Genomic DNA, 71,254 nt, shown 5'->3' with positions numbered 1-71,254 from the left:
CCATCCAAACTTTGACCCAGGTGTTCATAGCATTAATTAGGAAATGTGATAAGACCACAGCCCAAGGGCTGATGCCCTTTAATTGATAGAGCTGCAGGCACATTTCTTCCTTGCCACGACACGCTACAATTCCCCTTGTACGTGAACACCTTGCCCTAGTTATTTCAGAAGTGGAGAACTTCAGGTTATCTTCCCAGAGACTGTCAAACTGCATAGCGCAAAAAAGTGTCATTTAATTAACAACTTGCCACCATCCACCAGAGTTAGTTTTAATGCAGGCCCATTCATTTTGGAATTGGATATTTCTGCTACAAATAAGACAGCGGCGAGTGTGATATACACCGCTTGTAAATTTACCAGTAATAATTTTTAGTAATCTTTGAAAAGCAATTCCGAGTTCTATCAATTTACTTCCCCCAACCCCTTCCAACCACTCAGATTGAGATCATGGACTATGTCATATTTGTCATCTCTTTACACAAATTATTTCAGTTCACTTTCTGCTGTTCTTTGATGCCCTTTAATTGTACAGCATCTTGTTTTTCCTACTCTTCTAAAATATAGACCTGCTTCCAGTGTGAGATAAATGGGAAACACAGCACTTGGGAAGATTTCAAACTGGCCCAAATTAAGAGTAGGTTAGATAAGCACCTGTTAGGGATGATCTAGATGGTGCTTGGTCCTACCATGGGGGCAGCTCTATGTCAGATTTTTCAAGCAGGGATTATTCCCAAATTGGTTGAATTCTTGAGCCGTAGCGATAAAATCGACTTGCAGTTCGAAGCGGCTTGGGTGCTTGGACTTGATGACCTTTCGAGGTCCCCTCCAGTTCTAGTATTCTACGATTCCATGAAATCTGTGCAAACCCAACTACTCCAGCTTCCTCTGTTCAGATACATCCATGTATGTCTTTCATCCATCCTTCTGGCTGGACTTGACAGTTCATATCGGAATGTGGGTGCAGGGGGGAGTTCGCGGTGGAGGGAAGGGACAGTGGGACAAGCACTGCTCCACCCAATCTGCTTTCTCTCAACATGAGACTGATCATGCATCCAGAATGGCAATTAACTGCAGTAAATTAAGAACATTCAGTTTGATGTTCAGAATGTTTAATACTCCCCTCTTATTCACCCCTCCGCTTTTGGTAGGGTTAATCTGTGTCCATATGTGTATAGAGGGATGGGTGAGAGGAGAGACTGCATGAAATTGGATGTAGTTATTATTTACACTGCTAGAAGACTTATCCAGCATTGCCCGAGTCCTTCGGGGCATGGGGCTGGTGGTGTGGGAGGTGCAGGAGTCAGGACAGGGGATGTGGGGAGCTCAGGGCAGGAAGCTGGGGGTGTGGGAGGGTGCAAGAGTGAGGTTGGCAGGTGAGGAGGGGCTCAGGGCAGGGGATGGGGGTGGCTGCTGGCTTTTCCCTAGAGGTGGCTCAGGGCCACAGGGACTGCGCTCCCCACCTGCTGGCTTATCCCCAGGGGCCAGCGGGGGCTCTCTCCCTCCCCCCTGGTCTGGCACAGGATGGGGGGGCTTTCTCCCTCCCCTGACTTCTCCCAGAGTGGGGGGGCCTTTCTCCCTCTCTCTCTGGCCCCTCCTCAGTTGGGGGGGTTCTCTCCCTTCCCCCTGACTCCTTCTAGGACGGGGGGAGGGACAATAGGGGCTGTCTCCTGGGTAGGGGACCTATCTTACCTGATTTAGTGGCAGGCAAAATGGCAGCACCCCAGACCTGCTGGCCGCTCCCTTGGTGGTGCACCTGTCCCCCCAACGGACACCACACAATAGCTCTCCCCTGTGGGCTCGCTGCCCCCAGTGGCCACTCTCAGTATCACATCCCTCCACACAGCAGCCCCTCCCTTTGCCTGTTCTGGAAAACAGTCCTTTTCCTGGGGCTTCCGGTTCTCCTGGCGCAGCCCAACCCTGGCCTTGCTTTAAGTTAGGAGAAGCAGAAGCGGCGTACCGCTGTCGGTGGCCCTCGCGCTTACCGTTTAGGAGTTCTTGAAGAAACGGCTCACAGACAGACACACTCTACAATACATAGAGAGGGGGAAGCTCCTAGTGCCCCAGCTGAGAGTGGGGCTGTAGTATGCCAGGTGCTTTGCCAGAGTGTAGTAAGCCAGACCCTGGCCTGAAAAACATGGTTCACTACACAGTTAACCCAGGTGACTGGCACCCGCATAGCCTAGCCCAGCTGTGAACATTCCTCCTGCAAGGCCCCAGGTACCTTATGGGGTTCTCACAGGTTCTGCATATGCTTTTATGCCTGGGGGCACAACTCACAACTCTAGGACTCTTTCCCAGAATTGTAGGAGAACTTGTCTGTGTTCAGGGGTGTCAGGGGGTGCACGCCCCCAGTGTGCCTCAGTGCCCAAAGCAGTGCCTCATAGGCACAAAGCAGTATATAACTGGCCCTTTAAGCAAGGCCGAGTCCACAAAGCAGTTTATAACTGTTGTAGCCAGGCACACCCCAGGTAGGGGGACCCGGGCCCACCCTACTCCACCGGGTCCCAGCCCAGGGCCCTGTGAGAGACCAGGTAACGGGTCACTCTCTCGGTGGGGCCATCCAGCCGAAACACACCGAGGTTCTCGGGCCAGGAGGGGCGGCTCCCGCTCCTGCCCTGGGCCACTTCCTACCTGGATCCCCAGGCTTCCTTCCCCTGGACTTGCCCAGCTGGCTGCAATCTCCAGGCTGGCATCCCCTCACCAGGCAGCACCAACTCGCCTCCACCTTCCTCCCGGCCTCTCCTGGAGTCCCTGGCAACCGCTGGGGAAGAGCTCCCTGCTCCAGTCCTTCTCCTTCCGCTGTCTCCCTCCAAGGAACTCCTGCTTCCTCTACACTCAGCCCTCCACTAGCTCCCCGTAAGCAACCTGTGCTTCTCTATATATACCTGCCAGCTGGGCTCTCACTCCCCTAATGGGTTCAGCTGGCTTCCACAAGCCAATTGTGCTGCCCTAGATAGTTGCCAGCTGGGCTCTCACTGGCCCTAAACCGCTCCAGCTGGCCTCTTTCTTTCTAGCCCTGGCTCCGGGCCTGAGTCCTGGTCTTAAAGGGCCAGTGCAGGGCAGGCGCCCTGTCACAAGGGGGAATTGTGGGACAGGGCACTGGGGAACTATCAAGGCTTGAATGATTTTGGCCATGTCCTCATTGCACCGTGGGTGGGTTCTAACCCGGGCTCTCAGCTACACCCCTGGCTGGGTAACCTTATTTGGGGCGAAAGCAGCTCCCAGCCTGGGTCAGAAGCTTTGCTTTGGGGTGTATTGGGAGGTTTTTACCACCAGGGAAATTGATGCTCCAAGAGTTTCAGAGTTCAGGTCACAACACGCGTCAAGGGCTACGCAAGGACTACAAATGATCCTGCTTTCTACTAGTGGAATCTCACTAAGTTCTAGCCTGCAGCTTAGATGATTGCACAGGAACACTGCCCTCTCCTAGGTCACAACCTCTTCTGCCCCTTACAGCAAGGCCAGGAAGGGGCAAGGACAGGGGCTGCCACACTCTGCCTCTCTCCAGCCTGTGGACAATAATCCTTTGTGGGCAATTTCCTGCTGGAGCAGAGCAATTTAGAGCCCCCTCCATGGCGCCAGGACTCAGGCCGAGGACCAGGAAGACACTGCCAGCTCCTTCATAGCAGAGAATGTAGCCCAGAAGTGTTACACCAGCATGGACCAGTGTCAAGACACGGAGGCTCAGGCCCTCAGGCCTCCTGTCTTCCACCTCCCTGTTCCAGGCGTTATTGACTGGTTTAGCAAATCACCCGGGTTCTCCTCCTGCCCTTTGCAACGTTGGCCATGGGGAGCCACGCTGAGAGGCTGAGGGAGGGTAGAAGTATTTGGTACCTTTGTAAAAGGAAAGTGCTGAGGAGAGAAGAGATCAGAAGGCAACGAGCCAAGCAGCTCATTTTCTTCTTTGCGGCTGAATTCTTCCTGCCTCCTCTGGAACTGAAAAGCTCTGCGAGCCGAGCTCCGGATTGCCCCTCGACCCGGAACAGTGCGGGATGTAGATCAATACGCCAATCTCTCCACTGCTCTTAATAATCCTGCACTGCATGTGCACGGCTGCTCTTGCCACTGAGGGGCGAACGTGGCTTTTTAAGCAGGAAGACATTGACCTTGGCCAAAGCCCCTGCGAGCTGGCTAAACGTGGCTCTGCTGGAAGATGTTAACGGCTGCCGACGGGGCGGGGCGGGTGGGCTGTGATCATCACAGACCTAGTTAAAGCTTCGGCGCATGCTAAGCTGACTTCTTTGAGGCTAATTGGAAGGAGCAATGAAAGGCCGACGTACTGCGTCAGGCTTTTGTAATGCCAACGGGAAGGACCAGCCCAGGGCCTCTGCAGCTTGGGACACGAATCTTAGGGCTGGAAGAGACCTCAGCAGGCCAGTAAGTCCAACCCCCTGCTAAAAACAGAACCAATCCCAACTCAATCATCCCAGCCAGGGACTTAACCACCTCTAGGGACGGAGATTCCACCCCCTCCCCAGGTCTGTGGTTTTCCAACTTCTCACGACCCAGTTGAGGAAAATTGTTGATGCCGTGAGCCAACATAATGGGTGTGTCTAGACTAGAGTTTTGTCGACAAAAGTAGACTTTTGTCGACAAAACTATACCTGCGTCTACACTACCGCTGAGTTCTGTCAACATAACGTCGACAGAACTCACAAGTTTTGTCGACGCTGGTAAACCTCATTTTATGAGGCATAACACCTTCTGTCGACAGAGTTCTGTCGACAGAAGGTGTTATTGCCTGTAGGGTTGCGTCTAGACTACAGGGTTTTGTCGACAAAGCAGCTTGCTTTGTCGACAGAACTGAATGTAGTCTAGTCGCTCTGGGTACGTCTAGAATACAGGCTTCTGTCGACAGAAGTTTTGTCGACAGATACTGTCGACAAAACTTCTGTCGACAAAGAGCGTCTAGACTACATTGAGTTCTGTCGACAAAGCAAGCTGCTTTGTCGACATGGTAGTGTGGACGCAAAGGACAGTTTACATGCAATAACACCTTCTGTTGACAGAAACTCTGTCGACAGAAGGCGCTATGCCTCGTAGAATGAGGTTTACCAGCGTCGACAAAACTGCTGAGTTCTGTCGACGTTATGTCGACAGAACTCAGCGGTAGTGTGGACGCAGGTATAGTTTTGTCGACAAAAGTCCACTTTTGTCGACAAAACCCTGTAGTCTAGACACACCCTCTTTGTCGACAGAAGCTTTGTCGACAGTATCTGTCGACAAAACTTCTGTCGACAAAACCCTGTAGTCTAGACTTACCCAATGTGTCTGGAGTGTGGGCTCTGAGGTGGGGCTGAGGAGGAGAGCTTTGGAGTGTAGGAGGGGCCTCTGGCTTTCGGGGGTGGTCATGGCTGGGGCAAGAGGAGCTTACCTTGAGAGGCTCCCAGTCAGTGGTGAATTGGGTTCCTGCCTGACCTGTCTCCATCTCTCACCACCAAACTAGCAGATCGCACGCCCTGTGTTATTTCCCGTGCTGCTAGCAGAGCTTTCCAGCAGAAGTGTGTCCATCCTGCTCCCACGTCACCTCCAGTGGCTTTGGCCCAGAGAATCTGGCAGAACTCTCACGAAAGGTAAAGCAGAGTCTCATTAGCTATTTCAGTCCCTGTCCATCTGGGACTTTATGCCTTCCTCGTTTGCTGCCGTGACACCGCCTTGGACTCCTCTCTCTGTGTACGTCATGCTGGTCCTCCTCTGTGACATTCTTCAACTAACACGAATGGATTTTCTCCCAATAGCTCCCCTCCCTTTGCCTCTAGGACCACTGTATCGCAGGGCTGTAATTTATACAATTTCTTCTGCTGGCTACTCTTAATTGTCTAATTTGTAATATTCCATCTTCTTGCCTTTTCCTCGCGCGCCGCACACCCAGGCTGCCCAAAATAAATGTGTAGTTTTAATTCTAACTCACCTAATTTAATTTCATTAACATAGCACAGCAGGTTGCAGCCACGAGAGGAGCAGGTTTGATTTTATTTAATTCCCAGACAGCTACCTTCCCTCTCCTCCCCCACTAATGCCCCAGCTCACAGCCACATCTCCAGCAAAGTCTAGGGTTCAGCTGGCCAAGGAGCTGATGAAGGCTTGGGGAACCTGCCGATTACCTGGGGGATACTACCAGTACGTATATGACAGTCAAGAGCTGGCTTTTGGGGGGTGCAGTGCCAGGAAGGATGTAGTCTTTTTCATTGTCAGGTCTCCCCAGCTTCCTAAACCTATGCAATGACCATTTTGCACTGCTGCAGGGCAGTGGCCACTAGCCGTAGCATGGCTTGCCCAGCCTGGCTTCAGGCCCTGCCACTGCCTCAGTTTACCTTCCTTGCTGCAATTTAAGCCCATTGCTTCTTGCCCTATCCTCAGAGTCCAAGGAGAACAATTTTTCTCCCTCCTTCTTGTAACCCCTTTTTAGATACTGGAAAACTGCTATCCTGTCCCTTCTCAGTCTTCTCTTTCCCAAACTAACCTCCATGAATTTATCTAGCTCTCTTTTGAACCCTGTTAAAGTCCTGGTCTTCACAACATCCTCTGGCAAGCAGTTCCACAGGTTGACTGTGCGCTGCATGAAGAAAAACTTCCTTTTGTTTTTTTTTAAACCTGCTGCCTATTAATTTCATAGGGTGACCCCCAGTTCTTATGTTATGGGAATAAGTAAATAACTTTTCCTTATTCACTTTTTCCACACCAGCCATGATTTTAGATCTCTTCTTAGTCTCCTCTTTTCTAAGCTGAAAGGTCACAGTTTGGCTCTGGGTCATGCTTCTTTTCTGTCTTCTGCTAGTTTAAATCAGGAGTAACTACATCTAAGCCCATGCAGTAACGCCTGTGCAAAGATGAATGTGAAAACTTCCCAGAGTGCCGTCAGGTCCAGAGTAAGAGATGAATCGAGCCCCAAGTCTATAGTGGAAAATCATTTCTTCTACTTGGTGGCTGTATATTCCTTGTCAAGACACGCTGTCACCACCCCATGTGCTCTTTTGCCTGAGTAATAGTGCAGGAGTGCTAATGAGAAATTCTAGTAGTAAATCCCAGTGGAGTTGCAAGATGTGTCATGCTAAAAATACAACCCGAGATGTTTGAAATTGGGTTTAAGATCTCCATGAAGCTCTCACTTTGTGGTGTAGCGGCAGCCCAGCTGGATCTGCGAACACAAGGTCTGAAACTGGGTGGGAGGTGTCAGATTTTGAACATGAATTGGAACAATACTTGTGTAACTCACCTCTATGGAGCATCTGACCTCTTTAACAACAAGCAACTGCAAGTGGACAGCGTGGAACTCAGATGAGGACCCATTTTCACAAACTTTTTCTGGTCATATGTTTACTGCACATGCCGATGATTCTGGGGTTTGCACAGGCATGCAGAGATGAGCGTGTGTGCTTGAATGCCCCCCGGTTTTCACGTATGCTCATACTCCTGCCGTGAGGGCAGGGGACTGGACTCGATGACCTCTTGAGGTCCTTTCCAGTTCTAGTGTTCTGTGACTCTATGATTCAATATGGTAGGTGTTAAGAGCTGTATAATACGAAGAGCTGTATTCAGGAAGTCCTTTGCAGGGCACTACAGAGATACGTTTTACGCGTCTTATGAAATTAAGGAGTTACGCTACATATTCTTGAGTGCCGTCTCCTGCCATGTTTTCTATGACCTAATTATTTTACATATCTGGACATCTCTTTTTTATTGAGCACTCCTGCAATTGTAGGTAGTCACACAAGAAGCAGGTGTTTCACCTTGGACTTCCTTTCCTGAAAATACCTCTCTGGGTAGTAGATTTGGAAAGGGTGTCAAACCCAGAAGCATGGATATAGAAAAAATGAGAATTTTGAGCTAGTTCACATGGATCTCTTTTTAATGTATGCCAGAATGTTTGGTGTTGATACTTAAGTCGGGCAGGACTCATTGGATCACTGAACATGTAAACAGAAACACGTGCAGTTATCATTAAAACGACTGTCTCGACTCATTGATTGGATGTGTGACAGTCCCAGTGAGACACTACCTACAGTAAGCATTGTAATCTTGGGTAACATATTTTATTTTTGGCCAATAGTAAGTTAGGCGATAAAGGATTTCCTAGTGCCCCAAAAATATTCATGAATTTGAGCTGAATGTAGGAAATAGTTTTGTCTGAGGCTACGTCTACACTGCAGGCTTCTTGTGCAAGAAGCTTTTTGTGGGCGAGATCTTCCGCAAAAATTTCTTGCACAAAAGCGTGTCGACACTGCAAAAGTGCATTGGAAAAGTGATGTGTTTTTGCACAAGAGAGCATTCGGACTGCATGGATCCTCTCTTGCAAGAAAGCTCTGATTGCTATTAACAGAATGGCCACCAGGGCACCTGTGCTTCTTTCGATAGACTGTTTTTGTGCAAAAAAACCCTGTTTCCTGTCCACACACACCTTTATGCGCAAGAGCTCTTGTGCAAAAAGGAGTTATTCCTCGCAGAATGAGGAATAACTATACCGCAAAAAACCCTCTGTTCTGTCGATTCACTGTACATTTTCTTGCACAAAAACGCGCTTGAGGTGCGGATGGTCCACGAGTTTTTGCACAAAAACTCTGTAGTATAGATGTAGCCTCATGAATGAACTCTTGAAGTTGCCAGCAGAGAATCTGAGCATACATGGCTTCCTGTGCGAAAGCAATGGATTTGCAGTAGTTACTATTGATCAGACGTGCTTGCAAAAGGAGCCACTTGCTCTGTCTCTCTATCACTAGACAGTGTGAGGGAGGAGGTCTCTGACTAGGACACATGGTGAGATGCATATTTTACATCTCTAAGTGCTTCTTTGGAGTAATTTTTTGTGGTGGCTCTTGATGTGTGTTTTTATATAGACATTCTTGAACTACAGCTCATGCTTTCTCCATTTTCTCTTCCATACATAACACACCAGCCTGAGAAACCTACGCAGCAGACAAGTTGGTGTCTTAGTGCGGGGCAGGCAAGAGGCTGCCAGAAGGCTGGATGCCGCCTGCCAAGCCATTGGATCCAGCCCACGGCCAGCTCACTGGAACCCTTAGGCAGGAAGCAACTCACACTTTAAGCAGCCAGCTGCTCTCTGCTCTGGACTTCTGAGGAGGGAGGAGAGAGACTTTGCATGCTCCTCCCACCCCTCAGAAAAATCTCTTAGCTCCCATTGGCAAGTTTCCGGCCAATAGGTACTGAGAAATTTTGCTGGGGCAGGGACAACATGTGAAGCCTTCTCCCTCCCTCCCTCCCTCCCTCAGCCAGCATGCCCGGAACAGACCCATTTGGAGTAGCAGCCAGCTGACTGAGACATCAGTAGAGAGCCTGTCTTAGGTTCCTGCAGGGCTGCTGGCTGGGAGTCATCTAGGTAAGCACTTCCTAGCCAAAGCCTACTCTGGCACACCACGCAGTCTTACCCCAACTACCTGCCCCAGGCTGCCACCCAAACCCTCTGTATCCCTTTCCCCACCTTCTCCCAGGTCTTAACTCCCTCCCAGACTCTGCACCCCCTGCTAGAGCCCCTTCCCCTCGCTAGAATCCTCTCTCCCTCCTGAACACTGCACCTCAGGCCCTGCCCCAGATTACAACCCCCTCCTTTACCCAGACTCCCTCTCAGACCCCACATTCCCTCCTGCACCCCAGTACCCTACCCCAAGCTCCCTTTTGCACCCAACCTCTGATCCAGACCCTGCACCCCCTCCATGGAAGTGCGCCCCTTGACCACTTGCCAACATTTTGGAGTGGCCCCCTGTGACAGGGTGCAGTCACAGAAGACCCCTTGGGGGTGACTCCTGGAGTGCAGATAAGGCCACTGCCACTCGCCTTCCTGCTCTCTAGGGCTTCTCACCACCCAGTCCTGCTGGGTCAGTCCCCTAGCCAAGGCACCAAGCTCAGATCAGGGGAGGGATAGTTTGGTGGTTTGCGCATTGGCCTGCTAAACCCAGCATTGATTGTAAGTTCAATCCTTGTGGAGGCCATTTGGGGCAAAAATTCATCAGGGATGGTACTTGGTCCTGCTGTGAAGGCAGGGGACAGGACTCAAGGTCCCTTCTAGTTTTAGGAGATAGGCAATCTCCATTATAAAAATTATCAGATCAATGCCTCCCCTCCTGCCCACCCCAAGAAGCAGCACACACACTGAATCTCTTCAGGTTCAAGGAAAATGCAGTTTAGGGCCCAGCTTCCCAGGATACCACTCCCCAGGATCAGAACCCCAAATGAATGATTTAGGGAAGCCCCCTTTAACAACAAAAGGGGGAATGTACACACCGATTGCTCCCCCAGGTAACTATTATTTAAACTGGGCTTGATAAAAAATAAAAAAGTATTTTTATTAAGTATAAGCAGTAGGATTAAAGAGGTAATAGTGAGAACAGGCAGAGCAAAGTAGATTACAAACTCAGCATAACAGAAAACACTGAGCTAATTCTACACTAAACCCTTATTACAAATTTATTACAAACTCATTACAAACTCACTCTAAAACTGTTTCTTTTCCAGACAAACCTTCCAGACCAGGGCTGTTCCTGACCCTGGGGTCTTTGGTTCCTTCCCTCAGGTGTGTCTAACCAGCCCAAAGAGCAAACCTGTTAGCGTCCTATTGTTTTTAAAGATTCCCTTTGGGTGGGAATTCTTAGAATCATAGAACACTAGAACTGGAAGGGACCTCAAGATCATTGAGTCCAGTCCCCTGCCCTCATGGCAGGACCCAGTAAAAATTCTCAGGGGCAGCCCGTGCGTATAGACCGACTCGGCCCTCGCCTAGGGTGCCGCGTTACACGGGGCGCCCAAAGATGATGTCATGCCATTGAGGGCTGAGGAGGCGGGGGCACCGATCGCGTATTCCGCCTGGGGCGCGGGGGCACCGATCACGCATTCCGCCTCCCCTGCCAATTCTGTTTCTACATTCCACCCCTCCAGCTGGGACAGACATGTGACTTCCTCAGCTCAGTCATTGCTAAGACTTAAGGACAAAAGGCTATTTGCATATGACTGCCCAGACATCGGAAACTCCCTTGATGGCTTTCCATTTACCCATTTAAAATCATAAAGCATTCCATATTCCCATGTCTAATTTTACACACAAGAACGAAACATACACCAAAATAAGATAAATAGACCCAGCAGATTCTGACATGAAGATTGATAGGTTACATGAGATCATTTGCTCAAAGCATCTTTGAGTTATATATATTTGGGTCCCTAAGGCCATTCCATAGAGCACGGGGGGGGGGGGAGAGGGCGGAGAACCATCGCACCTTCCCCCCGGAGATTACTGCCAGTGGGTTGGACAGTGTCCAATGCAGAGGAAGTGTTTCCAACATTCTCCTTCCTGGACAGGGCATCTGCGACCATGTTTTCCTTGCCCTTTACGCCTTGCACGATCTCCATGTCAAACTCTTGCAGACCCAGACTCCCACGCAACAGTTCTGAGTTTGTGCCCTTGGTTCTGTTCAACGATATCAATGGTGAGTGGTCCCTGAGAATCCTAAACCTCCTGTTGAAGAGGTAGGGTCTCAACACCCCCCCCCCCCCCCGCGCCATGGCATAACACTCTTTTTCTATGACAGAGCAGTTCTGCTCAATAGGGGACAACTTTTTACTAAGGAGTACAACAGGGTGCTTCTTGTTATTCTCCCCTGCCTAAGCACCACCCCCAAGCCAGTGTCAGATGCATCAGTGCTCAATTGCTGACAGGAGTGCTTTCACCTTATCAAAGCCCTTCTGGCAGGCCTTTCACCAAATCACCTTGGTAGGCTGATGCTTGTTGCACAAGTTGGTGGTGGAGTCTACATGACTTGTCATCCAGTGATGGCCAATGTATGCATTACAGTAGACTTCCGATAATCTGGAACCTATGGGACCTAGGTGGTGCCGGATTATCAGATATGCCAGACTATCAGGAGGTACTATAAAATGGTTATATATATACTGTATACATTATATACTGTATATAAAGTGTTCTTAACCCTTTTTATTGTACATACTGTATACAGTATACTGTAATGTTTCAGGTTTTTAAGCCTTTTTTAACCTTTTTGCTCAGTTCAGCTGCTGCCGCTGTTACTTTGTGACTCATTTTTTGCCGAAACTCACTCACTAGGCTCTTGCCATTTTGATGCCGGACTCTCAGGAGTGCCGTATTATTGGATGCCGGACTATTGGAGTTTTACTGTAATAGATTGTTTATTCATGTCATGCTATATGAAATTTCAATCTTAAATGGGAGAGGTTTATTACAGAATACAACTATTAGCAAGAGAAAAACAGGATTCCACACTGCTTGAGTTCAAGCTTTGTCTCGTTTGTTCACCAAGGACCACACTCTGATTGGAATTTTATACAGCACACACACATCTAGTGGCTGAGTAATGTAATTACAAGTACTAGAAAGCGGTGTCAGCAAGTTTGTGAAATGTCTCAGGGGGTGCCTTTGTTTTCAGAAAATCCTCACCCCTAATGTTTGTCAGGTGACATTAAGGCAGATGGAAAAACAACTAACACCCCATTCTTTTTGAATGAAAAGGAAAGGAGTATATATAGACACCGATTATGTAGGCAGGGTCCCCTATGAAAGAGAGAAGTCTTCACCTGTATAGTAATATTTGTTTCCTGCAGCTTGTAGCTAGACAGCTGATAGCTAGACAGCTCTTTCAGTACAAACGTCTACCCAATGCAGAGACCTAAGTAGAGAACGCTGAACCTGCAAGCTCTTTGGGGTAGGCACTGCCATTTATTGTGTGTTTATATAGAAACTTGCGCAATGGGGACCTGATCTGGGAGAGTCTGATATAAACACTAAATAAATCAATTTTGATCATCAGAAGCAACAGCTACATTGGTCTGAGAATATGATTAATTACTTGGATCTGCTGAATTATTCCTCCCGCTTGTGCAAAAATAGCTCCAATGATTCTGGTAGCATTTTTATATGATGTGTAACCAACAGGGGTCAAAACATTTCAACTAGAATTCTTTTGGATGGCAAATGGCGCTTTTTTTTTTTTTTTGAAAAAGCCAACATTTTCACCCCCTAAAGTGAAAATTGTTGTCAGCTATTTTGGTTTACAGTTAACAAATGCAGGAATCGTTCAGCTTTGTGCCAGGAAAAATTCCCCACGTAAAATTAGCAACGATCAAGAGCAGAACAGGCAATATTCAGATTTTGGTTTTTTTCTGTGGAAAGTTAAGACAAAAGAGAGAAAAAAAGTTTTGCCAAAAAAAAAACAACAAAAAAAAAGGCACAGGAAAAGAAATCATTTCCCAAGCATCTCTAGTATACATACCAAGGATGGATGGAAATTGTGTTAATGTGTTGTAAAGGAAACCAAGAGGAGAAACTGGATAAACTAAATACAGTGAATATCAGGGAAGCACAGGGGCAAGGTATAATTGCTTAGAGACTAAATTCCCAAGGGATCCAGTGGAAGCCTCTTCACTTGCACCGAAAATTGAGTTACACTCAGTAATAGGAGCTGGAATCCCACACTAACAGAGCTAAAGGAACACACTGCACGGAAATACTTTTTCACCTATTTCAAATAAGTTTTACCTTATCTTTCCCATTCATTTCCCTGCTGTGCAGTCCTCTGGAACCTCTTGGCTCATTGGAAACACCTGAAAATGATGCTGCCAGCGGGTGATTCATGCTGGGAGGTCTCCCGCAAGTCAGAAAGAGCCAGAGGATTTAACCGTGCGGGAAGAAGGAATTTAATGAAAAAAAGTTCAAGCATATTTCAGTGTTGATTGCTCCCAGAGCCTGGTTAGTGGGGGCGTCTAGAGCATATTGCTGGAATTAATTCATTTGATTTTAGCTTTGCTATTTACCATATAACACGGAGTGGCTCAATGCTGGAAGCTATGGAGCAAAGGACAATTCTGTAGTCCTCTCCAGCACATGCGAGCGATGGACCGAGAGGTCTTTCCTCCATGCTGTGGGCCAAACTCCGAAACCAGTGCCCTTTTTTCTCACAGTCCTTACTCAGGCAATCTGCCACTCAAGACAGCAGGGGTGAAAACCTGTTGGTGTTGAAGTCAAGAGCAAATTGACTTGTGTGGGAATTTGGCATGGGTAAGAACTGAGTTAGGTAGGACCTCACGCTTTTTTGGCCCTCTGATGGTAGAGTAGTGATGGGAAACCTAGGCGAGTGAATGGCTTGCATGAATAGCCCTCCTTCATTTCAGTGGGCTGCAAGATTGAAATTGGACATGAATTAGATTAAATACATTTAGTGCATGCCAAATATTTCATAACAAGTTATAGAAAGGCTTAATCATTCATATATTCATAGAATTGTCATCGACTTCAAAGAGGCTATGTCTAGACTGCAGACTTCTTCTGGAAGAAGCTTTTCCGGAAGAGATCTTCTGAAAAAACTTCTGAAAGAGAGCATCTACACAGCAAAAGAACATCAAAAAAGTGATCTGCTTTTTCGAAAGAGAGCGTCCACACTGAATGGACGCTCTCTCGCATTTCAGCTGTGATTACTATGGACAGAGTGGCCTCCAGGGCACCTGTGCTTTTCCCTCTTTCCTCTTCTTTCGAAAGAACTCCCTCTTTCCTGTCCACACATGCCTTTTTCAAAGAGAGCTCTTCATGAGGGCAGGGACTGGACTCGATGACCTCTTGAGGTCCCTTCCAACCCTAGTATTCTATGATTCTATGATTCTTCCTCATAGAAAGAGGTTTACCAATGTTAGAAAAACCCCTCTGTTCTTTCGATTTTTTTTCGAAAGAATGCAATTGCAGTGTGGACATAACTGGAGTTTTTCCAGAAAAGCTCTGCTGTATAGACATATCCATAGTAACAAAAAGTGACCTTACAGCATAAAGAAGCACAACCTCTTGGATCCACCGGTTTTGTAAACGAGATGGTCTCCCGGGATGGGGTAGTTTTGCTATGTGCACCCTAGCATTTGCGGAGGGTGCCGAGGGAACTGTAGCAGCATTTTGACTGGCTGCAGAAGGAGTTCCCGGCTCTCACAGTTGATCTTATGTGAAATCAGCATGCGCCTCATTTCCTGTGCCTTTGCTTTTATTCGGGTGTCACTTCAGTAATACCGGTAGGAAAAAATACACAGATGCAAACCAGTCAAATCTGGCAACTCTGTGTAACTCACACACCTACTGCGTGTCGTTCTTTGTCCTGTGTAGTGACACATAGATCACTTACAGAGAGACTAATGAGTTTGTGCTACAGCCTTAGCTGAGAGCCAGCTGGCTTTTAACTCATGAGGTAGAGGCTCAGGTGCTAAGCTGCAGAGATCACAGGTTTGATTCTGCCTGTCAGTGCTACATCTGCATGTAGGTAATAGTGAACAAACTGTCTCATGGGATACACATAGAACCCAGATGTAGGTTGCAGATTGTCCACCACTACTGTAGGGGCTGATACACAGCTTGTTGAAGTCAATGTCTGTCTTTCCATTGGCTCCAGTGAACTTTGGATCAGACTCATAATGTTGGAAAAATGTATCGAAATAACAATTGGTTCATCAGTGCCTATGTATTTCTAAACAGCAGGCAAAGTTCAGGAAGTTCCACCGCAGATTATACCAAGCGGGGAGGGGTTGCAAGTGTTTTGGAGGATAGGGTCAAAATTCAAAATGATCTGCACACACTGGAGAAATGGTCTGAGTTAAATAGGATGAAGTTTAATAAGGACAAATGCAAAGTGCTCCACTTAGAAAGGAACAATCAGTTTTACACTTACAAAATGGGAAGTGATAGTCTGGGAACGTGCACTGCAGAAAGGGATCTAGGGGTCAGAGTGGACCATAAGCTAAATATGAGTCAACTGTGTGGCACTGTTGCAAAAAAACCCAAACATGATAGTGGGCTGCATTAACAGGAGTGTTGTGAGCAAGACATGAGAAGTCATTCTGCTTTACTCTGCACTGATTAGGCCTCAGCTGCAGTATTGTGTCCAGTTCTGGGCACCACATTTCAGGAAAGCTGTGAAGAAATTGGAGACGGTCCAGAGAAGAGCAACAAAAATGATGAAAGGTCTAGAAAACATGAACTATGAGGGAAGACTGAAAGAACTGAGTTTAGTTTGGAAAAGAGAAGACTGAGAGGAGACAGGATAGTGGTTTTCAAATATTTAAAAGGGTGTTACAAGGAGGAGGGAGAACATTTGTTCTTCTTGGCCTCTGAGTGTAGGGCAAGTATCAATGGGCTTAAATTGCAGCAAGGGAGGTTCAGGTTGGCCATTAAGGAAAAGTTCCTAACTCTCAGGGTGGTTAAACACTGAAATAAATTGCCCAGGGAGGTTGTGGAATCTCCATCACTAGAGATATTTAAGAGCATATTGGACAGAGTCTTGTCAGGGATGATCTAGAACAGGGGTTCCCAACCTGGGGTACGCATACCCCCAGGGAGTATGAGAAGCTTGTCAAGGGGGCACGGGGAATATTTGGTAAATAACCAGATTATCCTCATTGAAATATTCCAAAGTTTGAGTGAAAAAAGTTGTGGATTCTAGAGTCTAGAATTTATTTCCTTTCATATTGAATAGGGGGTACGGGAAGGTTTACTAAAAGCTAAGGGGGTACAGGGAACGAAAAAGGTTGGGAACCCCTGATCAAGACAGTGCTTGGTCCTGCCATGAGGGCAGGGGACTGGACTTGATGATCTCTCGAGATCCCTTCCTGTTCTAGTGTTCTATGATTCTATGATCATGCTCCCATCTTCCTGCCACCAGTATGTCTATAACCCGGTTCCGGTCCTCCTGAGACAGATTCTTTTCTGGTCCTCACTGAGAATTCTTCCAGATGGCATAAAGTCAACACAGCTGGCTCTGATGCCAACCACTTCCCTGGGTGAAGCGGGCATGCTTCCAAGCAGCTGTATAGTGTCTTGGGAACCCCAGATGGCTGGCATAAGTCAGATCAGAACGGAGGCTGCTCCAGCGCATGCTCTGGCTGGCTCAGATGTAGTCTATGAATCAGGGAGATGTGAGATGTAACCAGCTGCCTGATGCATCTTCCCCTCTAACAAATGGAGCTGGCTGTAGGACACACTGCTGTGCACCATCTCTAAGGGTGAGAAGAGAGGGGAGTCTCCGCAGTCTGCAATCCCTGACAAGTGGAACAGAGCAATCAGTGTGTTATGTGCATGGAGCCAGCCCTCAGAAGATCACATGCTACTACTGGCTTGTTTGACAGGTTAGGACTTTAGCTCAAACTGCAGAGACTTGTGCTTTTTCATCTAAAGGTCTCCAGTTCCGTGCCTGCTGCGGTGACCAAGAGGGCAGCCACTCTGTCTATGCAGGCTACTTGTGCCAATGCTACATAGGAGGACACCAATGCTCTAGTGTAACCGCTATTAGGTGGATTTGAACCTGGGACCTCTGGAGCTGAGTATAGGAGCTTCTACCCGCTGAGCTAAAACCCAGCTGACTCCCAGCCCCTCCTGTAGCGGTCTCTTGGTCTTAACTGTTGTTGTGGTCTGGGTGCCACTGCATGGTAACCACACTAGGGCTATGTCTACACTCGCGGCTTCTTGCGCCAGAAATAAGCAAATGAGGCTAAGCGTGGAATATCGCCGAGCCTCATTTGCATACCTAATGAGCTGCCATTTTTGCAGAAGAGGGTCTTGTGCCAGAAGGAGCTGTCTACACGGCCCCTTCTTGCTCAAGAAAAACCCTCTTGCGCAATGCCGTTCTTCCTGAAAATAATCAGTGTAGCCGCAATGTGCAAGAGGGCTTTTCTTGTGCAAAAAGGGGCAGTGTAGATAGCTCCTTTGGCACAAGACCCTCTTCTGCAAAAATGGCAGCTCATTAGGTATGCAAATGAGGCTTGGTGATATTCCACGCTTAGCCTCATTTGCATATTTCTGGTGCAAGGAGATGCAAGTATAGACATAGCCTAGGTGTGTGGGTTACACTAGCAGGAACTCTGATTCAACCTTAACCTTAACTCTGATTTAACCTTAATCATTCTTAGCCTCTGTCCATTGGGTTATAATAGTAATCAGCGTTCTCTGTAAGATGAGCACTTGGGAGGCATCCCAGGGGAGATTCAGATGCCACACAGCTGATTGGCAGAGCACTGACAGCCAGCAGCATGTTTTTCTACTGGTGGTGCACATCCACATCTACCTCGGTGCACATAACAAGATCTATTCCACACATGGACGGAAAAAATTAGAGGGACCATTGATAGCAATTAAAATCTTAGTCACTCTCATCTCTTTCTTTCAGGTATTTCAGAGAAAACAAGATTGGTTTACTATCTGTGGAGGAAATAAAACCAAACGAGGAATAAGCTAAATTAAAAAAGAAACAGCGCCAATACAATACAGTAAAGTCTCTGCCTGAGTGGAAGTATTTAGGGACACGAATGAATTAGAACGTTGATTGTGCTGTCCACCCAAGTCTTTCCAAAAAACGTTGGTGGCCGATAGACTTTCAGGGATGTAAATGAATGCAGAACTAATGAGATCCCATTAATATTATTATGAAGTTACCTAGCAAATGCTATTCATCACTGTAAACTCATTTAGCAGGAAAAGAAGTCAACCAAATTACTGTAGGGTCCTTGGCAGTTTCCTAATAATTGTGATGAATGGGGCTGACAGCTTTCTGACACATTCACAGCTCCCAAAAACTCCCCCCACCCCACCCCCCAATCTGATTTCAGGGGACTCATTTTAGGAGCTGGCGATCTGTCAGAGGGAAAAGTTTTGTGGGGGGTGTGGCCAAAATAACAGAGCAGTGAAGATCACAGTTGTCCTTTCTGCTTTGACCTTCCTTTTACTCCTTTCTTCCCTTCACCCCAGCAAAGTCCAGTTCCTTGGCCTCAGACCCCAGCCTCCAGCTTTGCTAGGGACCGTGAGGGGAGGAAATGGGAGAAGGGACACAGCTCTCCATTTCGATACAGCCCGTGGAGCCTAAATAATGAATTAACCCACTCACTGCTGTGCTAAAAGGAGGCATAAAACCCAGTGAACTTGGCGAGCCAAGCAGGGGCAGACATTCAGGAGGGAGAAGGAGAAACCATAAAATAAAGTTAGTCCATGTAAACGTGAAAAAGAAGTTCACCTGCCAGTCTGGGTGAAACCCACAGTCTCTCTCATTCTGCTCACTTTCAGCAGCAGACAGGAGTAGAACGGGTGGCAGAAGAGAACTGCTAATGCTGGGTTTGGATATCCTTTCTACACTGTTGGCATGATTGGCATTTCTTTCCCTCGTTCTGCCGTCCTTTCCGTGCCTAAAATGGGCGTGATTGAGGGAGTTACCCAAGTCAACCCTCGATCTGGGGCCCACACAAAAGCAAAGGCAAGGTGGGATTCCTCTTGCTGGACAGACAGCGTATCCCCCAAACGGAAACCTTTGCTGGGGGTGTCTCCTCTGGATGCCCTGCTACTGCTATGTCAGAGTCTCCTGGTGAAATATGGTTCCAACTACAGATAGTCCCCAACTTACAAACGAGTTATGTACCAAACACTTGGTCGTAACTCGATCTGTTCATAAGTCGGACTCCATTCATTTAAATGTGACCGCACTGTTCGTAAGCGCAGATGGCGTTCATAACTCGGGGACTGGCTGTAATGTGCTTAATGGGAGGTTGGTCGTCAGGACGAACGGTCGTAAGTGGATGCGTTCGTAACTCAGGGACTACCTGTACAGTTTGGAGCAGGGCCAGGCCGAGCCATTTGTGTGCTCCGGGCTCCGGGAGCACGGCGCCGCCCCCGGGAGTGCGACACATACGCATGGGTGGCCCTGCCCCTGGGTGCCTGGTGCATGTGTGGCCCTGCCCTCAGGCGCGCAGCGCATGAGTGGGCCCTCCCCTGGGCACGCGGCGCATGCGTGGCACCACCCTGGGCGCGTGGAGCATGCGCAGATCTGCCCCCGCCCAGCCTGGCAGCCCCGTGCGGCGCCCCCTGCAATGGGGCGTGCCGGGCGGTTGCCTTGGTCTGGTCTGGAGCATTGGAGCAACTACACCTGCCCTGTTCTTCTACACACCAGCAATTTGTGCAGGGGGAGGGTCTATTGTACCTGTCCCGTCTGTTTCTAAGCACTTCCCAGATAATCCAGACCCATATGCCTGCCCTGTTTGGCTCCTCAAGCCCACTAGGTTTTACGTCTCGTCTTTGCACAGCGGCAGTGAGTGAGTTAATTCGTTATCTTGGCTCCACTGGCTGTATCAAGATGGAGAACTGTGTTTGTTCTTCAGTTTCCCCTCCTCCGGGCCCCTAGCAAAGCTGGAGGCTGGGGTCGGAGGCCAGGCTGGGGCGAGAGGAAGGAAGGACCCATCTGGAAAGGTTCCTAGCATAGTTCCCATTAAGGTGCGCGCACAAAAAATTCTTTCCCCACCCACTTCCTCTTGAGAGCTGCACAGCTGCCCTTGTGCTGCAGGTGACTGCTCCGGCAGTCGAGGCTGGATGAGACAGCATGGTGAGGGAGCCATTGGAGTGGGGGGCCAGGACCTGCTGTGGCCATGTGGTAGTGGGAGGGAGGTTTGCTCCAGCAGCCGGGGCTGCCACGTGGCTCGGGGACTGTTCTGGCGGCTGGGGCTGGGAACGGGACCTGCCGCATGGCGGGGAGGGGAGGACGGGTGTCTACGCTCAGCGGCTGGAGCTGGGACATGCTGCATGGGGAGGCAGGGGCTCTGCTCCGGGGGCTCAGAATGTGTGTGTGTTAATACATTGGGTGCCACACCTCCAAACCAGCGCATGTGACCTCAATATTGGGGTGCAAGCCAAAACTCACTTGGCTCATGGTTGGAAACTCTTAGGGTACGTCTAAACTACATGCCTCTGTCGGCAGAGGCATGTAGATTTGTTTGTTCAGCAAAGGCAAATGAAGCCGCGATTTAAATGATCGCGGCTTCATTTACATTTACATGGCTGCTGCACTGAGCCGACAAACAGCTGATCAGCTGTTTGTCGGCTCGCCGCTAGTCTGGACGTTCCCCCTGTCGACATCAAAGCCCTTTGTCGGCAGCCCCGGTAAACCTCATTCCACGAGGAATAACGGGGCTGCCGACAAAGGGCTTTGATGTCGACAGGGGGAACGTCCAGACTAGCGCGTGAGCCGACAAACAGCTGATCAGCTGTTTGTTGGCTCAGCGCGGCAGCCATGTAAATGTAAAAGAAGCCGCGATCATTTAAATCGCGGCTTCATTTGCCTTTGCCTATCTGTCTAATCTACATGCCTCTGCCGACAGAGGCATGTAGTCTAGACACAGCCTTAGAGGGAACGCTGGTCCCTAGTGGATCTATCTTCAGCTCTTCTCCCTCACCTGGCATAGGAGACGATGCTTGGGGATAGACTCCTCTAATGTGTTTTCTGCCTACGTCGTTAATATTATAGGACTATAGGTGCCCACGACGCCTTACAGGCAAAAAATGCAGCAAGGGCGGACCCCAAAGAGCTTGCAGTTTAAAGACCAAAGGGTGACTCCCCCTATCCCCAGTCCCAGTTACCCACATCAGCAGTCCCATGGAGTTCAATGGGGGAATGCCCAACTCTGGCCTGAAGTTAGTTCCAACACTTATAGATGCAAGAGTGGGGGGGAGGGGCTTCCTTGGCATCAACTGATGAAGCGGGAGAGGTGGGCGAAAGGGCCAAGGGAAGGTGAAATTCCAGCCCTCCGCACTGAATGGCCATTACCTCAGTGAACAGGTGGGCAAAATGGCCTCCGAGGCCAGACCTCATCTGTTGAAATGTAACGTTTTCGGACCCAATGTAGCTGTTTTTGTCAGTACAAAGAGAGAGGGGGAAAAAAGAGCTGAACATCTCAAGTGAAATCGCAGTTAAAAATAAATAAACAAGCTGAGGTTATTAATCTTCATTTCAGCAGGAGAGCCAGGTTGCCTGGGGAATAGGAGACGAGGAGGGAACAGCAGCATGCTCTCTGCAAAGGTTCGCCTTACATTTTGCAAAAAACAATGGGGGTATGAGCACAGGGCGTGGGAGGCGCTGGGTTGGATCTCTATCTGGCAGAAGAGCACATAGGTGCTGGCATTTCCCTTATCCAATACGCCAGCAATGGCGACACTGCGAGAATCAATAACTGCAGTGCCTTGTGTTACACTGACTAATGAGGATTGCTGTTAACGGCAGAACTTTGTAACAGCCCTTAGATTTATCACTGAAAAATTTAAACTTTCATTATCACCAGCCACACAGGTATTTAATGAGGCACCATTTGATCTATGGGCAAAATTTGGTTTAGATTATACTAAGGAACGAATAATATATTCCAGAATAAGATGCATGTGTTCTACCTACTCCCTTCTCTTCCTCAAACTAGCAAACCACTCAAGGATGGGGAAGGTGGTTAATAAAGCTGGTTGCTTCCATGCAATTTTTTTGGTTTTTGCTTTTAATCAAAAAGCCATTTTTGTTACAATTAAAAAGTTGGGGAAACCACTTCGATTTTGACAAGCTTTTGAGATGAGAAGAGGGAAACGAAGCAGTTTGATAATGACAAAATGTCCCGTTTTGAATCTCTTATCATGGAACATTTGAATTTTTTTCATTTTGAATTGACTTATCAAAATATCAGTTGCTTTTGATATTAAAACATTTACAAATAATTTTAAAAGGCTAAAATCAGAACAAAATATTGCAATTTTATCCAAATGATTTTTTTAATTTCAAAATGGAAAATTACATTTTTTTTCAATTTTATTTCAAAATGGAAAATTTCAATTTTTTTTAATGTGGCTGGTTTTAGAACAAAAAAAGTCAGAACTGTGAGATATAAAATATGGTTCTTTACCAAATTGGTCTAAGAACTATTTTCAGTCAGTTACACATCACCTTTTAAAAAGGTTTTGAAACTCTTAAGAGTCTATGATGTTATAACTTACATTTTTTAAAAGTAAGTTATAGATAACCATGGGGAATGCCACAACCGCTGTCTTGAAGTGGTTTCCATCACATACAGGGCCAGTACAGCAGCTGCATAATCTCTAGAATCCTCCTGGGTATGACATTTTTGGAGATCTTTCTAATTCCTCAGGAAAGAATTTTTCAGATTATGATCTTTCACGACTAACATAAATGAGCTGACTAACTTAAAAGGGTTAAGATGAACATTTAAAATTTTGTCCAGGGGGAAAGTAATATTAGAGTCAAAGTATGTGCCTTAATTAACAAATGAAGGGTGTGTGTATGAAATTAATTATGGCTCAAAACTGACACTCTATAGAGTGCCATTAAGTGATGGATGTCAGCCGCGTGAATCTATAATAAATTTTGGGTTACAAGTTGCTCAGATTGGTGTAGCTGAAGCAAAATACAGGACTATGTAGCACTTCCTCAGGGTCTGACCCACGAAAGCTCATCATCTAATAAACCATCTTGTTAGTCTTTAAAGTGCTACATAGTCCTGTATTTTGCTTCAGCTACACCAGACTAACACAGCTACATTTCTATTACTATTCTAGATTGGTTTGGGTTTGTGAACTGAAGGGTTTAGGGAAACAGTTATGCTAAACAGAAAGGATCAAGTTGGATTGGTGGGTCTGAGAGGATAATCACTACTTCAGTGCTATTCAGAGATACTACTCAATTTTGGGAGACTCTGTGATCCTCAGAAATATTAGAGGGTAAGTAAACAGGAGTTGGAAGAGGACGTACAGCACAGAACCCAGCTATAAAATGGCAGTGTAAGGGGAGCAGTTGCTTGTATCACCGTTTGGCGCAAGAAATATGCACGAGGAGAAGCGTGGAATATCGCTGTGCCTCATTTGAATAATCAATGATGCTCCATTTTTAAGCAAGAGACTTTTGCACAAAAAGGAGCCATCTATACACCTCCTTTTTGTGCAAAATACCCTTCTTGAGCAAGAGCCATTCTTCTGCATTTTTTTTTTTAGGAAAAACAGCTCTTGTGCAAGAGGGGCTTTTTTGTGCAAAAACCGAGCTGTGTAGACAGCTCCTTTTTGTGCAAAAGTCTCTTGAGCAAAAACGGAGCCTCATTAATTATGCAAATGAGGACCAGCGATATTCCACGCTTCGCCTCATTTGGATATTTTTTGCGCAAAACGGGGGCAGTGTAGACACAGCCTAAGTGTGCTTTGCATGTGTCAGATCAATTTTCCATTTTGTCAGCCTTGTTTTGCCTTTGGATCCTGCCCTCTAAAGGGCTTGCAATCCCTCCCAGCTTCATGTCATCTGCCAATTTTATCAGCAGATGCTCCACTCCATATTTAAATATTACATAATGGTGGTGTCCCTCTCATCCACTGTGGACTGGGTTGACTCAGGCTCCTTTCATCCTCTCTGTTGTCCGTGCTGTCTTCCATTAGAAAAAAGTTCCTACTGTCAGGATGGTCAAACACTGGAATAAATTGCCCAGGGAGGTTGTGGAATCTCCATCTCTGGAGATATTTCAGAGTAGGTTAGATAAATGTCTATCGGGGATGGTCTAGACAGTATTTGGTCCTGCCATGAGGGCAGGAGACTGGACTCGATCACCTCTCAAGGTCCCTTCCAGTCCTAGTATTTTATGATTCTATGATTCCTGGTTTTGGTAGATCTTACTTTCCGAGGTGTTTATAATGGTGCCCATTACCAGAGTATCAAATTCCATATACAATCAATAGCAATAGTAAAGCCCTTTGTGGATCCCACAAAGTCTCTGGCCTGTCTCTGTTTCTGGGATCAAAATTTTGCATGTAGTAAGGTTTTGGGGTTTATTTTTTAAAATGTATCAGGGCGTTGTTAGTCGTAGTGGTTTTTATTGTCGGAGCCCTAGGGAGCTTGACGTGTAGCGCAGAAGCCCATTGTGCCGGGTGCTGTACAAACACAGAACATAGGGACGGTTGCGGAGTGTTGGCGTTTGTATAAGGTTGATTTGGTTCAGGGTTTTAGTTAGTTTGTGGTGTTTTAGGTAGAAGGGGTGTTGCTCTAATGGTGGAAAGGCCTTTTCAACCAGGAAAGTTGGGCAACATTTCCAAAGGATGATCAGACTCTGGGCTTGCCCAATCGCCCCTGGAACATTGTTCCATAAATCTCTCCCCTTGACTGAATGTGCCTGGCTCCTAGTGCTCACACACTTCCTCCGTTACCTGCACGGGCTGCTGCTCCCACTGTCCTGCTTCCTTGGCCACCCAAGGAGCATTGGGCAATCTCCCGTGGAGCTGCATGCCGTTGAAGAAGCTGATTCGTTAGCACATGTTCATTATTCTGTAGCCAGTGTCCATATTTTCCTCATGGATGTTTCCCTGCAGTCTGTGGCACTGGAACTATTTTTACAGTGGGGGTTCTTGGCTGTGTCCCCCTCCCCCCACCTGTTTATACTCCTCACCACCCCAGGCGGGGATCACACGTGGGCTGCCATGCCAACTCTCCCGGAATGGATGGACCGGACGCCATTGCTGAGTAGGCCTGGGCCGAGGCCAAGGGCAGAGCCTTGGGCCAGTGACAGGGCCCTGAGTGGCAACGGAGCCTCCAAGGCCGGTGGCTTGAACCCCGGGGTTGGTGGTAGGACCCGGGGCTGGTGGTAGGGTCCTGGGAACACAGTGTGGGTTTGTAAAGGATAGGTTGCTGTCGAAATGGGGCAGCAGACGTATGCTTTCCCAGGACCTGGGCTTCCTTGCGCTCTAGGAAACGCCACTCAGGAGTTTGGGCGTCTCTCTCAGCCTCATGGCAAGAATACAGCTGTTTTGTCCCCGCATTGCCTGGTGCTGTAACCCAAAGGGGACTTGGGGGTTAACAGCTTTTTTTCTCACTTCTGCTAGGACTGAGACATGCAGGAGGGGTGTGTCGGGCAAAACCAGACATTGGGAGACTGCACTACAGCTTTCATTGCCACTGCTAGGACATAGCAGGTCTCTATTGACTCTTCCTGGTCCAGTTCCGGAGCAAGTCCCTAGTCTGGTTCCGGTTCCGGAGCCAGTTCATTAGCCTGCCTAGCAGAGACGGTCCACCCCTGCTTTAGGACTTCACGTCAAGCGTGAGGCTTGTCTTCCTCTCTACATTCTGCACTGACCTGCAACTTTTATTTATCTCTGGTGCATGTTGGATGGTCCCTGGCTTCTGGTGTCTAATTTCCAATTTTGCAGCAAGTCGTGAGTCTCAGGGACAGCACATTAATCCATGCTCAAGTAAGTTCCTTTCTTGTCAGCTGTAACTTTCTGAACAATTCGCTTCCTTCCTGCCCTACCTAGCTGGCTGTCTTTTTCCTGAGCTCCCTGGCCAACTTCCCTTCTTCCACATAAAATTTCTTTCTTACATCTCAAAGAACCTGACAACTATGCAGGTGTATTACTTTCAGCCTTTTCTCTTCCTACACCCCTCTGGCCTATCCCAGCACCTCTCTTCCACTGTAGCTCCGAGTGATGGTACTGACTTTTGGTTTTAGTCAATTGGAGTTCAGATAGTTGGGGTTGCACGCTTGTTTTCTTTTTATACACATTGCATTGAATTAGCCAGCATACTCTTACTGCTGCCCTCTCCAGGACAGACTCAACGCTCTCCCTGTGGGTCATGGACCACGTACTGCTACAGCATCAAGAGATTTTCCTTTAGCCCATGTGATAGGGACCTATGCCTTAGCAGTCTGACTGAAAGAAAATGGAAGTCAATCTAGAGACTGCTATAGACATCACGGGGCTTTTGATCGGGCAGGTGTAAGTTTGAGTCCCCACTGTTGCTGCAAAGTTTCAACTGCCTACTCGATGCCGCATCCGTAACAAATGTGAAGCCCTAGCTGGCCATCGATTTGTTACAATATCTTGCTTGTTGCAGGTAATTTGCTTGTCCCTTTCCTTTCTCCGGGGTGCTTTATGGCTTTCCATTTAATTTTTCTTCATCTCCCATAGTGGCCGGGTGAGTTACACTTACTTTCGTCACTGTAGTTGATGTTTAGATTTCACTAGAATTAACTCAGATCCTATCACTTTTATTGCTTTTTGCAGCTCTTGCTGTCCTGACAGTAGATTATGCCAAGCAGTAGGTGGCCAATCAGTTGTTTCCATCAACTACAGTCTCATTTCTTGCAAATCTGGTTATGTACAATCGGATTATATACAGGTATAAATGTACATAAATTTAAAAGCATTGTGTGGTCCTGTACTATATTATAATCCCCTTAAAAGTAACTTTAAGAAAGTCACTGCACATCAACAGTGAGGGAGGGTTCCTTAATATTTGCTGTGCACGGGACTTAATGTCAGGAAACGGTTCAAAAATCTGCAGGTCTCCTGCAATTAGACATCAAATATGGAATCTTGACCTCAAGGCCTCACTTGATCTCTGGCCCATGTCTGTTCTTACCAGAGACAGGCCTGAACCCAAAGTTTGGAACCAGATTGGACCTTCCTTCATTTTCTAAGCCACTCCCATGATCTGGGAACTGTAGGGTGGCGCTGTGGAATCAAATCCTACATCTGTTCCCATTACTGAGCTAACAAAGCTGTTTATTTAGCTAATGCAGTCGAGGGGTGTGATTTGGGAGTAAAATATGTCCTGGTCTATGTCCTGTGTCTCTTGCAAAGCCCTGGTCCTTTGAAATTCCTCTTGGACTAGTGGAAAGGGAGTGGAGCACTTACAGGAACTCAGTGTTATTCAGTGTAATTCAGTTTAGAAAAGAGGAGACTGAGGGGGGATATGATAGAGGTCTATAAAATCATGAGTGGTGTGGAGAGGGCCGATAAAGAAAAGTTATTTATTAGTTCCCTAAACAGAAGAACTAGAGGACCCCAAATGAAATTAATGGGTAACAGGTTTAAAACTAATAAAAGGAAGTTCTTCTTCACACAGCGTGTAGTCAACCTGTGGAACTCCTTGCCAAAGGAGGCTGTGAAGGCTAGGACTATGATAGAGTTTAAAGAGTAGCTAGATAATTTCATGGAGGTTAGATCCATAAAAGGCTATTAGCCAGGGGATAAAATGGTGTCCCTGGCCTCTGTTTGTCAGAGTGTAACAGGGCAGCTGCCATGTACTGGCCCTTTAAGAGCCAAACCCCAGCCTGGAGCAGGCCTGGGGAGTTCAGCCCAGCTGGGCAGCGTTGGCCAATTAAGGCCCAGCTGGGAGCCATAAAAGGGAAGGGCTGCTTCAGAGAAGGCAGTGTGAGCCTGGCTGCCGAGGGAGCAGGACGCTCCCTGGAGCTAGGGCAGGGCTAGAGAGTCAGGCTGGGCCAGGGAGCTCGGACAGCCAACTGGCCAGCCTGCTAGGCCTGCGGCAAGGCCTGCTGGAGAGACACCGACCCCTGGAAGGGGGGCTCAGAGCGAGTGACTTGGGCACTGCCGGAGGGCAGTGTAGCGAAGAGAACGACGTGACCGGAGGAGTCCAGAGGGGAACGCCACGTGAGCGGAGGCCCGGCCGGCGGAATGGGCTGATTCCGGGGGCAGACGACGGACCCCTGCTATGGTGGTGAGTGACCCCCTCACACAGAGGCTGGAGAGGGATGGCAGGAGACAAATTGCTTGATCATTTTCTTCGGTCCACCCTCTCTGGGGCACCTGGTGCTGGCCACTGTCGGCAGACAGGATACTGGGCTAGATGGACCTTTGGTCTGACCCAGTATGGCCGTTCTTATGTTATGTTCTTCACGAAAGGAGGAAATTTAAAATTCCAGGGCTCTAGGCTGTACACCAGTGGTAAGCAACCTGTGGACCGTGGGCTGCCTGTGGCCCATCCGGGTTCTATGTGTGGCCCGTGAGACATTTTGCTCACCAGGCCCACATGCACGGTGGCCAGATACCACTGGTTTCTATCGGTGTATTTTTTCCTACTGGTGTTACTAAAGTGACTCGCACGTAAAGCCAGGGCACGTGACGTGAGGTGTGTACTGGTTGCACCCACACTGACGGCGACAGCCGGGCGCTCCCTCGGCAGCCACTCTCAGTGCTGCTACGGTTCCATGAGCACCCCCAAGTTCTCGGTACATGAGCTCAGTGGGCAAAAGTACCCTATCGTGGGAGACTCTCTTGGTTACAACACGGGCGGACCTGGAAGGCTGTGCTTTTTTTAATGCTGCTTTTGCCGGTCGTTTAATCTGAATATGACGTCAAGTAACTTTGTGTTACTATTTTAAACTGATGACAGTTCTATTCCTACAGGAACGGTTACACATTTCTACCACTTGCTAGGCCATATTCGGCATGTACTGAGTGTATTTAATCTTATTAATGGCGTCACGGCTAGTGCACACGCCCGATTCCAATCTTGCGGCCCACTCAGATGAAGGAAGGCAACTCATGCGGCCCACTCACTAGCCTCGGTTGCCCATCGCTGCTCTAGACTAATGCTTGGGTGTCTATACGTCAGGTCAGGCTTCACTATGAGCGTGACATTTGCATTTGGTAGGTCAGTGGCTCTCAGCCTTTTCTATAATGTAAAACTCCCTCCCCCCCCACACACACTCCCTCAGGACCTCTCAAACTAGGCAGGATACCACCTCCGATTGAACGGGAGGGACGATTACCATCCTGCAGAGGAGCTGACAGCCTCTGTGGGACCTTGGGCCTGGTTACAGGAGGGGCTGGTTCCACGCTCCCAGAAGGGGTGTGGCCCTATGATCAAGGGGCGGGGCTAGAGGCAGGACCAGGCAGACCTCAGAGCTGCCCATCGCATGCCTCACAGCACTCCAGTGGATATTTAAAGGGACTGGAGCGTTGGCTGCCACCCCTGCTGCAAGGAGAGGTGGCAGCTGGGAACCTTTGAATCACCGGGTCCCCGGGGCAATTGCCCCTTTCCCCCTCCCTGTAGGTAGGCTTGCTACCCTGGCACCTGTTCTTGGCCACGGAAGTGAGACTGCCTGTGCAAGCTGAACCCAGATTCTTCCCTGTGCTCCTGTTTTCCCGAGCCATGTTTTTGGAGCCTTCTCTTGGCATCGTCTCTGATCAGACCACATTAAGATCACTTGTCACCAGCTTCTGTTTTATTTAGCACACCTGGCTGGTTTCCTAGGACTGCATTTGCAGCAGCTTCTGACCTTGCTGGCTTTTCAGCAAGCAGCTGGGTGGAAAGAGCCCTCCAGGAAGATGTCCGGCTGTTGTCTGGTACAGTCGTTCCAGGTTTCTCCTGCAGATGATGCCAGGTGAACTGAATTGCCCCATGTTCTAGGCTTTTCACAGGTCTTCCCAGATCTGTGTCAACCCTGGGCATGAAGGAGCTATTAATGCTTAACATGCTAGGGAGTACATTGGAGATACAACAATCCTTAGTCACTGGGGGTATGTCTACACTAGAAAGTTAGTTCGAACTAACGGACGTTAGTTCGAACTAACTTTCCTAGGCGCTACACTAGCGCTCCGTTAGTTCGAACTTAATTCGAACTAACGGAGCGCTTAGTTCGAACTAGGTAAACCTCATTTTACGAGGACTAACGCCTAGTTCGAACTAGCTAGTTCGAACTAAGGGCTGTGTAGCCCTTTAGTTCGAACTAGTGGGAGGCTAAGGCTTCCCAGGTTTCCCTGGTGGCCACTCTGGCCAACACCAGGGAAACTCTATTGCCCCCCTCCCGGCCCCGGAGCCCTTAAAGGGCCACGGGCTGGCTACTCACTTTGTGCCAGTTGCAAGGCTGCAAGCACCCGTGCCTGCACAGCCTGCACCTGCCACAGGATGAGCCAGCCATCCGAGGGCTCCCAGCCCTCCACTGCTCCCCACGACCAGCCTGGCGGCTCCCGGGAGCCTGCCCGGGGGCGCAAAAGGCGGGCGCCCGCCTGGTCAAGTGTGGAGATCGTGGACCTCATCGAGGTTTGGGGGGAAGCCTCCAATGTCCACGATCTCCGCACTAGCCACCGGAACGCGGCCGTCTACGGACGCATGGCTGCCAGCCTGGCCGCCAGGGGCCACCAGCGCAGCCGGGAGCAGGTGCGCTGCAAGATTAAAGACTTGCGGCAGTCCTACTCCCGGGCTTGCCTGCCAGGGGCCGACCCGGAGGCCTGCCCCCACTTCCATGCCCTGGACCGCATCCTGGGGCCTCATGCCGTCCCTGCCCCCCAGGACGTGATTGACCCCGGGGCAGAGGGACCGCTCCTGGAGACGGAGGAAGAGGGCTCTGAGAGCCAGGAGCCTGCCGCCAGCCTGCCCAGGACCCGGGACCCCCGAGGCACCCCACAGAGCCGCTCGCCTGCATCGTCAGAGGCCGGGGAGGCGTCCACCTGTGAGTACCCTCGTGTTCCCCTTATGTGTACGGGGGGCTGGGGCGAGAGGGAGCCCCGGGACCGTGCGCCTGGGCCTTGCCCACCACGGAGCAGCAGCTGGGGATCCTACAGGGGCCCTGGCCTTGCAGAGGGGAGCTGGGTTTCACACACCTGGGCCCCTGGGGAAATTGACCGCTGGTCTTCTTGCACCACAGCTGCAGCACCTGGGCCTGCAGGGCGCACCACACCGCCTGCAGCAGCTGCCCGCGCCCGGGCAAGCAGGACAGCCAGGAACCAGGAGGACTACCAGAGGCGGCATCTCCGGTTCCTGGACCGACAGCTCCGTCTCCAGGACCACTGGGTCCAGGAGGACCTCAGGCTGCGCCGGAGGAGTCTGGAGGCCCTGGAGGAGCAGGCCCGTGCCCTGCGAGGCCACCTCCAGAGCCTGCTGGACCGCTTTCCATTTCCTCCTCCCCCTCTTGCTCCCCCTCTTGCTCCCGCTTCTGCTTCCTCCACACCCCCTGTCCCCTCTGCCCCCCCCTCCATTCCCCACCGACGCCCCCGGACCCGCAGTGTGGCGAGACGGGAGAGGCAGCCGGACTCCCATCCCTGAGCTTTCCTTTCCCTTCCTCCCTTCCCTCCCCTCCCCTTCCAGCTCCCTCATCCCAGGTTTCCCCCTCCCTTCTCCCACCTTCATTCCTCCCTCCCCCCACCCCAGTTCTGTGAAATAAACAGATGTTTTTGTTTGAAAAACAGGTGTCTTTATTTGACAGTAGGTAGGGAGGGGAAGGGGGGGGTAGGGTGGAAGAAGGCCCCGGTGGGGCATGCAGGGAGAGGTCAGTCCTCCTCCACCAGGAAGCTCTCCCACAGGGCTTCCCAGATCCGGACGGCCCCCCGCTGGGCTTCCTGGATGGCGGCGGTGCGGGGCTGACCGTAGTGTCCAGCCATGCGGTCAGCCTCAGCCATCCAGGCTGGCAGGAAAGCCTCCCCCTTCCGCTCACACAAATTGTGGAGCACACAACATGCCGCCACCACGGGAGGGATGTTGTGCTCGGCCAGGTCCAGACGGGTGAGGAGGCATCGAAAGCGGGCTTTCAGTCGCCCGAAGGCCCCCTCCACCACGATGCGGGCCCTGCTCAGCCTGTTATTGAAGGCCTGGCGGGAGGGATTGAGGTGCCCCGTGTAGGGCTTCATGAGCCAGGGCTGCAGTGGGTAGGCGGCATCCCCCACCAGGCAGACGGGCATGTCCATGTCCCCGACCCTGATGTGGCGGTCGGGGAAGAAGGTCCCGTCCTGCAGCTGCTGGCACACGGAGGAGTTGCGGTACACCCGTGCGTCGTGTGCTTTGCCGGACCAGCCCACATTTATGTCCGTGAACTGTCCCCGGTGGTCACACACGGCCTGCAGGATGACGGAGAAGTACCCCTTGCGGTTCATGTAACGGGACGCCTGGTGTTCCGGGGCACGGATGGGGATGTGCGTCCCGTCGATGGCCCACCCGCAGTTGGGGAAGCCGAGGGCGCCGAATCCCCGGATGACGGCGTCCGGGTCGGCGAGGCGGACCACCCTGCGGAGCAGCACCCGGTTGATGGCCTTGACCACCTGCGGAGAGAGACACAGCAAAGCGCCAATCAGTGGGGCGCCTGGGTGGCTGGGAGCGTGCGTGTCTTGGCAGTGCCCCGCGCCCCACTCCCGGAAGCAACCCCCCTGGCGGCGTGTAGTACGGCCGGGACAGCCCGACCCCTCCGGTGCGGGGCGCTTTCGCCTCCTCCCGCCCCCCCCTTTGTCCCTGGGGCGGCCCATCCCCTCCTCGCAGCCCCCCTCCCCCCCGGCTCGGTGGCCGACGAGCGCCGTACCTGCATGAGCACTGCTCCGACGGTGGATCTCCCCACGCCGAACTGGTTCCCGACGGATCGGTAGCTGTCCGGCGTGGAGAGCTTCCATAGGGCGATGGCCACCCGCTTCTGGAGGGGGATGGCGGGTCTCATGCGAGTGTCCCTTCTTTGCAGAGCAGGGGCGAGCCACTCGCAGAGCTCCAGGAAGGTGTCCCTCCTCATCCTAAAGTTCTGGGTCCACTGTCGGTCGTTCCAGCGCTCCAGGACGATGCGGTCCCACCAGTCACTGCTGGTGTCCAGACGCCAGATGCGGCGGGGCACGCCAGTGCCAGGGCGCCGCCGCGGCTCCTCCACGGCCCCCAGGGCGGCCAGGCGGAGAGGCAGGAGGCTGACGTTCCCCAGGTGGTGCCAGGCAGCCTCGAGCCATTGCTGGCAGGCTTGCAGCAGCAAGTCCAGAACGTGCACCAGAAGGTGCAGGGCGAGCCGTGGCTCCATGTTGCCACCTGCGGCGGCCCCCCCGAAGGGAAGCACCGACACAGACGGGCACAGAGACCGACGCTTTGCTGTCCCTCGGCGAGGTTGGCAAGCAAGCAGGAAAAGCTGAGAACCGGCTGTCCAGGGGGGTCCCTTTAAGCACGAGCCTCAGATAGCCTCAGACAGCAGCCACACAACGCAACTGCTGACCTGATGCCCTGCCAGAACCAGTTTCAGCTGCCCTTAAATGCCCCCCCTGCATCCAATCAGTGTGGACGCGCTAGTTCGAACTAGCAAAACGCTAGTTCGAACTAGTTTTTAGTTCTAGATGCGTTAGTTCGAACTAGCTTAGTTCGAATTAACTAATTCGAACTAAGTTAGTTCGAACTAGAGCTGTAGTGTAGACGTACCCTGGGTAAGCTAGTAGGTTCAAACAGCCCAGGAAAGATGGTAGAATCCTAGTTTCATAAGACCAACAAACACATCCTGCCCTGGGGATTAACAGGAGCGTTGTGAGCAAGGCATGGGAAGTAATTATTCCATTCCACAATGCACAAATTAGGCCTCAGTTGGAGCATTGTGCCCAATTCTGGGCACCACATTTCAGGAAAGATGTGGAGAAATTGGAGAAAGCCCAGAGAAATGCAACACAAATGATTAAAGGTCTAGAAAACATGAGCTATGCAAAAAGACTGAAGGAATTGTATTTGTTTAGTTTGGAAAAGAGAAGACAGAGAGAACATGAGAGCAGTTTTCAAGTATCTAAAAAAGTGTTACAAGGAGGGAGGAAAATTTTTTCTCCTTGCCCTCTGATGGCACAAGAAGCAATGGGCTTAAATTGCAGCAAGGGAGGTTTAGGTTGGACATTAGGAAAAACTTCCTGCCCGTCAGGGTGGTCAAACACTGGAATAAATTGCCTAGAGAGGTTGTGGTGTCTCAATCTGTTGGCAGACAGGATACTGGGCTAGATGGACCTTTGGTCTGACCCACTACTGCCGTTCTTATGTTAATCACTTCAAAAAAGATATTTTGGCCTTGGAAAGGGTTCAGAAAAGGGCAACTAAAATGATTAGGAATTTGGAAGGGGTCCCATAAGAGGAGAGGTTAAAGCGACTGGGACTTTTCAGTTTAGAAAAGAGGAGACTGAGGGGGATATGATAGAGGTCTATAAAATCATGAGTGGTGTGGAGAGGGCTGATAAAGAAAAGTTATTTATTAGTTCCCATAATAGAAGAACTAGAGGACACCAAATGAAATTAACAGGTAGCAGGTTTAAAACTAATAAAAGAAAGTTCTTCTTCACACAGCGTGTAGTCAACCTGTGGAACTCCTTGCCAGAGGAGGCTGTGAAGGCTAGGACTATAACAGAGTTTAAAGAGAAGCTAGATAATTTCCTGGAGGTTAGGTCCATAAAAGGCTATTAGCCAAGGGATAGAAATGGTGTCCCTGGCCTCTGTTTGTCAGAGGCTGGAGAGGGATGGCAGGAGACAAATCGCTTGATCATTGTCTTCGGTCTACCCTCTCTGGGGCACCTGGTGCTGGTCAGTGTCGGCAGACAGGATACTGGGCTAGATGGACCTTTGGTCTGATGCAGTACGGCCATTCTTATGTTAATCACTGGAGATATTTAAGAGGCTGTTAGAGAGATACCTGTCAGGGATGATCCAGATGGTGCTTGATCCTGCTGCAAGGGCAGGGGACTGGATTTGATGACCTCTCAAGGTCCCTTCCAGTTCTATATTTCATAGAATCCTAGAACACTAGCTATTTCTTTCCTTGTCTAGAATTCATCTTATTCCCCCCTTTCAAGGGGTGCCAGGGAGGGTGATGAAAGTCTGCTGCAGCCCCTTGGACTCATGTTCGAGATAGAGTGGCCTTGAAGTCTGTGTATTGTGACTTGTGCTCAAGGCAGTATGGCCCAGTGGCCACAGAGTCCAAACATTCCCCCTTTCGTTCAGGGTAACACAGCCTAGCGGCTCCAGAGTCTATATACCGTGCAGCCCAGTGGCCTCAGAGTTTGTATACAATACAGCCCAGCAGCCTCAGAGTCTATACAGAATGCGGCCCGTCAGCCTCAGTCGATATGAGATCCCCATGTATTTAGGGAGCACAGCCCAGTGGCCTTAGTTGGTATGCAGTCCTCCTGCACTCCGGGTATCACTGCCCAACAGCGTCAGTATTTACACACAGGATGTCTTAGAGCAGTGGTCCCCAACCATTTCAGGTTTCCGGGTGCCGGGGGTATGGCCGTTCACCCGCCAGGCGCCAGAGGGTGGGGACACTTGCATGCCTGGGGGTTGGGCCCCCCCATAGCCGCGTGCCCGGGGATGGGGTCCCCAGATGCGCCACGCGCCCGGGGCCCCCTCCAAGGGCTGCGTGCCCGGGGCTGGCGCCCCACCCCAAGCACCACGCGCCTGGGGCCAGCGCCCCCCCCCCCCCCCAAGCGTTGTGCACCTGGAGTGCGGGCGGCAAATTTGTCGCACGCCCGGGACCGGCACCCCCCCCCCCCAAGTGCTGCGCGCCCGGGGCCGGTGCCCCCCCCCAAGTGCCACGCCCAGGGCCGGCGCTCCCTGCATGCACCTCACGCCCAGAGCACGGGTGGCCAATCCGTGGTGCTCTGGGGGCCGGCGCTTACCGTGCGCCATGAGCCCAGGGCCGGCTCTGGCACCATGCATGTGCCACGTGCCCCAGGCCAGCCCCAAGCACTTGGCGGGTGCACATAAATGCCCCTGCGGGCACCATGGCACCCGCAGGCACCGTGTTGGGGACCACTGTCTTAGAGGCGTGAGAGTTTACACACAGGACAGCCCAGCGGCCTCCGAGTCAATAGATAGTTACTCTGGGATCAGGGTAGTACGTCCCAATGGCCATACACAACTCCCCTGCATGAGGATATCTGACAGGATACCCAGGCCCACCCTCTCATCTTGGTCCTAGCCAGGGCCCTGTCAGTAGTGGTGGGGTCTACGGCTCAGCAGGGAATCCTATCGCATCATGCTGAGCTCTTGGGGATCAGTTTCCCGCCCAGAAGTCCTTATAAGAAGTCCTCTCTGTCTTCACCCTCTAGTCCAGAGGCTTCTACGGCTGTCCCTCTTGGCCGGGCTGCTGCTATTTGGCCTGGTTGTGCTTCCTCCGCAGGAGCTCCTACAGCACCTCCTTCCTCTGCGGCAGTCAGGCCTGACTGAGCAACTCCAGAGGCTTATATAGCTAGCCTCCCGTTGGAGCATGTCCAGTGGGGCCGTGGGGGTGGGGCCCCTCTCAGCCAGCTGTGCCAGGTCAACTCCTTCAGCCCCAGGGCAGGGCGGCTACACCCCGTCACACCCCACATTAGCACCCATGTCACAGATTAATAATTGACATTTCTATAGTGTCTTCCACCCAGGGATCTCAGAGCAAACCGTCATGTGATAAACCTGATAATGCACCAAAGAAGTGGGCAAAGGACCTTAGGCTTGTGTGCCTTTCCGTCCAGACCATGTTGTATGGCTCACAGGGCTAGCTGCAACCCCCACACAGCTCCTACGTGTGAGTGGACTGCACATGCACTACTCCCAGAGGGTATGTCTACACTATCCCGCTAGTTCGAACTAGGAGGGTAATGTAGACATACCGCACTTGCAAATGAAACCCTGGATTTGAATTTCTCGGGCTTCATTTGCATAAGCGGAAAGCCGCCATTTTTAAAACCCCGCTGGTTCGAACCCCGTGCAGTGCGGCTACACGGGGCACGAACTAGGTAGTTCGGACTAGGCTTCCTATTCCGAACTACCAGTACACCTCATGGTTCGGTACACCGGTAGTTCGGAATAGGAAGCCTAGTCCAAACTACCTAGTTCGAGCCCCGTGTAGCCGCGCTGCACGGGGTTCGAACCAGCGGGGTTTTAAAAATGGCGGCTCCCCGCTTATGCAAATGAAGCCCGGGAAATTCAAATCCCGGGCTTCATTTGCAAGTGCGGTATGTCTACATTACCCTCCTAGTTCGAACTAGGAGGGTAATGTAGACATACCCAGAGAGAGATGTCTCCTGCTCCACTCCTTCCTGGATATGACTGGACCCTGTATGTACCATCCCCACGGAGTGACTGACCATGCAAAATCTCACAGCTGCAAAAATTCCCCCTGCCATGGGTTCTGTCAGGCCCCAGTGCCTGCTGTGGTACTGGACCTGGGAGCAGGGAACTTGTCTCCTCTAGTGGTGCCCTTGAGTTGGAGGAAGGAGCCTGTCAGATTGCAGAAGGGAGAAGAATGGAGTGGGGGAGGAAAGAAAAGATGGGGGAAGGGAACAGCAGGAGTAGCACAAGGAGGAGCTGGGTCAAATTAAGGCAGAAGTGAGGAGTGGGTTATGGGACAGGTGGAGGTGTCCGGGAGGGATTGGGGACATCAGTAGGAGGTGGGTAGGGGGCATTTAGGAGCAGAAGGGGACCAAGAAATGCTGCCACAGTCAGGGACAGAAGAATATAAACACTAGAGCACACTCCCCCACAGAATCTGAGATTGAATTTGTGGTCCCTGAATCTCTACACTCCCTTGCAGCCAGCAAACAACTGTGAACCCACCCGGCACAGCATGTGACTCCATCCCCTGCTAATGGCAGGGCCACACAGACAATAACAGCCTTCTACTCTTACCAGTGGTAGCAGACTGAGCTAGGGATCTAAACAGCTCAATCATTTTGATGGTCCATCTGGTGGCAAAGTATGCTTCCACAGGGTGGCATATTTGGGATGCGTTAGTAGGTGCATACCAGTAGATCTAGGGAAGTGATTATTTCTCCTTTATTCAGCACTGGTGAGGCCTCATCTGGAGTATTGCGTCCAATTCTCCCCCCGCCATCCCCATTACAGAAAGGATTGGATGCATTGGAGAAATTCCAGTGGAGGGCAACCAAAATGATGAGGGGGCTGGAGCACATGACCTAGGAGGAGAGGCTGAGGGATTTGGGCTTAATTAGTCTGCAGAAAAGAAGAGTGAGGGGGGATTTGAGAGCAGCCTTCAACTTCCTGAAGGGAGGTTCCAAAGAGGCTGGAGAGAGGCTGTTCTCAGTGGTGGCAGATGGCAGAACAAGGAGCAATGGTCTCAAGTTGTAGTGGGGGAGGTCTAGGTTGGAAATTAGGAAAAACTATTTCCCTAGAAGGGTGGTGAAGCACTGGGATGGGTTCCCTAGGGAGGGGGTGGAATCACCATCCCTAGAGGTGTTAAAGTCCCAGCTGGACAAAGCCCTGGCTGAGATGATTGAGTTGGGGTTGGTCCTGCCTTGGGCAGGGGACTGGACTCAATGACTCCTGAGGTCTCTTCCAGCCCTGGGATTCTAGGATTCTGTGATTAATGCAAGCTACTGTTATTAGCTAAGCATCTTCCCCTCCATTTAGAGTGCAGCTATACTGGTTGGGATGCGATCCCCCATCCTTCTGCTGAACGTATTTTCTGGACACAAAATGCACAGTTCTGTTCACCTGAATGGCCTCCTGATGCGTTGTATTATGAGAAGCTGGCAAGTGGACCTCGGCTCATTATTTTTAATTGCTATCGACATTTGTGTGAAAACAGAGTCTTTGTTCCTCTGCTGTGCAGCGTGCTCCTCTTTGCTTATTCCATTCCCCACGTGAAGTCGCCGGGTCTCCATTTCAACAGCAGCCACTTGTCACGCCACAATAGAAGGTGGCCACTTCAAGTGAGGAAAGAGCAGCAGGAGAATGTCAACTAATTCCTGAGCAGCACATAACTTGTTTTCCCCCCTCGGGAGGGACTCTGATCTCAGCCACACTGGTGTAAAACAGGAGTGAAAGTCTGTGACATTAGCATAATGTTAGATCAGGGTAAATGACAGGATGGAGTATATTGAGGCCTGATGTGTAGTAAGGTAGTTCAGTGTTTCTGTGAAAGGGTATAACTGGCCATGAGGGGACAGATTTCAGATCATATAATTTGCATTGCTTCATTGAACTCACCAGTACATAGCTCTACAAGTCTAACTGGTATTAAATCTAAGAAATAGTAAATGGGGTAAATCCCACCACACACCTGGTCAGTAAAGGTGTAGCAGTAAAAGAATTTAACAAGAGGCTCTCAGAGGAGTAGCTGTATTACTCTGTAACTTTAAAAACAACGAGTAATCCTATGGCATTTTAAAGATAAAGCAATATATATAAAGTCATGAGCTTTCATGGGTAAAACCTACTTCATCAGATGAATTGGAGTGGAAATAACAGAAGCCAAGAGAGAGATAGCTATAGATAACAGCAGAAGACGTATCTGTCAATTGTAGGGCCCATGCTAATGAGGCTAATTAAGTGGGTTGGATATGTCCCATTCAGAGCTTTTAATGTGGAATTACAGATGTTAAAAGTGGGAGAAATTGGCTTTGAAATGTGCCAGTCAGTTAATGTATTTTTTCAAGCCAAGGATAAGCGGTGTGAAATCTGTAGTTAAATTGCAGCTCTGCAGAGTCTCTCTGTAACTGGCCAGTGAAATTCTTTGTAGAAGACTGGCTACTTTTAAATCTGTGGTTGAGTGACCAGGCAGGTTAAAATGTTCCCCCACAATTTTATGCATGTTACCATTTCTGATGTCTGATTTGTGTCCATTGTGTCCATTTATCTTTTGTTGTAGAGACTGTCCGGTTTGGCCAATGTTATATCTCTCTCCTGGTTTCTGTTATTTCCACTCTAATTCATCTGATGAAGTGGGTTTTACCCACAAAAGATCATGATTCTATATAGTTTGGTTAGTCTCTAAGGTGTCACAGAACCACTCGTTTTTAACAAGAGCGTGTAAGACATAGCAAATCAAAACGATCTTTTTAGCCTCTTTTTTTAACCCTCTATTTCTAGACCTTTAGCGTGCACATACCACCAACTTAATGTACACCAGCTTAGCATGTCTTTTACTTCCAATGCCTCACTTGCTGCAGGAGTTCCAGTAACCCAACGGCGTCAATGTCTCGACTTTTTTATACCGGCTCAATTAAAACCAATGCAGCGCCACAGGGTTAAACCAGTTGAGGCTGAGGCCTACAGTTTAGTTTTTCAATTTTTTTCCACGCATCATGGGCGGGTCTTTAAGAAGAATCGGGAGCAGGAAGTGGGAGTGGGGGGAATTAAATAAAAAATAACAGCAGGAGTTTGATTCAATTTGGAGATTTTAAAGTTGCCACTGATCAAATCCTGGAGCTCTCCATGTGCATTTAAAAAAATTGCCTTCATCAATCTCCAGTAAGTCTCCAACGTGTGCATCTGTGATAGTGGCAGCTTCACCCCCTCAGATCTGGAACAGGGCAATTTTCTCTTAATACTTTATTATTTCACATGTTTCCCTTCACACGGAGGGCTGCTCCTCTTGACTAAGGTCTCTAGAGAAAGACTCACCCAACAGCATGAGTGGCTAGATCACTTCCCTCCCTTTTTGAACATTACTGCTGCCACTTCTTTCACTGCTGCCTTGGCCCCACAGTTTCTTTTTTCGCTTTCAGAGCAATATAAAACTCTCTTTTAAAAAAAAAAAAAAGGTATGACTGCCAAGCTTGAAGGAGGGGAGAGAGCCTCAAGGAGACTGCAAGACAGATCTGAGATCATGGGAGTTCTCCTTTCATAGCCCACTGGGACTGTGGATTGCATAGCTGGAGTTGGTGCATCTTTAATCCCTGTGACAGGGTGAGGCCAGAGGGATATAAAAGAGCGCTAGAAAGAAAGTATGAAACAATAAACAGGACTATGTAGCACTTTAAAGACTAACAAGATGGTTTATTAGGTGATGAGCTTTTGTGGGTTGTGACAATTTTCTTCCACTATTTGATCTGCAGAAGTGGATCTGGCCCACGAAAGCTCATCACCTAATAAACCATCTTGTTAGTCTTTAAAGTGCTACATAGTCCTGTTTTTTGTTTCAGCTGCACCAGACTAACACGGCTGCATCTCTATCAGAAAGAAAGTATGTGAGCCCTCGATTAAGTAGGTCTCTGTTCCCTGGGTAAACTGGCAAGGCCTGGCCTAGAACCAGCAGGATCTTTCCAGAAGCAGGCTGAACAATCAGGTCAGTTAGAACACCTGGAGGTAATTAGCAGCCTTCCAGAACCAAGAGAGTCAGGCTAATCAGACCACCTATGGCCAGTCAAGAACCTGTTGAGACTGGTTTAGAAGGGCACCGCTTCTCAGTTTATTCCAGTGTTTAACCACCCTGACAATTAGGATTTTTTCCCTAATGTCCGACTTTGCTGCAGTTTAAGCCCCTTGTTACTAGTCCTATCCTCAGAGGCCAAGGAGAACAATTTCCCCCTCCTCTCTGTGACACCCTTTTAGATACTTGAAAATTGCTATCATGTCCCCCCTCAGTCTTTTCTTTTCCAACCTACACAAACCCAATTCTTTCAGTCTTCCCTCCTAGCTCACATTCTCTAAACCTTTCATCATCTTTGTTGCTCTTCTCTGGACCCTCTCCAATTTCTCCACATGTTTCCTGAAATGTGGTGCCCAGAACTGGACATGATACTCCAGTTGAGGCCTAATCAGCACACAGTAGAGCGGAAGAATGACTTCTCATGTCTTGCTCACCACACTCCTGTTAATGCCTCCCAGAATCATGTTTGGTTTTTTTTGCAACAGCATCACACTGATTCGTGCTTAACTTGTGGTTCACTATGACCCCTAGTTCCCTTTCAGCCGTACTCCTTCCTAGACAATCACTTCCCATTCTGAATGTGAGAAGTGGATTGTTCCTTCCTAAGTGGAGCACTTTGCATTTGTCCTTATTAAACTTCATCCTGTTTACCTCCGACCATTTCTCCAGTGTGTGTAGATCATTTTGAATTTTGACCCTATCCTCCAAAGCACTTGCAACCTCCCCCTGCCTCCCTCGCTCTCGATGTGTTGTTGACTGGAGAATGTGAGCTAGCAGCAGGGGAGAACTCTTCCAGGTCCCCTGGAGGGAAGGAGTTCTATATAAGCACTGAGTGGGCTTCCCTTTGTGGTCCTATTTGGCAGAACTCACCTAGCAGGTTTCCTCCAGTGTATCTATATCCCAACAAGGTCTTGCAAAGCTGTGCTTGGCTCCCTGGCCAAAAACAACCTTCCATACACAGTCCCTTAGGGGGCATTTAAGGTTCAAAGGTGATCCAAAACCCCTACAGCGAAACGTAACTCAAAGTCAGGGTTGCTCCACACCCCATCAGTAGGGCTCCCCTTGTGTTCATGGCTGCCCCCTCCAACAGTCTGTGCTGCAGCTAATTCTCTTCCCATCTAAGAGTGCTGATTCAGCCGGCAAGCAAATGGTTCTCTCCCTAAGAGAAGGGGACAGAGTTTGGTCCTCATTCTTGGTCTGCCCCATCTGGGCTAAGCCTTATCCTCTTATCTCCCTTCCCCATCCGTGGGGTCGGTAGCAGGTCTAGCAGGCTGGACTGTCAGTCCACAGGCTTTCCCTGACTCTTTCGTTGCCAGTGCTGGGCTTTGGAGCCCCCCGCCCCCCCCCCCCCCCCCGCTGAGGTTTTATTTTTACGTTTTCTATTGTGGTCTGTCCGAGGCCCAATCTCTATTGCTCTGCGGCATACTCACAATAAAGCTGTGAAATCAGCCCAGTGTTTCTGCTTTGCGTCAGATCCCCCCCCACTCCTAATAGCCATTTATAGCTCCATATTCTACCAAGCAAGGCAGAGTCTCTCTTAATTATTTCCTCCTGCAACTTTGAGTGTTGCTGGAATGAGACAAACTGTTCCCCTAAAAATAACCAGCCACAGAAAGATGCTTTCTGTTTCGTGCCTTTATCATAGTAATTCTCCGCGCATCTCTGGCACTCGCTGTCCGAAGACATTCAAGCACGTTGTAAACAGCAATGTAGGAAGCTTCACAACCTCTAATGCCTGTGAAGTGGGAAAATATTATACTCTCCATCTTCCAAATGGGGAAACTGAGGCACTGAAGGAGAGGTGAAATCCTATCCTTGTTGACAGTGAAAAAAATTCCTCTTGTCTTCAGTGGGCCTAGAATTTTGCTCAAAGTGAGTAAGAGGTCATCAAAAAACCAACATATTTAGTCAATGGGGCCCAGCTCTCAGCTGCAATCCTTAGGCACTAATGAGAGGCAGTGTTGCCTAGTGGATAGTACACAACTTTAGGATTCCAGAGACCTTGGTTCTATGCTTGTTGACCTGCATAAGTGGCCTTGGGCAAAGGTGACTAGTTTGTACCTCAATTTCCCTGCCTGTAAAATGGGAATTTCTCTCAAGCGCTGTGATCTACTGATGAAGGTACTATATAAAAGCTAGATAGTAAGGTCATATGAATACACTACACTGAGACTCGTGGCTTTTTACAGATGAACAAATTGGACTTATTTTGGATCCTGTGCTAAATTACTTGCCTGTTGCATCACCTAACTGTTGTTTACTAAGTTATCAGGCATGTTCTTCTGGAGACTGCAGAATCGACAGCAAGAAACCTCTCATGCGTATCAATCTCTGTTGTGGCTGAAATCCCTGATTCCAAGTGCAATTCATCCTCTTGTCTGGCCCAGTTAATGCTCCGCCTTCCTGCCATTTGCCAGGGCAATCAGCGAGGTTCAGCCTCTGAAATATTGACCAAAGCATCTACTGCAGGAGTGGGTGGGTGAAGTTCTGTGGCCTGCCACATGCAGGAGCTCAGATGAGATGATCATGATGGTCCCTTCTGGCCTTAAAGTCTGAATCTGTTGTTCCACTTCCTATAGACCTAGGGCCGTCAAGTTGCGGAGGAAGAAAGCCATGAACCAGCCTCCCCATAGACTCCTCACATGCTCCAATTCAGTGTCACCGGGCCTGCCTGTTTTGGAGTGATCCGAACAGCAGCTCTCACGCTGCTCCCGGCATGGAGAGGTGTTATGGGGACTGTGGGGCTACATCTACACTGCAGGCTTTTTGTGCAAAAATGGCTGTTCTTCTGCAAAAACTTGCAGAGCATCTACACTGCACGTGCGTTCTTGCGCAAATAAATTTACAGTACAGCATTGGAAAACAGGGCTTCTTCTGGAAGAGTTATTCCTCTCCCCATGACGCATAAGCCCTCTTGCACAAGAGCTCTTGTGCAAGAAGGCAGTGTAGAGGGCCATCAGAACTTTCTTGTGCAAGAGAGCATCCACACTGCCATGGACGCTGTTGCGCAATAGCACATGGCAGTGTGGACGCGCTCTTCCGCAAGATCTTTTGCGCCAGAACTCTTGTGCAAAACAGTTCTTGTGCAAGAAGCCTGCAGTGTAGACATAGCCTAGGTCTTCTCCCAAGATTTTACACCATCAGGTTAATGGGCCTGACCCAAAGCTTTGGCTTCATATCTTCAATGGGCCTTACAAATATGAACCATAGAGCAGCAGAGGCTGCCTCGTGCTGACTGGACTGAGCATGCTCCATCCTCACTGAGGAAGGGGAAAGCCTCCTGAGGAGGCCGAGGCTGTCCAGATATTTTCTGCAGTAGCTCCTCTAATCTTCTGATGACCGCTGTGGCCTCAAGCAGAGGAACTCGGAGCAAGAAGCCCCTGTCTCCTGTGCTCTCTTAGCCATCCCCTGCTGATGCCGAAGCTGTGAGAAAAGAGGGAGAAAAGGCCAGATTGGAATGCTGAAGAATGAAGGGGGCAGGTGTGTGTATGGGGTGGGGGAGAGAACAGTGACTGGGTGGGGCAGGAAGACATGGGGGAAATTACATCCTGCCTACTTCAATTTCCCCCCACGATTTCAATTTGACCCGGGAGTTTTCTTCAAAGCCTTGGAAAGGGTTCAGAAAAGGGCAACTAAAATGATTAGGGGTTTGGAATGGGTCCCATATGAAAAGAGGCTAAAGCGACTGGACTTTTCAGTTTAGAAAAGAGGAGACTGAGGGGGGATATGATAGAGGTCTATAAAATCATGAGTGGTGTGGAGAGGGCGAATAAAGAAAAGTTATTTATTAGTTCCCATAATAGAAGAACTAGAGGACACCAAATGAAATTAACAGGTAGCAGGTTTAAAACGAATAAAAGAAAGTTCTTCTTCACACAGCGTGTAGTCAACCTGTGGAACTCCTTGCCACAGGAGGCTGTGAAGGCTAGGATTATAACAGAGTTTAAAGAGAAGCTAGATAATTTCCTGGAGGTTAGGTCCATAAAAGGCTATTAGCCAGGGGATAGAAATGGTGTCCCTGGCCTCTGTTTGTCAGAGGCTGGAGAGGGATGGCAGGAGACAAATCGCTTGATCATTGTCTTCGGTCCACCCTCTCTGGGGCACCTGGCGCTGGCCAGTGTCGGCAGACAGGATACTGGGCTAGATGGACCTTTGGTCTGACCCAGTATGGCCGTTCTTATGTTCCTGCCCCTTATGCAGTAGGGTGGCATTGTTCTGCTGCCTTTTACCCCAAAGGTGGTGGGGCATCTCCCGCATTTTCTATTTATTTCTAAAAAAAAAAGTGTCCGGAGATCATTTAAGATGGAGGGCGTGACCTTAATGCAAGTGACTACTGTTTGTTAAGCATCTTCCCCACCATTTAAAGAGCAGATATTGGAAGCTGGGCCCACCTGTCAGGACAGATTCCCCATCCTTTCACTGAATGCATTTTCCAAGCACAAAATGCACCAATCTGATCACCTGAATGGCTTCCCGATGCTTTGTATTGTGAGAAGCTGGCCTGGAGACCTCAGCATATTACGTCTAATTGCCAGGGACATTTGTGTGAAAACAGAATCTTTGTTTCTCCGCCGGTCGGCGTGCCCTTCCTTGCTTATTCCATTCCCAACATGAAGTTGTCTCGTAGCCATTTCAACAGCAGCCACTTGTCACGCCACAATGGAGGGTTGTGACTTCAAGAGAGGAAAGAGCAGCAGGAGAATGTCAACTAACTCCCACAACAAACATCCTGTTTTCCTGCAGAGGGCTGGAGTCGGGCCATGCTGGTGTGAATTGAGAACTTCCTCTGAGTGAGTGAGAGGAGAAAGCAGAATTGGAGAGAGGCCTTCTGTATAAGGTAGTTAAATGCCTTGGTTAGTGGCCAGAGTTGGGAATTAAGGGCCAGATTCTCAGCTGGTACAAGCTGAAATCAGTGGAGCTAAGGTGATCCACACCTGCCAAGGATCTATATGTCTGGAGAGGAAGATGGAGACAAAACAGGTCTGATGCAGACCAAGCAGCTAGAAGAAAGTCCTATAGCAACTGACAAGAAGCCCCAGGTTTCCTGGGAAAAAAACCAAGAGGGAGTAAGAAGATGCAAATTTATGTAATCCCATGAGCCTTTCATCTGACCTGCACTTTCTTCCTTCCTCTGATCTTGTAAATTACATTCCCTTGGTCTGATTCACTTTTCACTGACTCTGTTGGAACTCCAAGCATCTTAGCTGATTTAAATGGAGTGAACCAAGCTATGCAGGCTCTCAAGTGGTCCCAATACATCAGTGGACATCCCCTGGGGATCTAGTTCAGCTAACTTTGAATTCTGGAAAGTTTCACTTGGTTTGTTCTTATGGGTGAGGCCAAACCAATCTCTTGGGCCAAATTCTGCTTCAGTTGCACTAGCCTGGAGTAACTTCGGAGAAGCCAGTGGATTTATTGCATTTTTATGTTGCTGTGAGAGGAGAATTTGGCTCCATGGCCCAGTATCAACAAGCACTAGAGAAGAAAAACACAGAAAGTGTGAGATTTAATCAGAACTGGACCAACTTCTGCTTCGGCAGAATGGTATCATCCCATAGGAACGCCATTGACTTCAATGGAGACATCTAGAATAATGCCAATGGAGAACAATTTCTGCCTTTTGCCCATGGCTTGGGCACCTCACACTGGTTATTAAAATATGAACACTATTGTTTAAAAAGAAACTCAAAGCTCATAATCTGCTGCTGTCCGAAGTCCGTCCATACGGATAGAACTGGGGTCGCATTATTTGCCAAAGCTTGTAAGACCCAAGGCTGAGTGGAGGCAGAGTGTGGGTGCTCCTGCCTAAGGGCGGAGTGTGTTGAGGAAATCCTGTGGCCAGACTGCCTCTTTGAACAAACTCCACAACCAATTGAAAGCTCCGTGGAAAACCCAGGTGGGTGAGAAACGACCACTAGGGGCTTGGTTACGTTGCCCCACAATTCGGGCTAGAGGGGTGGGACTAGTGCCGGAACGTACCAGAATACTGGATTCCATGAGGAGTAACGGTAGTTCGAATTAGAGATCCTAATTTGAACTACCTACTCCGTGCCACGTGTAGCCGCGGGCACGGAGTCTGCACTAAGGGACATTTAAAAATGGTGGCGCCTGGGAAGATGCAAATGAAGCCCAGGATATTTAAATCCCGGGCTTCATTTGCAACTTCGAATGCCTACATTAGCCTCCCTAGTTTGAACTAGGGGGCTAGTGTAGACATACCCCAAGAGACCTTTACAGCAGGGGCTGGGAGCCAGGTGGAATTTAGCTCAGAGGGTAGAGGCTCCTATCGTCTGCTTCAGAGGTTCCAGGTTCAAATCCACCTGGTGGTGGTTACACTTACACTACAGGTTGTACCTTCCTGGTCTGGCACCCTCGGGATCAGAGTGAGGGAATTTACTGGACCAGGGGAGGTCAATTCTGGCAACCTGTTGCCATCTCCAGCAGGCCACCAGACTTCCCCCCCCCCCCCCCCGCCAGGGCAATGCTTCTGGCTGCAATCCTGCCCACCAGTCCCACTAATGATGCCAGTCCTGGTCCTGGCCTCAGCCACTAGCCGCGACCCAGCTGCTGGCTACTCTGCTGTTGGAGTCCCGGCCAGCCCCCACTCTCAGCTGCTGTCTAGTCCAGCTACATCCATGGGTCTGCTGAGCCATGGATGTCGGACCAGAGAGGTCCTACCTCTACACTGATCCTGGTCACATCTGAGGGCTTAAATCCTTTCTTTGCATGTGATGGGCATGTGATGGGGCATGTGATGGGGTCTCAAAGAGAAAGATGATTACACTGCATATAAAAGCTGGCCTTTCAAGCTGCGCATCTGATCGTCTCAGACAGGAAGCCATGTTAGTCTGTTTCAGCAACAAGAAGGAGCCTTGTGGCACTTTAAAGACTATCCTGTTAAATAGGGCAGAAGCTTTTGTGGGTTGCAGCTCACTTCGTCAGGTGTATGAAGTGAAAGCTTCAGTTGGCAGGAGTTTATACCTCCATACAGAGATGGGAGTGTTACATTGATTTCCCCCGTTAGGTATTCTCACCTTATCAGCTGTTGAAAGTAGGCCACATCTACTTTCACTTCGTGCACCTGACAAAGTGCAGCCCACGAGAGCTTATGCCCTAATACACCTGTTTGTCTTTCAGGTGCCACAAAATTCCACGTTCCATCTGATAGCAGAGTATGGTGGAAAGGATATGGGCTCTGCTGATCCCAGGGAGATCTGAGCCTTCAGTAACCTGCAGCTATGGGACGCAGTGCTTTTACATAAGGCGTTGTCCACACTGGCATGTTTTGTCACCAATATCTGCCTTTAAACCCCCCCAGTTTTAGTGACAACTAACTTCTACCTCTGCAAGAGACTATTGTCTTTTCCCCTCCCTTTATCGTTAACAAAGAGACAATGTGGATTCTGCTGTTTGTTTTGTCAAGAGAACTGGCTTCCAACAGGATTCCACAATGCCTGCTCTGAGGACTCTGCCCAGTGTTTTGTGATCTCTGCTGCCCTGCAGGCATGCACGCCCCCTCCCCTTTCAAAGCTGCAGGAAGCATCTGTTAGCTGACTGAGCTGCTCCGTTTGGGGGACAAACAAAAACCAAATCACTGGAATACTTCTGTTTTGCTGCTGCAGGGAGAGGGCTGGAGAGGCGACTGTGCTGCTTTGATATTTCTCAACATGATATTCCTCAACATGGAACGCTCACAGGGCTATGCGGGAATCCCAAGAAGTGCCTTCCCACAACACTGCCCTGTGGGATACATACCCACTATGCTTTGTCAACAGGGTGCTAGTAATGTGAAGTGTCAACGATGGGAGGCAGAAAAACAGGTTTGACAATTTTTCACTTTTGGCCATTTTTGCACGTCGAAAGCACTTTTGTCACCAAACCTTCCCAGTGCAGACACAGCCTAAGCTTTAGTGGTTTGAGGCTTATCTGTGAGGTCCTCAGGGTCAGTCCATGAGGATGCTAAAGCTAACAGTCACCCTACAAGGGCAATCTGAAAAAAACCCCCAGATTGGGATGCTTCTATCGGATGTTCCACCCAACCCTCTCAAAGATCTTTGCATACATGAGTAGCCTCCCAACCCACAGTGAGATGGACAAATAGCATCCCTTTCTGCAGAGAAGGAAACTAAGGGATGGAGAGGTTGTAGGTTTGATTTCCCAGAGTCTGAACACCCCCCGTTTCAAACAGTTCAATGGGAGATTGTAGGGCACCCTATGAAGTTCAGGTCTTAAAGGAAGCCAGTAGCAGAACTGCGATCAGAATTCAGAGCTCCCATCTGGCAGACCTCTGCCTGCTTTAATCATGCTGGTCGTCCTTAGAAAACCATCTGAGAAACTCAGCAGGAGAAAGTTCTGCGAGGGATGCTGCGACCAACCGCAGTGCACTCAGCTGCTACGCCATCAGATGTTTGAGCAATGCGGGGAGGAATTTCCCCAGAGGCGGCTGAGTGATCATGGTTACGGTGACCTGACATCTGTGGTTTCAAAGCGATGGCTTTGCCTTAGTCATTACTGACATCAATGTTTCATTTAAAAAAATATAATCATCATTAGCTTGCAATCTGGCATTCCCGTATTATCATCCATCACTTGCACTGCGCCTGGGCCTGGGCTAGTCCCCCAACATCAGGGAGCCCTCACTTTCCAGGGCAGGGGTGGGCAATCATTTTCGATGGAAGCGGGGCACTTTAGACATTTTTGAAGTGGCCCCGGGCTGCCCCAGAAGGGGTGGGGCCACAGGCAGAAGGGGCAGGGCCAGGACAATTCCATGCTTCTCCTCCCACAGACCCTGATTAGCCTGGAGATGGGGGAAGTGCATGAAGTCTTTGCCCCCACCCCTTCCAGAGAGAACCGCCAGCTGTTCTGAACATCTGGTGGTTCCCTCTAGGTGCCAGAGCCCCTGGTGGTGGGAGGAGACTTCACACGCTTCCCCCCACCCCCAGGACAGTCAGAGTTTGAGGGCGGGGGGGGGGAGCCCGGGAAGTCTCTCACGGGGTCCGCAGTGCTTAGAGTCAACCCTTTGTGTACTCCCCCGCTCCCAGGCCCTGATTGGCTGGGAGCAGGGGAGCAGCAGGGCATCTGCAAGCTGGATAAAACCACTTGGCAGGCCGGATCCGGCCCACCCTTGTTCTAGGGCCGTACCGTGTTCTGCTCTAGGGAAACCGTGCTTGGGTTGGATCAGGGGCAGCTTTCATAGAATCATAGGACTGGAAGGGACCTCGAGAGGTCATCGAGTCCAGCCCCCCGCCCTCAAGGCAGGATCAAGCTCCGTCTACACCATCCCTGACAGATGTCTATCTAACCTGTTCTTAAATATCTCCAGAGAGGGAGATTCCACCACCTCCCTTTGCAATTTATTCCAATATTTGACCACCCTGACAGTTAGGAATTTTTTCCTAATGTCCAATCTAAACCTCCCCTGCTGCACTTTAAGCCCATTACTCCTTGTCCTGTCCTCAGAAACCAAGAGGAACAAATTTTCTCCTTCCTCCTTGTGACACCCTTTTAGATATTTGAAAGCCGCTATCATGTCCCCCCTTAATCTTCTTTTTTCCAAACTAAACAAGCCCAGTTCATGAAGCCTGGCTTCATAGGTCATGTTCTCTAAACCTTTAATCATTCTTGTCGCTCTTCTCTGTACCCTTTCCAATTTCTCCACATCTTTCTTGAAATGTGGCGCCCAGAACTGGACACAGTATTCCAGCTGAGGCCTAACTAGTGCAGAGTAGAGCGGCAGAATGACTTCACGAGTTTTGCTTACAACACACCTGTTAATACAACCTAGAATCATATTTGCTTTTTTTGCAACAGCATCACACTGTTGACTCATATTCAACTTGTGGTCCACTATGACCCCTAGATCCCTTTCTGCCATGCTCCTTCCTAGACAGTCGCTTCCCATCTTGTATGTATGGAACTGATTGTTCCTTCCTAAGTGGAGCACTTTGCATTTCTCTCTATTAAACCTCATCCTGTTTACCTCCGACCATTTCTCTAACTTGCTAAGGTCATTCTGAATTATGTCCCTATCCTCCAAAGAAGTCGCAACCCCACCCAGTTTGGTATCATCTGCAAACTTAATAAGCGTACTCTCTATCCCAATATCTACATCATTGATGAAGATATTGAACAGTATGGGTCCCAAAACAGACCCTTGAGGAACTCCACTTGTTATCCCTTTCCAGCAGGATTTAGAACCGTTAACAACCACTCTCTGACTACGGTTATCCAGCCAATTATGCACCCACCTTATCGTGGCCCTATCTAAGTTATATTTGCCTAGTTTATCAATAAGAATATCATGCGAGACCGTATCAAATGCCTTACTAAAGTCTAGGTATATGACATCCACCGCTTCTCCCTTATCCACAAGGCTCGTTATCTTATCAAAGAAAGCTATCAGATTAGTTTGGCATGACTTGTTCTTCACAAACCCATGCTGGCTATTCCCTATCACTTTATTACCTTCCAAGTGTTTGCATATGATTTCCTTAATTACCTGCTCCATTATCTTCCCTGGGACAGACGTTAAACTGACCGGTCTATAGTTTCCTGGGTTGTTCTTATTCCCCTTTTTATAGATGGGCACAATATTTGCCCTTTTCCAGTCTTCTGGAATCTCCCCTGTCTGCCATGATTTTTCAAAGATCATAGCTAAAGGCTCAGATACCTCCTCTATCAGCTCCTTGAGTATCCTGGGATGCATTTCATCAGGACCTGGTGACTTGCTGACATCTAACTTTCCTAAGTGATTTTTAACTTGTTCTTTGTGTATCCTATCTTCTAAACTTACCCTCTCTCTGCTTGTATTCACTATGTTAGGCACACCTCCAGACTTCTCGGTGAAGACCGAAACAAAGAAGTCATTGAGCATCTCCGCCATTTCCAAGTTTCCTGTTACTGCTTCTCCCTCCTCACTAAGCAGTGGGCCTACCCTGTCCTTGGTCTTCCTCTTGCTTTTAATGTATTTATAAAAGGTCTTCTTGTTTCCCTTTATGCCTGTAGCTAATTTGATCTCATTTTGTGCCTTTGCCTTTCTAATCTTGCCCCTGCATTCCCGTGTTGCTTGCCTATATTCATCCTTTGTTATTTGTCCTAATTTCCATTTTTTATGAGACTCCTTTTTTATTTTGAGATCATGCAAGATCTCCTTGTTAAGCCAAGCTGGTCTTTTGCCATATTTTCTATCTTTCCTACACAGCGGAATTGTTTGCTTTTGGGCCCTTAACAACGTCCCTTTGAAATACTTCCAACTCTCCTCAGTTGTTTTTCCCTTCAGTCTTGCTTCCCATGGGACCTTACCTACAAGTTCTCTGAGCTTATCAAAATCTGCCTTTCCTTGTGTTTCTTTTAAGGGGTCCCTGAGGAAAGACACCCCTGAAAATTCTGGGCAGAGGCTCTTTGTTGGTTCCATCAGGTGTCTAAAAGCACCACTTCATACCTCTTTCAACCTCCCGTTTTCTAAAGCTGGCCAGCCGCCTGATTTCTGGGTCCGTGAATTCCTTCCCAGAAGGAGCGAGAGGAGGGAAGCTGCAATGTTCTCTGTCATTTGGACGGTAGGCTAACTGCAGAAAAAGCCCAGGGGCGGGGGTTCCATAAACTGGCAGACTCACAGGCCAGGTACTAGGAACCGCATCACCTCTGCTCATAACGCTTGTTTGGGTCTTTCCTCCTGTTTGTGTTTGAAGCAATGGCTGATGGGGGGGGGGGGGGGGAGGAGAAATGGTCAGACAAGGCAGTCCCACTGATGGGGGTAAAGGGTCAATCGTGCAAGCCCCAGCCATTTAAAAAGGCCTGGGGGGTCCGGGTTCCTGCGAGCTACACAAATTGGGTATCTTATTTCAATCTTATTTCAAAATAGCTTATGGCTTCTGCATAGCGCCAAATTTTGAAATAACCCGCTATTCTGAAACGTCTCTTAGTCCTCATGGAATGAGGTTTACAAGGACATTGGAATAGCGAGCCCGTTAGATTTCGAAATAAAGGGCTTGCTGTGAAGATGCAGGACAGCAGAATCCCGTCTGGGGGCCAGAGGCAGGAGGGGCCAGCTGGGGCAGGAGTGGAGCTGGGAGCACTGGGGAGCCAGTGACGGGGGATCTACCCTGGTCCAGCAAATTCCCTCATTCAGGATCAGTCAGGTCCCCAGGATGGAGAACCAGGGAATCCAACCTACAGGGAAGGGGTGGGGAACCTTTTTTTGGTCAGGGGCCACTGACCCACAGAAAAATCAGTAGGGAGCTGGGGGGTGTGGGGAGGCAGCATGGACTCCCCAATGCTGGGGGAGGCCCTAAACCTCAGGGCCTGATCCAGGCAACCCAAGGTCTGCATCAAGTCCCTGGCCCTTAGGGTCCCACTCCCGCTAAAGAGAAATATAATCTAGATGGGGCGACTATCAGGTTTGTGCATAACTGGCTGGATAATCATTCCCAGAGAGTAATTATCCATGGATCACAGTCATGCTGGAAGGGCATAAAAATGGGGTTCAGGAGGGAACAGTTTTTTCACCGCTTCTGTCCAATATCTTCGTCAACAATTTAGATAATGGAATAGAGAATACGCTTATAAAATTTGTGGATGATAGCAAGCTGGGAGGGGTGGCAAGTGCTTTGGAGGAGAGGGTCATAATTCAAAATGACCTGGACAAACTGGAGAAATGGTCTGAGGTAAATAGGATGAAGTTTAATAAGGACAAATGCAAAGTGCTCCAGTTAGGAAGGACCAAGCCGCTTCACACATACAGAATGGGAAGTGACTGTCTAGGAAGGAGCACGGCAGAAAGGGATTTCGCGTCATAGTGGACACAAGCTAAATATGAGTCAACAGTGTGACACTGTTGCAAAAAAAGCAAACGTGATTCTGGAATGTATTAACAGGAGAGTTGTGAGCAAGACATGAGAAGTCATTCTTCTGCTGTACTCTGAGCTGAGAAGGCCTCAGCTGGAGTATTGTGTCCAGTTCAACGTGCTATATTTCAGGAAAGATGTGGATAAATTAGAGAAGGACCAGAGGGGAGCATCAAAAATGATTAAATCTCGAAAACATGAAGATTGAAAGAACTGGAGAAGACCGACAGGGGACATGATAGCAGCTTTCATGTACTTAAAAGGTTGTTACAAGGAGGAGGGGGAAGAATTGTTCTCCTTAACATCTGAGATTAGGACAAGAAGCAATGGGTTTAAATTGCAGCAAGGGAGGTTTAGGTTGGACATAAGGGAAATTTTCCTAACTGGCAGAAGCTATGACCTGTGATTCTCCTCTTGGCTCTTATGGGAGAGCAGACTCTGGATTTAGATTTTGGTTTTAGGCCAAGGTCCTACAGCATCCTGCATTCATGCTGTCTACAATAGCAACGGTAATCAAAAGTTTGGACAATAGGAAAAACATCCTAACTAGAGTGGTTAAACACTGGAATAAATTGCCTAGGGAGGTTGTGGAATCTCCATCTCTGGAGATATTTAAGAACGGTGTTATACCTGTCTGGGATAATCTAGATGGTGCTTGGTCCTGCCATGGGGCAGGGGGCTGGACTTGATGACCTCTCAAGGTTCCATCCGGTTGTATGATTCTATGATATCCTCCCAAGGCCATCTGGAGGGATGGAGAGGTGGCCTCATTGCTCCTACATCCTCCCCCCATCATTGGCCACCCACCTAAAATGAGGGCCCACCCACCTGTCCCATCCTGGCTACACCACTGGAAGGACCTATATGTTTTAGAGAAGCTAGTTATAAAAGGTTAGCTAATACAGTGTACTTGGGAGCACTCCTCTGAAGTTATCTTGCAAGACGTTTTTCCTGACACCTTTTCTCCCCAGTGGGCGAGCAATTGGCCACAGCAAACCTGTTGTTAATTACTCAGTGCTGCTCCAGATGCCTGGGATATTCTAAACCGCTTGCTTTTGTCTGTATGTGCTTCAGTCTAATACACGGCCGTTTGAGCTAGAGCCCACTCACTTGCATGAATCTTTTCAGACAGATGGGTTTTGTTCCTATTGATTAATTCCTGACACCGCCTGGAGTGAATTAGTTACATTGCCCCAGCTGGAGGTTCTGAAAATCTTGGGTAGCCATGTTAGTCATCTGTAAAACAAGCTCATACTTTTCATTTACTGTTGTGTTAGCTGTTTTTTCCAGTACCTGAAATGATCAAAAGCCACCTTTCCCAGTGTAGATTGCTGTGTGGAGAGGAACTTTCCTGGAGACAACAGTATGCCCAGCTCCTGATGTGGGCGGTGCTGTATAGTGAGGCTATTCATAGGCTTGTTGCATCTCATGCACCATGAATTCGTGCATGTGGAATCACTGTTGCTGGAGAAAATATTTGCTTGTGCTGGAGTAGCAATCACGTAGGTGTAGAAGGAACAGGGAGTCGATCTGCCATAAAGAAGTCCTGTTCCTCTTCATCTGAGTTCTTGCCTTAGCGTTCCATTCACTGAAAGAGAACTGGAAATGGAAGGCGAACGTGACTGATGAAAACCACTGTAGACAAGTCACCACCTCATATTTCTGGCTCTGGCCAGGGAATGGCAAAGTCTCTGGCCCTCTCACCTGCCATTCCAAACAAGCACATCATTACTGACCCCCCACGCCGCCCTGCTTTTGATCCGTCACGCAACCTTTGGACCGTAAGGAACCGCATCCAAGCCAATCCCGGATCATGTGTCTATGTGATGCACAAATGGAAAAAAACAGAGACTCCCCTTTGTGCGACTGCAGTAAGAACATCCAAACCACTGAACATATTAACACCGTGCCCTAAAAATGGATTCAGAGCTGAAATGGATGAGAAACAGCACATCACAGAGGAGGCCTTGAAATGGCTTGGGACCCCACCGCTGTATCCATAGAACATTGCTCAGTAGGGACACGTCCACACAATGTGGAAAATCTTCTGGAGTTTGATGTAGTGGATGAAGTATGGACCCATACATTGAATGCTGAGGAAAGCTCCAGCTGGCGTCTGGTACTCCTCCTTTTGTGAGGAGTAAGGGAAGCCAATGGGGGCATTTGTGTGGATGGCGCAGAAACATGATTTAAGATACGTCGACTCCAGCTATGTAATTAACACAGTTAAAGTTGCATATATTATTATGACCTTCCACTGTAGTGTCAACCAGGCCTAGATGTCCTCATGTGGGTGGCTATGTAGGAGAGGGCTGGGATTAACAGCCAGGAATCTGGAGCTCATATCTAATTAGAGCTAGCTAAATAGTTGGGGGGAAACAACGTTTCATGAATTGTAAAGCATGTTTAGGTTCATCCGTGTTTATACCTGTTTGCAGGCACTGATCTTTTGGGCATCAGCTAGCTCGAGGCTAGGCATGATGCAAGTTGTGAGGGGAAAGCAGCCAACACACAGTGACTTACATGACAGAGGCCAGAAGAGGTGACTCCAGCCTTCTCAGAAGCACTGCACACTCAGTAACAAAACCACCATTATTTGTGTCAGGGTGACAAGAGCAAACTGAATGTAAAGTGCCGCCAAATAATTCTCCCTGATCGTCCGTGAGGCAGGAAGTTGGGTGTTTGGTCAACACATAATAATTCGGATAAGAGAGATGGCCAGGTGAAGAGACTGCCTAGCAAAGGGAAAACTGCACAGTGTGGGCCACATACTTAGCTGGTGTAAATTGGCGTAACCCCACTGACTTCCATGCAGGATCCCTGCATCAAGAAAGGCTATTGACTTCAATAGAGCTACACCAGTTTACACCAGCTGAAGACTGGCCCTGTAATTGTTAGCATGAAGGCTATTAGCCATGGGACAAATACAAATGGCGCCATGGAAAGAAAGGACAATTCTTCTCCTAGGGTATGTCTAAACTACATGGCTCCATCGACGGAGCCATGTAGATTTGTTGTTTTGGCAAAGTCAAATGAAGCCGCGATTTAAATGATTGCGGCTTCATTTAAATTTACATGGCTGCCGCGCTGAGCCGACAAACAGCTGATCGGCTGTTTGTCCACTCAGCGCGCTAGTCTGGACGCTCCCCTGCTGACAGGGGCAGCCCCGGTAAACCTCATCCCACGAGGAATAACGGGGCTGCCGACAAAGGGCTTTGATGTCGGCAGGGGAACATCCAGACTAGCACGCTGAGTGGACAAACAGCCGATCAGCTGTTTGTCGGCTCAGCGCGGCAGCCATGTAAATGTAAATGAAGCCGCGATCATTTAAATTGTGGCTTCATTTGACTTTGCCTATCTGTCTAATCTACATGCCTCTGACGACAGAGGCATGTAGTCTAAACACAGCCCTATAGTTCATTCTCTTGCCCTCTCAGACATGCCACGTGCCCCCAACCACCCTCCTGTGTCATAACAGGCCTGACAAGGATTACCATCAGCAGTTATGTAGCTCGGGCCATAGGTTTTCACCTTTGTATACTGGTAGTTAACAATAATTTATTTTCAGTCAGACCTGATGCCCTGGTAGGTGGCCTTCTCCTCATACCTGAAACTTGTGTCGTGGCAGCAAGGTACAGAACCGCAGCAAGAGGCTCAAACCGATACATCTGGAACCAGAACTTTTGGGAAAGTGTCATTTTGCACAACCGTGTTATTAACAGTCCTCAGTGGGGGGAGGGTCACATGCACCGAGCACCCATAGGAGAAATAACTGGGTCAGTAGCTGATAATCAATAGCTTAGTTTACAGTTAATCCTCACAGGGGATTGTGCAGGGCACAACTGAATGCTGACAACGATGCAGCATTATCAGGCAAAAAGGGTGTGTCGCAATGGTACCGTTTGGCAGCTGCGCCGGCAATGGGGAAAAGTGAGAGCCTTTGTGATGGCAAGATGCTGGGCCAAATGGTCAGCAGTGGTGACATGGTGCTGGGGAAGGATTTGCTGGCTCGTTTCTTAGGCTTCTGAAGTTGCCGATGTTGTTTAGTCTTTAATCTCATTATAGGTCCAATATGCCATAAAACACGCTTGTTTGCTTCATGGCTGGTTAGGTTTGGGGGGATGCTGTTGTTTGCTGGGGGCTCAGGCGATTAATTCCTCTCCTCAGGACTGCCAGCAGAATTTCCAAGCCTCTACACAAGGCGTGTGTGTGGAGCGGAAGTGGGAGGAGTATAGTTCAAGCACACTCAATGGAAGAGGAAGACAAGGGGAGGGGCATAGATTGGGACTTGGGGGAAGGGGGTTGAGTGAAGGTGGAGCCTGGAAAGAGTATCATAGAATCATAGAATACTAGGTCTGGAAGGGACCTCGAGAGGTCATCGAGTCCAGTCCCCTGCCCTCACGGCAGAACCAAATACTGTCTAGACCATCCCTGATAGACATTTATCTAACCTGCTCTTAAATATCTCCAGAGATGGGGATTCCACAACCTCCCTGGGCAATTTATTCCAGTGTTTAACCCCCCTGATAGTTAGGAAGTTTTTCCTAATGTCCAACCTAAACCTCCCTTGCTGCAGTTTAAGCCCATTGCTTCTTGTTCTATCCCCAGAGGCCAAGATAAACAAGTTTTCTCCCTCCTCCTTATGACACCCTTATGAGTAGGCATGGGAAGATGTGGGATGGGGGTTGGGCCTCAGGGAAAGGGGTTGGGTAAAGGCGGGTTTGGGGGCAGAGCAGGGTGCATTCTACTAGTATCTCAGCAGGATGTTAAACAGCGGCTGCGGAAATTAAACATTTCAAAATCAGCTGATCCAGGTAACTGGCATCCAAGACTTTCTAAAACAGCTGCCTAGGAGCTTGCTGGAGCATTAATGCTGATCTTCAATAAATCTTGGAACACTGAAATTCCAAAAGATTGGAAGGAAGCTAATGTGCCAAAATTTAAGGAAGGTAAATGGGATGAGCCAGGTAATTATAGGCCTGCCTGACACTGATCCTGGGCAAAATAATGGAGTACCTGACATGGAAGTTAATTAGGAACTAATTAAAGGAGGATATTATAATTTAATGCCAATCAGCATGGGCTTATGGAACATAAATCAGCTCAAATTAACTTGATATCTTTTTTGATTAGATTACAAGTTTGGTTAATAAAGGTAATAGACTTTAGCTTAATAGTGCATGACATTTTGATGACATTTAGAATGATATAAAAATAACACAGCCCACATTAAATGGATTCAACCTGGCTAGCTGATAGATCTCAAAATCAAATACATATCTGTGAGAGTTCGTCTGTCTGTCTGTCAAATAACTCATCGTAAACGGTAAGAGCTAGGACCTCCCAATTTGGCATGCAAATTCCTCTATCATAAGTTAAAGCAAGGTTGGAGTTTGCTTGTGCCAGGACAATGGGATGTGATTGGAATGGCATTGCCTCTCCAAAAAACCTACAAAAAAGAGACAGAATCACCAAACAGGGGGAAGGGGTTGGCTGGGGGCATCCCCCCCAATATGACTGCCCTATCCTTAAGTCTTTCATCTCCCCAGATGCCCTTTAGGAAGGACAGGGAGGATGAAGGCCCCCCCCCCATTCATATAGGGAACATTGTTGGCTGTTCCCCTTCATCAGGGAGTGAGGGGAAAGAGCACAGTTTGTTGCATTCCTCACTGTGTCTGGGGAGTGTAGGAGGTAGACAAACCTGCACCTGCCCCAGGTGGGGGACATGAACCCCTCTCCCAGCTGTGCTTGCTAGACCTGCAGCAGCCATGGAGAGGTGCTTCTCACCTGGCCCCGTAGTTCCAACTACCTGCAAGGAGGTTTAACGGTTGTTCGAATTAGGAGCTTTAATTCAACTACCTAGTCTGTGCTGCGTGTAGCCGTGGGTAGTTTGAACTATGGGGCATTTAAAAATGGCGGCGCCTGGGAACATGCAAATAAAGCCCGGGATATTTAAATCCTGGGCTTCATTTGCAAGTTTGAATGCCTACATTAGCCACCCTAGTTCGAACTACAGATTCATGTAGCATGGACACTCTAAGGGTACTTCCGGTATCCCAAAATAGCTACTTTATGTCCAAGGAACGCGTCCACTATTTCAAAATAATTTTCGAAATAACAGATGCGCTATTTTAGCATCCGTGTAAACTTTGTTTCATGAGGAATAAGGGATGTCTTGAAATAGTGCTTTATTTTGAAATTTGGTGCCATGTAGACATGCCAAATTTCAATATAGCCTATTTTGAAATAAAATGGAAATAAGATATGCAATTGGCTCAAATTGCGTATCTTATTTCAGTTTTAGAGTGCAGTCTAGATGTAGCCTAATTGACAATTCTTTTCCCTATTTTCCCCTTTCTTCCCCCCCCCCTCCAATGTGCTATTTATTTAGAAACTGAACCTTTAATAACTCCATTCATCTGAAGAAGTGGGCTGTGCCCATGAAAGCTCATGATACCATCTACACATGTTGTTTGTCTCTAAGGTGCTGCAGGACTATTCTTTTCTTTTTGGCTACGTCTAGACTGGCATGATTTTCCGGAAATGCTTTTAACAGAAAAGTTTTTTCCGTTAAAAGCATTTGCGGAAAAGAGCGTCTGGATTGGCACGGACGCTTTTCCACAAAAGCACTTTTTGCGGAAAAGTGTCCGTGCCGATCAAGACGCAGTTTTGCGCAAGAAAGCCCCGATTGCCATTTTCGCCATCGGGACTTTTTTGCACAAAACAATACCGCATTGTCTACACTGGCCCTCTTGTGCAAAAGCATTTGCGCAAGAGGGCTTTTGCCTGAACGGGAGCAGCATAGTATTTCCGCAAGAACACTGACAATCTTAGAATCATAGAATCATAGAATAATAGGACTGGAAGGGACCTCGAGAGGTCATCGAGTCCAGCCCCCCGCCCTCAAGGCAGGATCAAGCTCCGTCTACACCATCCCTGACAGATGTCTATCTAACCTGTTCTTAAATATCTCCAGAGAGGGAGATTCCACCACCTCCCTTGGCAATTTATTCCAATATTTGACCACCCTGACAGTTAGGAATTTTTTCCTAATGTCCAATCTAAACTTCCCCTGCTGCACTTTAAGCCCATTACTCCTTGTCCTGTCCTCAGAAACCAAGAGGAACAAATTTTCTCCTTCCTCCTTGTGACACCCTTTTAGATATTTGTAAACTGCTATCATGTCCCCCCTTAATCTTCTTTTTTCCAAACTAAACAAGCCCAGTTCATGAAGCCTGGCTTCATAGGTCATGTTCTCTAAACCTTTAATCATTCTTGTCGCTCTTCTCTGTACCCTTTCCAATTTCTCCACATCTTTCTTGAAATGTGGCGCCCAGAACTGGACACAGTACTCCAGCTGAGGCCTAACTAGTGCAGAGTAGAGCGGCAGAATGACTTCACGAGTTTTGCTTACAACACACCTGTTGATACAACCTAGAATCATATTTGCTTTTTTTGCAACAGCATCACACTGTTGGCTCATATTCAACTTGTGGTCCACTATGACCCCTAGATCCCTTTCCGCCATGCTCCTTCCTAGACAGTCGCTTCCCATCTTGTATATATGGAACTGATTGTTGATGAGATCGTCAGTGTTCTTGCAGAAATTCAAGCGGCCAGTGTAGACAGCTGGCAAGTTTTTCCGCAAAAGCAGCTGCTTTTGCGGAAGAACTTGCTAGTCTAGGTGCAGCCTTTAAGTTTTTCCAGTTAGAGACTAACACCCCTCTGAAGCTTTTGAACTAGCAATGAAGAATGCAGGCAAAACTTACATTCTGCTGGGAAGCTGAGACTTTGAAAAGGATTTGTGGGTTATGGTAGATAATCAACTGAACATGAACTCCGAGGGAGACTCAAGGGTCAAATGGGCCCATACTTGCATACTTAAAGAGGCGACTCTCAGGAAGAAGCAGTGAGGTTATTTTATCTCTGTGTTTTGCGCTGGTGCAATGGCTGTGGGCATCTTCTGACCAGCTGTGGTTTCCATAACACAAGAAGGAAGTTGATAAAATGGAGAGGGGTCAGTGAAGAACCACAGGAATAATTAAAAACAACGAGTCTTCCGGTGGCACCTTAGGCCGTGTCCAGACTCAGGGGTTTTTTCGGGAAAAGTAGCCTTTTCCCGAAAAAACTTCCCCTGCATCCAGAGTCAAGCCGCGTTCTTTCGAAATTATTTCGAAAGAACGCGGCTTTTCTTTCGATGGCGGTAAACTTCATTTCACGAGGAAGAACGCCTTCCTTCGAAAGCTCCTCTTTCGAAAGAAGGCGTTCTTCAATGTAAAGAGGCCGTCTTTGAAAGAGAGCATCCAGACTCACTGGGTGCTCTCTTTTGAAAAAGCAGATTTCTCTTTCGAAAGATCCGCGTGCAGTCTAGACATAGCCTTAGAGACTAACCGATAAATACACAGAGTGTCATGAGCTTTTGTGGGCAAAACCACTGCTTCAGATGAGCTGGAGTGGAGAAATAAATGGGGAACTCTCACAATCTATAACTGAAAAAGAAGGGAGAGGGAGAAAAAAAAGTACCTGTCCATTGTCATGCCAATGCAGTGGTCCCCAACCTGTGGTCTGTGGGCTGCTGCTGGTCTGTGATGGTATTCTAGGGCAGTGGTGCTCAGCCTGTGGGTCGCGACCCCCAAGGGGCTTGGCAGATATCTTCGCGGCACCTAGATCTGGCCGGCCGGGGGCTGGGCCTGGCAGTTGGCAGCCCCCGCGGTGCAGGGGTCGCAGATCAAAAAAGGTTGTGCACCACTGCTGTCGGGGGTCCGTGGAAAGTTTAGGAAACGAAAGGAAAAGTAGGGATGGGGCACACTGTGAGGGACTTCCTGCCAGGCAATTCTCTCCTGGGGCTCACCATTTGCGACTGGCTGCATGCACGCTGCCTCCTGCCCTTGGGATGGGATCTTGATACTCCAGCAGGCGCCATCCTGCCGCCAGCTGCACTGCCGTTTATGCTCTAGCCCTCTGCCCCATCCTAGTCCCATGGCGGGCCTGATCTTTACTTTTCCTTTTCTTTTTTTTTCTCCCCCAGGGCTCTGTGCCTGGCCAAGGGCAGAGTGCCGGGGCAAGAGCTTTATTTTCCGAAAGGCTTTATTTTCCGAAAGATCCCCGTCTAGACTGGCGCTTTTTGCCGGCAAAGCCCCGAGCCGGAAAAAAGCGGCCGCCATGTTCATGCAAATGAAGCGGGGGAGATTTAAATTCCCGCTTCATTTGCAATTGCGCTGTGTCTAATCTGCATCCCTTTTCTGCAAAAGGGGTGCAGTCTAGACACAGCCTAGAAAAGGTAACACACAGAAACCTGTAGGGAAAATTTTAACCTGCCTGGGCACTCAGTCATGGATTTAAAAGTAGCCGTTCTTCTACAAAGGAATTTCACCAGCCAATGACAGAGAGAATGTGCAGAATTGACTTTCGTATACAAATTTGACAAGGTTTCCCTGTGCCTGAACAAAGACATGAACTGGATGGCCCATTATAAAACCAGCTTCCCTTATATTTAACACCCCATTGACATCCAAAGCTAAGTATGGGACACTTCCCACCCACTCAATTAGCCTCACTACAATCAGGTACTTTTTTTCTCCCTCTCTTCTTTTTCTGTTATAAATTCTGAGTTCCCTTTTTTTTCTCCACTCAAGCTCATCTGAAGAAGTGGGTGTTGCCCACAAAAGCTCATGACACAATATATATTTTTGTTAGCCTCTAAGGTGCCACATGACTCCTCTTTTTTAAAGTTACAGACTAAAATGGCTCCCCCTCTGAGAAGAATAATTAAAGGATTAGAAAACCTGTGGTCTAGTGACAGACTCAAGGAGCTCCATCTATTTAGCTTGACAAAGAGAAGGTGAAAGAGTGATTTGATGACAATCTATAAATACCTACTTACGGAACAAATATTTGATAATGGGCTCATTATTCGAGCAGAAAAAGGCATAACAACCATCCAATGGCTGGAAGCTGAAACGAGACAAATTGAAACGGGAAAGAAGCCATGCATTACAAGGCCATAGCTACAAAAAGCTGCCACTAAATATTGTGATTCAAGATACAATCTTTATATATTGTATCGTGAATGACAGCAGTGAAAAATACAAATAAATCTGTACCTACTAGAAGGGGTGAGCTTGAAGTGATGAACACAAATCCATGAAGTGGAGTTCTGCGTGGCTGAGGTAAAGTCCCAGGTCATCTTCAAGAACGAGATGTGTTTGTTTGCAGTAAAGTCAGTACACGTGGTGGATGAAAATGGCTTGAGGGCTTTCAAAGCTGCAGATGGCAGCTCAGATATTTTTCTCACACAGAAATCCAGAAGTTAGCAAGAGTTTGTTTAGAAAATCCCAGCAACATGGGCAAGATCCATTAATGTGTCTTTCACTCTAAGTGCCATACCAGCACCTGCCATCACTTCTGCATTCAAAGGCTTTCTAAGCCATGTCTCTTTTCTAATCCTTTTTTACTCCTGAAATGGCAGTTTTAAGGCTTTCCAGGTGTCTGATGATAATGGGTAGCAAGTCGAGCTTTAGTAAGGCGTTTTTATCCAAAAAGTCATCTACTAAAAAATGCTTTAAAACTGCCACTGGCCACAAAGTGGAAAGTTTCTTGATCAAACTTCAGAGTGAGGGGGGGTTTGATAGCATCCTTTAACTACCTGAAGGGGGGTTTCCAAAGAGGATGAAGAGATGCTGATAAATGACAGAACGAGGAGCAATGGTATCAAGTTGCTGTGGGAGAAGTCTAGGTTGGATGTTAGGAAAGACTATTTCACTAGGAAGATGGGGAAGCACTGGAATGGGTTACCTAGGGAGGCGGTAGACTCTCCATCCCTAGAGGTTTTTAAGTTCCATCTTGACAAAGCTCTGGCTAGGATGATTTTGTTGGGGTTGCACGTGCTTTGGGCAGGGGTCTGACTCAATGACCTCCTAAGGTCTCTTCCAGCCCTATGATTCTATGATTTGTCAGCGAGAGAAAAGACAGAAGCCTCTTACCAGATATTCAAAGGTATCTTCCAGGTAAGTTAGCAAAGCAAGCTACTTGGTATTTATACACTTTTCAGCCCATGGGGAGTCTTTGTCTGACAGAAAAATTCTCATTTCTTCTTCATGCTCAAACAAACAATTGAGAACCCTTTCCCAGAACGGGCACTCTGTTTGGTAAAGTTCTTGATGGTGGTAGGCTTTCATCTCATCACACCAAACTCGAACAGACCTGCACGTGTTGCATTAGTCTTGACTGTGCAAGCAACTTCATTGAGAACTTATTTACAACCAATGGATATATATATGTATATTTGGCACTAGGGCTTGCCTCTGTATAACACTGATAGTATGTCTAGACTGCATCCCTCTGTCAGCAGAGGGATGAAGCTTAGGCAGGTTGACATTGCAAATGAGGCAGGGATTTAAACATCCCGTGCCTAATTTGCATAAGAATGACCACCATGTTTTGGGGACTCACTGCTTTGTCGGCAAAAAGCGGCAGTCTAGAGGGGGATCTGTTGAGAAAGAAAGCCTTTTTCGACAGATCCTGTAAACCTCCTTGCAGGAGGCATAAGGGAATTTTTTATTCTCAATTTTTTTGTAGTTTAGCTTCTGAGCAGTGCCTAACACAGCCGTCGTTTCAAGTTGAATGGGGGGCAGGAAAGCACTTTGTTTGATTTTTGGCAATCACACTTGTTCAGTCACATCATTTGCCATACTGTGATTATACCTGGCAATAATGTTAGCAGGGGAATCAAATCAAATTGAGTCACTTTGTAACCCCCATACCTTCTGGGCGTGGTTTACTGTTCCATCTAGTGGCACTGAGACTACTTACAGAGAAAATAATGAATCTCCTCTATAGCCTCAGTTGCGAGCCAGCTGACTTTATTAGCTTATGTGGTAGAGACTCATGCACTAAGCTCCAGAGGTCCCAGATTTGATTCTGCCTGTCGGCGTTACAACTGTACCTTGGCCCAATTGAGCATGTGGCAGAAGAAAAGTTTCTCCAGTCGAGTGCAGTTTCCCAGTTTTTGCTATCCAGTAGGACACAGAAAAAGATGCTTAAAGGGCTTTCTCATTTGGGGGAGCAGCATTTCTCGCTACTGTTTCCTTGCCCTTTAGCTCTCAGCTTTCGTTGAAAAAAACGTGAGCAGTGTCATTTGAGAACGGTGGTGCGTCTGCAAGTAGCGTAACATGTTAGATGGTTTTAAGTGCTCCTTTGTCAGAACTTCACCACATACTGTGGGTTCTCCTGAAAACCAGTCCATGGAATTCCATATTCTAAATATTTTGGACCGTATTTATGGTTTCTTGTTTTATTTTTGACTCTTTTGATCCTTGTCAACCCTTCATTTGCTCTAAGTGGTAGTTGACTCCTCTTCAGTATCCTGCTTTCCTTCACTTTTCTTCAGAAAATGGTCCACTGCTAAAATTATTCCTATGGCAACTTTTCAAACTGGTTTCAACACAACCTTTGCTGGACGGGTGGCTCGGTAAACAGGTATGCCTGCGTACAGGAAGTGCCTCAGTACAGGAAGTGATGCACAGGGCCTGTAAAAGATGGGAATCCACAGGGGGCCCAGCCAAGTTAAATTGTTCCGGCTTGAAATCCTGCCCAAATGAGGCTTCACTCACCGAATGCCCATAGGCTGGGCTGGGGATTCAGCCCCTTGCTGCCTGCAAAGCTCTGGGCAGGGACGTCAGCCCCCTGACAATGCTGATGCTACCCCCTGCAGCTTTCTGCCCTGGCGACATATCAAAATGGAGTCATGGCTCATTTGGGGGCTGTGACCCACACTTTGAGAATGACTGGTCATAGGGCTGGTGGTGAGAGGAAACCAGAGAAGCTAAAGCACCCGGTAAAATATCGAGGGGGAGGGGGGGATCCCAGGTCCCAGAGTTGCAGCAGAAAGCAATGGGACAGAGCAGTCTGAGATGAAAGCCCTGTAGGTCAGGCCAGGGAAATCCATAGGGACAGCCATTGTGTAACCATAGAAACCTGAGTGGCTATGGCAACACTAGCGAACTTCCCCTAGCTCTCCTGCCAACATAGCTAGTTGCATAATTTAGGCCAGCGGTACCCGGCCAGACAGGCATACCATAATTTGGTATCCTGCCAGACAGCTCTGTTTGGTGCTTGGGTCTATATAGCTTACGTCATTCAGGGGGTATAACGTAAGTTATGTTGACAAGTGGCAGGGTACCACTGGCCTAAATTATGCCGATGCCACTAGGCCTAATGTGTCTCAAGCAGAGTTTTCTCCCCTCAGCCACATTTGTGAGTGGCCTGATAAACCTGTGATCTCCTTACAGGGAGAAGACTGACAATTCAGAACAATGGTAGGGGAATCCAAGAGGGTTAGATGGGGACGAGGAACAGAGAGACATTGTATAATTTACAGTGGCTTAGTTCGGTCCGTTTCAAATGTCATTTCCATTTCATTATATTCAGTTGCCGCATCCTCCGTCTCTTATGATTCAAATCTTAATATTTTGTGGATGTTTGAAGCATCGTCAACCCTGAGGGATCCCAACCCAATAACACACCTCCAACTCATTTACAACCCCATCGGGAAATAGGCTCCTCCCCACTCACGTCTCACTTCTGGGCTGGCACAGGGAAGCTGATGGACAACATACTAAATGCTGCATGGTGGTTTCATTCAGGAAGTGAAAACGAAGAAGGGGTCTTGAAGGAATGAGAAGGGAATTAAGGCAGGTGCGTTGCACAGACCTGAACCGGAAAATATCCAGGATTAGGACCTGATGGGCTGCCCATGGAACTGACTTCAGTAGGCAGCAGATTAGTTGCCCATTATTCCCCGAAACACCAATGGAAAGTGCCATGGGGCTTTTAAAGAGCAGTAATGCCTCTATCTACATTCTATATCTTGTCCAAATCACATAAAAGCCTTCTGGGCTGGTGTTTAAAGTGGCCGTTCTTTGCTGAACAGTCTCTGCTGTCTAAGCCCCTCACCAAATTCATCCTTCCCCAGAGGGCGCACTCTGTGGGAATCTATTTATGGGCCTGGAGGGGAGGCAGACAAGCTAGAGAAAAGGGGAAATTAAGATCTCAACCCAGGCTTGGAGTCTGGCTGAGAACAGAAGCTCCAAGCTGTTAAATGTGCATTACATGTGGAAAACTAGCAGCACAGGCAAGGGAATCCAAAAGCAGCAGCCCTTTGGCAGTGAAAGAAATATCCGATTGGCTAAGATACAGTGGGGTAGTTGAGGATCCCCAAAAGAACTTGTCAGGACACCAGGACATCTTAATACAACCCAGCAGTGTGTGGGTCAAAGGTGCATCCATGAGGTGGGTTTCATCAGAAGCGCTCACCATTGGCCATCACCCCGAGGACAAGGGGAAGCCATGTGACCTCAGAGGGAGCAGAGTTACGTAACTGTTGAGTGTCCCGGGATATCCCATCCAGGGTGTCTTTATGCTATTCCTGGAAACTCAGAGCAGAAAACAGGAGAATCCCCAAGGGTGAGAGCAGCAGGAAAAGAACAAACACAAACAATGGGATTTCCTGAAATCTTACCTTTGCCTGCAGTTTTAAATGTTCTCTCTTCAGTTCAACGAGGTGGGGAGCGGAGGTGCTGGGTTCTCACTATCCCGTGAAGGTTGAATCAATGGAAGTCCCAGATGATGGTGGCAGTGGAAAGTCCAGAGCTCCACCCAACATGATTAATGAGGAGGAGCTAACAGGGGAGGGATAGCTTGCTGGTTTGAGCATTTGCCTGTGAAACCTACCGGGGCAAGGCAACCAATCATCTCTCGGGGGGTATGTCTACACTACCCTCCTAGTTCGAACTAGGAGGGTAATGTAGGCATACCGCACTTGCAAATGAAGCCCGGGATTTTAATTTCACGGGCTTCATTTGCATAAGCGGGGCGCCGCCATTTTTAAAACCCCGCTGGTTCGAACCCCGTGCAGCGCGGCTACACAGGGCACGAACTAGATAGTTCGAACTAGGCTTCCTAGTTCGAACTACCGTTACTTCTCATTCCACGAGGAGTAACGGTAGTTCGAACTAGGAAGCCTAGTTCGAACTACCTAGTTCGTGCCCCGTGTAGCCGCGCTGCACGGGGTTCGAATGAGCGGGGTTTTAAAAATGGCGGCGCCCCGCTTATGCAAATGAAGCCCGGGAAATTCAAATCCCGGGCTTCATTTACAAGTGCAGTATGCCTACATTACCCCGCTAGTTCGAACTAGCGGGGTAGTGTAGACATACCCCCTGAGAGATGATTGGTTGCCTTGCCCCGGTAGGCAAGCAAGTGGGGCAGGCAGCCAATCAGAGAGGTCAAGATGGTGAACAGGTCGGTGCTTCTTGAGTTAGCGCAAGATTGGGCTCTGGCCCCAGCCCAAAGTGGGACGTGAGAAAAATGGCAAGAGCTGGCGAGATGGGACTAACCCCTGGTTACACAGATTATTTTAACCACGCAGCTCAGAGATGGGCTGATCAGCTCCCCGCTGTCCAGAGGCCATGTGTTGGACAGCATTGGAGAGCACTGCTAAAAGTGGGAAAAGACATTAAAAAGGAAATGTAAATAGATGGTTCATTAAGCTGCCACCATGGCCGTAGGAAGCCCCTGCTCATCCTATTACATGGTCCTTGTTGTTCCTTTGGTCTTTGATGATGTATTTTTGCAGCAGGTGGAAGACAACTTTGAGTCCAGCTACCACAGTGCAATGCCCAGGGATCAGTGGGGTCAAAGGGCAGTGCACAGCTATGGTCAGGGTTCATACACAAGGTCAGATAGCTAGGAGATTCAATCAAGGGGAATGTACAGCAAGAAAGAGTCTCAGATCAGGTGGGTTAACTAGGCAGGGCCAAGCAGCATCTGAGTAACAGCGAGCAGGCAATGGCTTGTTGGGCAGATAAATGGCAGGAAAGGAAGCTGGAAGTGTATAAATGGCCACCAGCCAATCAGAAGCAGGATCATGTGGCACAATCAGGAAGTGAGGTCACAAGTTCCAGAAAGCTGGTCCACCCAAATTATAAAAACCCAGGTAATTGGATGTATTGGTGTGCTGCAATGGACAAGGAGACTTCCCCAGAGGCTCTGACTTTGAGGCAGAGGCTGAAGAAAAGGGTTCTGAGACAGAAAGTTAATTGAGTTTCGTTGTGAGTTATTTTCCCATTTCTCAGTACCCATCCGTCAAGATCTATACTCTCACAGTTCTGAGACAGAGCAGTTCCTGGAGACATCTTCTGGTCTTAACATGATTTGCCATGCACCATGCCGGCTTCTTCACACTCATCTTACCAGCACAAGATGAAACCTTACCTTGGAAACGTTTACTGCTATGCCCTGCTGAGGTCTCTTACTTCCAGCTCTAGGATTCTGTGGTTCTATGAGAAGGTATGAAAAGGTATTTTTAGACCCATATTTTGACATTTAACTAGTCATGTTGAAAAAGGCAGGCTTGTCTATTTGCATTAGTTTTGGCATATCGGACACTGATGGAGATTCTTTCTTCCTTTCCTTCCTTCCTTCCCAAAATAAAGTGTTATGAGAACTGATGCCAATTTTGCATTTAATTATGCCATCAGGATATAATAACAATGGGCCTGGATGAACCATTGTGCACTTGGTTCAGTTGTAGTGGGCCTGCATCACAGGGGGGTCACTGGCAAAAAATAAAATACCCCAAACAATCTAATACTCAACTCTGTTACCAGATTTGCCCATTACTTGTGGACTCATTTATTAGGGTTACTTTTTACGAGCTGGGGGGTTGGTAATTCCATCAGTGTACTGGTTGCGTCACTTGTGTTCACACAGGCGACTCTGCTTCTCTCTTCTGCTCTATTTCACCCACAGGGTGAGTGGGGAGGTGTTACATGAGTCAGACAGGCTGGATACTGCACCCTTGTTCCCCAAGAACACAGGGTAGGACCTCAGCCACACAGGAACGCACGTGCGTGGGAGAGAGAGAAGCAACCATCCAAGACCCCAGCTTAGTGAGTTCATTTCAGTTCACACTCTTT

The 71,254-nt window shown here is 48.6% G+C and overlaps 1 protein-coding gene and 1 long non-coding RNA gene across 2 annotated transcripts in view; one reads left to right on the top strand and one right to left on the bottom strand.

Moving 5' to 3' along the window:
* Positions 1–2,828, bottom strand: part of LOC142826681 (uncharacterized) — a 12,476-nt gene extending 9,648 nt beyond the window's left edge. Inside the window, exon 1 of the long non-coding RNA XR_012900881.1 lies at positions 2,720–2,828. This is a non-coding gene — a long non-coding RNA (uncharacterized LOC142826681). The remainder of the gene's footprint in view (positions 1–2,719) is intronic.
* Positions 2,829–30,657: 27,829 nt separating this feature from the next.
* LOC142827429 (uncharacterized) lies at positions 30,658–47,028 on the top strand. Its single transcript, XM_075923074.1, has 3 exons — positions 30,658–31,038; positions 31,234–31,473; positions 46,880–47,028. Exons 1-3 carry the CDS (start codon positions 30,699–30,701, stop codon positions 47,026–47,028), a joined length of 729 nt encoding a protein of 242 aa, XP_075779189.1. The 5' UTR covers positions 30,658–30,698.
* Positions 47,029–71,254: the final 24,226 nt, after the last annotated feature.

This window comes from Pelodiscus sinensis, chromosome 2 (genome assembly GCF_049634645.1).
Source record: "Pelodiscus sinensis isolate JC-2024 chromosome 2, ASM4963464v1, whole genome shotgun sequence".
NCBI classification, from domain to species: domain Eukaryota; kingdom Metazoa; phylum Chordata; order Testudines; family Trionychidae; genus Pelodiscus; species Pelodiscus sinensis.
The sequence above is the reverse complement of the archived record's forward strand: the minus strand, read 5'-3'. Positions and strand labels throughout refer to the sequence as shown.

Bases quoted from the DNA above. Each gene is read 5' to 3' on its own strand.
- LOC142827429 (XM_075923074.1), top strand. From the start codon at position 30,699: ATGGCTGCCAGCCTGGCCGCCAGGGGCCACCAGCGCAGCCGGGAGCAG. The intron at 31,039-31,233 runs GTGAGTACCCTC...CTTGCACCACAG, and splicing joins GGCCGGGGAGGCGTCCACCT to CTGCAGCACCTGGGCCTGCA. The intron at 31,474-46,879 runs GCTTTCCATTTC...TTGCTGTGAGAG, and splicing joins CCTCCAGAGCCTGCTGGACC to GAGAATTTGGCTCCATGGCC.